Here is a 72,089-nt window from a genome sequence, read left to right on the forward strand (position 1 = left end):
CGAGGATGGGACGCCAGGTCCATACCTTCAACTATATCCTTCACTGGATCCTGTAGTCCTAGCCGCCATAGCACACACCACAGCAACACCACAACAAGTGGCCCAATGGGAACAAGTAAGTAGGGGCAGAGAGGAAGAGGGGAGACAGGAGGAAGTTACAGGACAAGAAGAAGTGGGTAGTCCCGAAAAGCAGGAATTAGAGGCAAAGATAAAAGAGTTTGAAGAGAGGAAAAAGGAGGAAGAAGAGAGAATAGGGAAAAGGAGAACTGAGTTAGAAACACTTATGGAAGAACTAAAACAAAAAGAAATAGCCCTCAATGAGGCAGAAAAGGTAGAAGTGGATAGGAAAATAGTGTTAGAAATGTATCAGAAAGACTTGGAAGAAAGGGAGAAGGAATTCCAGGAGGGAAGAGAGAGAGAGGAACATAGGATGGAGGACTTTAAAAAGGAACTAGAAAAGTTAAGAAGGCAATTAGGGAAGAAGGAGGAAGTGTTAAAAGAAGCGCAGGATAGGATTATAGCGCTGCCCCCCACCACTACAAGAAGCCATACAAAAGAGACACCTATTCCCAAAACTGAGGAGTCAGGTCCAATTAGTAAAAAAGGGACATTATCCATAGAAGAGGAAACTGAGGAAGAAGTAGTAGGGGCCTCATTCAAAGCACCTTTGATGACCATAGGGGACACCGAGGTGCATATACCATTACCTTTGGGTACACTCTCCAAAATAAAAGAACTATGTCCCAATCCCAAGAAGTATCCACGAGATGCAGGTACCTTTCTGGCAAAATATAGTGCAGGCACAGGGCTTGACAAGGATGACATAAAAGGTATTCTTAGCATTGTAGACCCAGACAGCCCAGAAGAAGCCCCTGTAGACGACCTATGGGCAACCCATATCCAGACCGATAAGGATTGGATATCCTTTTGGAAAAGCATGGGAGGTCATTGGTCCAAATTATACAAAGGATCATCTGCACTCCAAGAACTGATCCTAGCCAAGCAGGGACCTAAAGAGAAATTCTATGATTACTGTACCAGAGTATACTCCCTATGAAAAGCTGTAGATGGGGCCACACCACAATTATTTACTACTACCATCATGTCGGGAGGCGATCCCAAAGTGACGCAATTGCTCAAATTTACAAACCCCAAATGGGCGGAGCAAGTACCAGATGAATTCATGAAGGACGCTAGGTCCAGAGAGACTTCAGGAGTCTTTGAACAAAAAGGGGGAATTTTCCCCTCCTTGACACAAACACAAACCCTAGTCACACCTGAAACCTCATCCTCACCACCGCACCTCATGACCATGCAGCCCTACCCACCTGACCAAGGATGTTTCAATTGTGGGGAACAGGGACATTGGAAATCACAGTGCCCATATAGACAGAGGGTGAGCTATCCGAGGGGCAGGGGAAGGGGGTACAACGCTGCTAATCGCCCCCCTCACACTACAAGGTACCCCCAATATCCGCCACCTCCCCAAACACAATCTCAAAACCATGCGCTTGCACAGCCACCCTACACCCCAACCTCTAACAGACCTCCCCCTCGAATCCCCATGCAGTGGCCGTCTACCCGACAAACACACCCCCAATAGGGATGCCTAGAGTATGTCCCTTCCCTCAGTCTGGTGTGCCACAACCTATCATGGAAGAGTCTACCACAAGTTATATTACGCGTAGACAACCACATAGTGTGTTTCCTGCTTGATTCAGGTGCCACTTTTAGCTCATTAAATGATGAGAGGTATGACACACCACTGTGTACTGAGGGACACTCTATTGGAATAAATGGGACATTGGTTACTCATTCCGTCACCCCGCCTTTACCAGTCTCTACCCCGGATGGACTAGAGCTATGTATGCAGAGTTTCGCTGTCCTGACTTCCTGTCCAGTGTCCCTAATGGGCAGAGATTTACTATCCCAGTTGAACATTACCATTAAGTTTGACAAAGACGGCTCCCTCACTGCGAGTTCCCCTCTTTGTGACTTACACAGCCCAAAAAGACATGCACACAGGAGTTTCTTTCTAATGATACCTTCCTCCCTTGACCATCACACAATTTGGGCAGAAAACAAAGGTAGTGTGGGCTTTATTAATTGCACACCATATGCACCCCAAATGCGATCAGATGCGGGGATACAATATCAAAAACAGTATCCCCTACCCCCAGAGAAAGTCAAAGGCATCTCCCCTCAAATTAATGATTACATATCAAAAGGTATCCTGAAACCAATCATCAGTCCCTGGAACACGCCCATTTACCCCATAAAAAAGGCCAGTGGGGAGTGGAGACTTGTACAAGACCTAAGGGCAGTTAACAAACAAGTGATTCCACTTCCACCCCTAGTCTCAGACATCACTTTTATCTTCTCATGTATACCGGCACATTCTCTATGCTACACAGTGATTGATTTAGCAAATGCCTTCTTTAGCATTCCCATTGCGGAAGAGGCCCAGCCTATGTTTGCCTTCTCCTGGACGGAGGGCCAGTTGACGGGTCAGTTAACCTGGACACGCCTGCCTCAGGGGTATGTTGATAGTCCTGCTGCCTTCTCTATGGTACTCAATGAGACTGTCAAATCTTGGACGCCTGAGCGAGGGTCGGTGCTAATACAGTATGTGGATGACTTGCTCTTGTGCAGTCGCACTGCTGAAGATTGTGCGGTCGATTCCACATCTCTGTTGAACCATCTAGCCCACATCGGGCATTTAGCATCCAGAAAGAAGATACAGTGGTGTATGCCACAAGTGGAATACTTGGGGTGCATACTGAAAGGGGGGACAAGGATGGTCTCCCCCAAACGCGCCGCAGGCCTACAAGCTCTGAGCCCCCCAAAAGACAAGACAGCCCTGCTCTCATTCTTGGGCGCTGTGGTATATTGCCGCCAGTGGATCCCCGACTGTTCTCATTATGATGGCATACTAAGAGAGGCCACCGCCTCAACAGCCCCTAGGCAGGTTGATTGGACAGAGGAACGGCTTAAGGCCTTCCAGGCCCTATTGAACAGTTTGTCATGTGCACCCGCCCTGGGGTTGGTAGACTATGGTAAAGCTTTTCAACTATACTGTGTAGTCTCGGGGACCTCTTTTGCCGCGGTTTTGACACAACAGCATGGAACAGGCTACCGCCCTGTCTCCTACCTATCTAAAAAACTCCCCCTTCAGGTTCAAAGCATGCCATCATGCCTTCAGAATTCAGCCGCCTGTGCTATGGCCGTACAAGATGCCAACAAGATGGTCTTGGGACACCCGATGACGCTTTACACCACACATTCTGTCACCCACCTCATACAGAACATGAACACCCAACACATGACCTGACCTGACTCAGTGGATATGAGATTTCCCTCATGAACACAGACAATCTGTCTCTCAAATATGTTCCCGCCAACAACCCTGCCATCCGTCTCTTGCACTCCATGTTACGCCTACCACAAGACCCAGACCAGTTTCATGACTGTATAACATGAGTGGAGTCTATCACATCACCAAGACCAGACCTCACCGACGTACCGATTACCAATGCAGACGATGTTTTTGTGGACGGTAGTTGCTCCCGTCCCTCCGATTCCACCTTCCAAACAGGATATGCAATAGTCCAGTTGCCAAACAAGGTATTAGAAGCCAAACCACTGCCCCCCTCTTCGGCTCAGGTGGCTGAACTAGAAGCCCTCACCAGGGCCTGCATTTTATTTACAGATAAGAAGGTGAACATTTACACAGACAGTAGATATGCATTTGGGGTGGTGCATGACTTCGGAGTAATATGGGCTAAAAGAGGTTTTAAAACAGCGGATAATAAACCTATTTCCAATGCTACCCAGATTCAGGCACTTCTTCGGGCTATTTTGCTCCCAAAAGAGGTGGCAATAATTAAAGTAAAAGCACATTCTTCAGATAATAGCAGACTTTCCAAGGGAAATGCCTTAGCTGACCGAGAAGCGAAAAAGGCAGCCCAGTCCTCCACCCAGGAGCTCACCCCCACGTCCATGTACTTTAAGGGTTATTTCACCTGTCCTAACTTTAAATCTGTAGTGGCACAAATGCAATCATTAGCCACTGAGGAAGATGTCTTGTATTGGGTGAAGGCTGGCTTGACCAAAGACCCAGAGGGTCTGTGGTCAAAAGAGGGGAAGATATTGGGAATACCTGAGGCAAGCAGTATTCTAATTCTCTCCTACCTTCATGGTCCAGGACACATAGGTGCCGTCCCTTTAGCCACTATGTACACCAAATCTTTCTGCACAAACGCCTTGAACAAACAAGTCAAACTCCTGACCACAAGTTGCCTTACCTGTGCTCAAAACAATGTGCAGGGCAAACGGCATGGCCTACATGGTCATCTACCCCCACCAATAGGTCCCCTTACAGATTTACAAGTAGACTTCACACACATGCCAAAACAAAAGGGGAACCTAAAATACCTGTGCGTTGTCGTCGATAAATTTTCAGGCTGGGTTGAAGCCACTCCCTGTGCAGGTGAGACAGCCAATATAGCAGCAAAATGCTTGCTGAATAACTGGATTTGTAGGTTTGGCATACCAACATCTATTTGGTCAGATAGGGGACCTGCATTCAGCTCCTCCGTTACCCAGGCTGTGGCTAAATTGTTAGGGCTGCAATGGAAACTACACATCCCCTATCACCCTCAAAGCGCAGGGGTAGTGGAAAGAATGAATAGAAATATAAAGGATAAATTGAAAAAGGCCACAGGGGGCACAATGAAGGGATGGCTTGATCACCTCCCTTCTGTGCTATTCCAGATTAGGACGGCACCCCACGCCAGAACGAAACTTTCACCTTTTGAAATTTTGATGGGAGTCCCCGCAAACATATAATTACCCCCATTAGACCAAGACACTGATATTGACATTTATTCCCAACAGGAAATGTACGTGAAAAACCTGGTAAGTATGCTTCATGAAACGAACGAACAAGTTTCTGTCACCTTCTCTCCTCTCTCCACAGAGCCAACACACCCCTTCATCCCAGGAGATCAAGTGCTAGTCAAGCAACTGGCCCACAAAAAGAGGATCGGACCAATCTACTCTGGACCTTGGAAGGTTGAAAAGGTGTCCAGAACTGCGGTCCTGACTGACCTAGGAAACACCTGGATCCACGCCAGCAGGCTGAAAAAGTGCCCACCGCTTCCCACAACCCCCGACCCCCCACCTATTGAAGGAGAACCCGACCCACCCGAACAGCTACCGGAACTGCAAGAGATTCAGGAAGGCATTGGACAATTAACCCTTGAAACCTTACACGATAGCGAGGAAGAAGGACAAGCATAAGAACTTGTAGAAATGTTTTTACCTTCAGTGTCAGGGAAGGCTGTATGCCTCTGGGGTAGTCTGGTACTACTTGTATTCCTGCCCACATGGTTTATAGCCAACTGTATATATCATCCAAAAGACTTAGGTCTATTAAAAGGGATATGTGGACCACCTAAGATAAATAATACCCCCGGCCAAAGACATAGCAGAAGTATTATACCCGTTAATGAGTCACCTAAGGGACTGACTGACAAGATGTTATTACTAAAATTCAAATATAGCTATGCTCAAAAATCCGGTTTTGAGAAATGCTGGATCTGCAGCAAGCTACATCCCAGTACAGCTAGAATCCCTCTCATGGCAGTCCCCTTGAATTTTACCCCCCTCCTTAATGGAACACCCCCTATCGTCCTAACGAATGTTACTAGGACCCTTTCAAATAAAACCCTCACTTTCCAAATTATAGGTAGAAGCCACTTCCCAGACTGGTGTTTCCAACTGGGAAACACCACAGATGGAGCCGAGGTTTGCAAACAAGCAAAACTTAACATTTCAATGACATCGCTTAACAGTCCTTCTTTCTTCCATACTTCAGATCCCACCCTAAATGCCACCTTTTTAGACTTTCTTAGCTCCAGTACCAAGTCTACAATACACCAATTAATGTCAATTCTGATGCTCTCTGGCCTTTCTGATACTCTTAGGAACGTGTTCCATAAACGGCCCCTAGCTCTAGGAAATACCATATATATATGCTGCGGCAAACTCTGTCACCCCTGGATCCCAACCAAACCCCAGGGGTGGTGTTACCTTGCAGCCCTGGTTCCTATCATGGGGGTATTAGGGGATAACAAGGGAAGTCACCTCCTTGAAGCTAGCATGCATCCTAGATATCCCCTTAGACACCGTAATAAACGAGAATTGTTTTTAGAAAAAGATATGGCATGGGCATGGTTCCCTTCCTGGACAGGGTGGGGAATTGACCTAATGAAAAGATTAAATAATTACACTGGCATAATTGATGAGATTCTGGAGAAGAATTCTGATGACATAACCAAACTAAATCTAGAAACTAGGGCAATTAGGAAGCAACTAGAACTACATGAGTTGGCTATAGAAAGTATGAGTGCAGCCCTTACTGGCCTCTGTGAGATCACTGAGGATTATGAGTGCTGTACCTGGATTCATAATACCAGCATCGAAGTCCCAGACTACTATGACGTTATTGCCCAACACAGGGAAGAGGTAAATAAACTACAGAAAGAGGCAAGAAACATAGGAAAAAACTGGGATCCATTCTCGAGCAGCTTTAGTTTTGGGGGATTAATATCTTGGCTCCGAAATGCTGCCATGACAATTGCCACTGTGATTCTCTTCATTCTATTTTTATATGCCTGTTATAAGATAATCAAATGTTTATGTAAAAAGGGAAACACGGCCGCTCCGGAGGATCTGAAACTCACTTCCATTGTTAAAGATCCAACGGTATGGTATAAAAACCAAGAGCACGAGGGTTCGGAGTATGAAGCCTGTGCTATTAAATTAGAAAAGGAATGATCATTATGTAAATCACAGAATGATCAAAGGGAGGATTATAAGGGGATACCTATTGAAATTACCAAAGATATACTAGTCAAAATCTAGTACTAATATGCTTAGGCTTGCATTTCAATAGCTTCAGAGTTGGGACATACAAGCATACTGGCGTACGTGACAAACTATGTACAAGATAGCGTGACTAGATGACAGATATCTGTATGTCTCTCCAGAGGGTCTATGCAAGATATTGATATCTCAGGAAACATCTGCCTGTGGTTTCGTCTCTATACATTGCTGAGAGGCACAAAGCTAGATAAGGACTGGTTACGCAAGAATATGGTCAGTCAGTAGATGCTGAAAGGGCAAAATAACTGTCAGGAGATTGTACTAACCTTTGACTTACATTTCAGGAATGAACTAATATCATGAGTTAAAAAATTGTCGATGTATGTGTAAATCACCCGATTGGCCCCTCACGGGGCAGGGCTTTGTGGAGTACCACATAAAAGACGGTCCACTCTCCCATTAAACTCTGTAATCAGTTACCACGTACTCTCGAGTGTATGTGTATTGGTTATCCGCCGGCGATTGGGACCTCCATTGAGCCACTCCAGCCTAGGCTATCCAGGGGAATCTAGAAGACGAACACCTTACATACAGTTGTGCAAAACTTGAAGGAAAATTCACCTGGATCCACACCAGACACTGCAAAAATGACTGAATTAAACAAATCTGTGTTTGATTTGTTTCCCTTTTGGAATCACAGTCTAGAGTACTGTAGCACTGACCCCCGAAGGAGCTGTTGGTTTTGTTGGGCTTACCGTTACCTTCTTGACCTCGTGTACGTCTAGGGGTTTCCCGAGGTAGATGGCCCAAAGAATTGCAGAAACTGACACTGGATCTACTTTCAGGATATTTATTTAAAAAAGGTAGACAAAATAGTGAATAATAGTCAATAAAGGATAGAGGGTTAGGTAGGACGTTCAGGTACTCTTGAAATGGCAAAAGATAGGAAGTCTTTCACTATAGAAATCCAGAGAATTACCGTTCTCAACTGGATTCTCACAGCTACCGGATAGACCTCCTCTCACTAGGCCTAGCAGCCAATAGAGTGCTTGAATAGAGCAAAGTCTCTGCTACAGACTTGAATGTAGAACACTTGAACAAAGTCTCTGCCACAGACTTGAATGTAACTGAGGGACGTAGACAAATTTAGAGCGCCATCATACGGTACCAGAATCTCGCAGCTGGTCCGGCGATACCGTATGAGTATAGATTCACTTATGCCTCATACACACGATCAAACAATCCGGTGGAAAAGTCCGGCGGACTCAAGTCCGCTGGACAATCCGCCCGTGTGCAGGCTCCGGCGGATTTTTTTTACCCAAAAGTCCGGCGGATTAAGAAAGTATTTTTGCACTCCAATCTGTCCGCTGGACTCGCATTTCGGCGGACAATACAGCCGTGTGTGTGCCAGTCCGCCGTACTTTTGAAATGAACTGACTTTTCCCGCTCTGAGAAAAGTCCGCTCATTTTGAGCGTGTCTCCAGGTAGCTGGGGCCAGCGAAGGAGGCGTCGCTGGCCCCGTTACCTGGTATGGACTTAAAGGGGAACCCCTACGCCGAAAAATCGTCGTGGGGTCCCCCCTAGTTCCATATCAGACCCTTATCCGAGCACGCTACCCGGTCGGCCAGGAAAGGGGTTGGGGATGAGCGAGCGCCCCCCCTCCTGAGCCGTACCAGGCCGCGTGCCCTCAACATGGGGGGATGCCTTGGAGAAGGGGGGGCTGCGCGGCCCCCCCACCCCAAAGCACCTTGTCCCCCATGTTAATGAGGACAAGGGCCTCTTCCCGACAACCCTGGCCGTTGGTTGTCGGGGTCTGCGGCGGGGGGCTTATCGGAATCTGGGAGCCCCCTTTAATAATACTGGCCCCCCACCCTATGTGAATGAGTATGGGGTACAATGTACCCCTACCCATTCACCTGTGAAAAAAGTAAAAAAAAACACAACACACAAGGGTTAAAATAGTTTATTGCACAGCTCCGGGGGTCTTCTTCCGTCTTCGGGGGTCTTCTCGCTGGACTCCTCCGCTATCTTCTGCTAGCTCTTTTACTAGCGGAGGAGCCCGGCTTTCTTCTTCGCCGCCCTCTTCTTCCCTCTTCGGGGGTCTTGTCCCACTCTTTAGTCTTTTGTCGCCGCTGTCTTCTGTTCTTCTCTTCTTCTCTTCTGGAGATGTTGCCTCGTCGCTCTCTCCGGTCACAATGACAGGGACGCGGCGTGTGGCGACTTATATAGGGACATCCCGGATGATGTCCCCGCCCATTATGATGTCCCAGTCCCAGCATCCTCTCACATTGTACCCCATACTCATTCACATAGGGTGGGGGGCCGGCATCCGGGGCCCCCTTATCAAAGGGGGCTCCCGGATTCCGATAAGCCCCCTGCCCGTAGACCCCGACAACCAATGGCCAGGGTTGTCGGGAAGAGGCCCTTGTCCTCATCAACATGGGGACAAGGTGCTTTGGGCACGTGGCCTGGTACGGCTCGGGGGGGCGCTCACTTGTCCCCACCCCCTTTCCTGGCTGGCCGGGTAGCGTGCTCGGATAAGGGTCTGGTATGGAACTAGGGGGGACCCCCACGCCGATTTTTCAGCGTAGGGGTTCCCCTTTAAGTCCATACCAGGTGACAGGGCCAGCGACGCCTCCTTCGCTGGCCCTTGAGACGCGCTCAAAATGAGCGGACTTTCCTCCGCGTGTGTGGGCGAGTCCGTTCATTTCAAAAGTACGGCGGATAGTCCGGCGGACTTAGTATGCCGTATTAGTCCACTGAAAAAGTGCCGTGTGTGGGCAAGTAGCTCGTTCGGAAAGTCCGGCGGAAAGTCCGCCATACTAAGTCCGCCGGATAGTCTGCTACGTGTGTACGCGGCATTATTGTCCTTCAACTGAGCCTCCAGGCTCCTTCTGAAAAGCCAGCCTTATGTGTGGCCTTCTCCCGAAGAGTCCTCCCCTGGTTGCTTCTCCAGTTGCTGGGCCTCTCCACAGATGAGACGGCACCAGACCCCCTTTGAATCCTCCTCTCAGTTACTTTGCCTCGGGCTAGCCAGCCCCGAGACTTGAAATTGGATGGATCCGCACCCCAGGCCATGAGGGCCATGGGGGCTGGTCAGGAGGACCAGGACCAAGCAGACAGAAAGATCTTTTGGACCGGAAACCAAGAAGCATGTGATGTCAGTACCTTAAGTACCCTCTCCCAGAATGCACAGCAAGATGACACTCCCAATGGGCTGATTCCGAGAAAGAATGGCACTCAACACGCTCAGCCAAACTGCATTCTCACACTTGCCAGTGGTGACAGCGACACCTGTGGCCAAGCAGAACCCAGTGCAATCCAGCCAGACTGGTACTGAAACCATAATTTGGTATAATTAACCCTAAAACCCAACTGTGGCTTCAGGAAATTGAAAATGGAAAAAAACACAAAGCACATGCTCTTCAGGAGCCGGCGCTACAGTACTATTTTTTTAATTACGTTAATTGTAAGGAATATATATATAATGTGATTTGAAAAATAGTTTAGCCATGATGAAGTCATATTTGTCTTTTGTAAGTCTTCCATTTTATATAGAATTGTCTGTGTTTACATATGCTGATAAAGTCAGCATGTCAACAATTGAGCTAGAAGGCCATTCTGACCACAGGAGTGTACAGCTAATACTCTGCAAATAAGACTTATCAATCATTTGTTTTCACAATTAAAAGCCATTTTGTAATGAAAAAAGCCTCTCAGCTATTATATTCTCCACAATGGAGTTTTTGCCTCTTTGGCCAGGACTACCTCCACCTAAGCATGTGGAGGTTCCAGGTTAAAGGTGATAGCAGGTATTAGGGATGAGCCCAACACCCCCCTGTTCGGTTCGCATACAGAACATGCGAACAGGCAAAAAAATTATTTGAACACGCGAACACTATGGGATACGAACATAAATAAGCAAAAGTGCTCATTTTAAAGGCTTATATGCATGGTATTCACCCTTTTGTATATAGTCAAAATCAATATGAGTATCAATCATTTAACAATCGGGTTATATGCATGGTATTGTCATAAAAAGTGTTTGGGACCCGGGTCCTGCCCCAGGGGACATGTATCAATGCAAAAAAAGTTTTAAAAACTGACGGTTTTCCAGGAGCAGTGATTTTAATAATGCTTAAAGTGAAACAATAAAAGTGTAATATTCCTTTAAATTTCGTACCTGGGGGGTGTCTATAGTATGCCTGTAAAGGGGCGCATGTTTCCCGTGTTTAGAACAATCTGACAGCAAAATGACATTTCTAAAGGAAAAAAAGTAATTTAAAACTACTCGTGCCTACAATGGATTGTCGGGTCCGACAATACACATAACAGCTCATTGATAAAATGGAATTTCCCCACAGGGGAACCCCAAACCGGAAGATGCTGGGATTGTGACATCATAAGGTGCAGGAGGGATCCGGGATGAGGGGGCGGCCATTCATTCATGGCCACCCCCTCATGATCGCTCCTGACGAATGGAATTGCAGCATGACATCACTTCCTCTCCTGTAATGTAAACACAGGCAGAGGAAGTGATGTAATCTCTCCTCCGTGTCGGTATTTTTCGTTCCGGCACCGAGGAGAGAGGATCGGTGAGTTGCACAAACACTACACTATACAGTAGAACATGCCAGGCACACTTTCACCCCCCCTTCACCCCCCGATCACCCCCCAATCACCCCTGCACCCCCAGTCACAGTGACACCAATTGCATTTTTTTTTTTATTATTGCATTGGTGTCATTTGTGACTGCAATAACTGTTAGAGCAGTTAGGGTTAGCCCCCTTTAGCTCTAGGGTACCCCCTAACCCCCCCAATAAAGGTTTAACCCCGTGATCACCCCCCGTCGCCAGTGTCACTAAGGCTGGGTTCACATTGCAGCGGTTTATGAGAACGGATGTGATTCGCACCGCACTGCAGTGCAAATCACATCCAATCTCTGTGCGATGCGAGTTCAGCCATACAGATAGTATGGCTGAATTCGCATCGCACACGCCGCAAACTCGCACGGGACCCTTTTTTTGGTCCGCAGCAGAATCGGATCGCATGGGTGTTCACACCATGCGATCCGATTCCTGTCCGAGTTTGCAGATCGCACTGCGATATGCGAACTGATCTGGGGGTGTCATTAACATTTCACTGACACTCCCTGCAGTTCGCATAGGGCAGTGTGAACTACCGCCGGGAGGCATGCGATGCGGGAACCCGCCGCGGATTTGCGGCGTTCCCGCATCGCTCCAGTATGAACCAAGCCTAATAAGCGATCGTTTTTCTGATCGCTGTATTAGTGTCACAGGTGACGCTAGTTAGGCAGGTAGGTATTTAGGTTCGCCGCAGCTTTTTATAGTGCCAGGGACCCCCATAAAGCCCCCCGATTGCCCCCTAGTTAACCCTTTCACAAGTGATCACCATATAACTGTTACAGGTGACGCTGGTTGATTAGTTATTTTTTTATAGTTTCAGGGCACCCGCCATTTATTACCTAAGGCCGCGTACACACGGGCGGATTGTTCGCTTAACCTTGTCCGCTGAACAGTGTTTGGGCGGACAGTCCGCTCGTGTGTGGGGCTTCAGCGGACAGTTTCAGCGGACAGTTGGACGAACAAGGTCTTACGGAAATTCCGAAAAACTGTCCGCTGAAACAAGGTTTCAGCGGACTGTTCGCTCGTGTGTAGGCTTGTTCGGCCAACTAAGTCTCGCGCATGCTCAGAAAGGATTTCCACGCCGAAAGCTATAATGCAGTGTATAGGACGTCGTATTTTTCGTCCCGTCGTACGTGCCGTTCACGTCATCGCGCACGGTTTCAGCAAACTGTTCGTCCGTCGTGTGTGGCCATGTCCGTCCATGCTAATTTTGAGTGGACTGTTTGCCGAAACTGTTGGACGGACAAAGTTGGGCGAACAGTCCGCGCGTGTGTACGCGGCCTAATAAAGGTTTAACCCTCTGATCACCCGGCGGGTGATATAAATTTGAGGGTCAGATAAGGTCTGCGTCGCCCCAGGCAGCGTCAGGTTAGTGCCAGTACCGCTAACACCCACGCGCATAGCATACACCTCCCTTAGTAATATAGTATCTGATCAGATCTATATTAGCGTCGCCAGCAGTTTAGGTTTCCCAAAACGCATTGTTAGCGGGATCATCCCAGATACCTGCTAGCACCTGAATTTAACCCCTCCGCCAAGCTCAGCCCAGCCCACCTAAGTGCAGTATCGATCGATCACTGTCACTTCCAAAACACAACACACATAACTGCAGCGTTCGCAGAGTCAGGCCTGATCCCTGCGATCGCTAACAGTTTTTTTTGTAGCGTTTTGATACAGTCGCTGACAGCCTAGGTGCTTTTTTACCTGTGAGTCTCACTAGTGTACCCCTAAATTTAGGGGTGTCTACTTTCCAAAATGGGGTCATTTGGGGGGGGTTTTGTGTTATTTTGGCATTTTATGGCCTTCAAAACTGCGATAGGTAGTGAGGAGTGAAATCAAAAATTTACACCCTTAGAAATCCTGAAGGCGGTGCTTGGATTTCGGGGCCCCGTACGCGGCTAGGCTCCCAAAAAGTCCCACACATGTGGTATCCCCGTACTCAGGAGAAGCAGCAGAATTTATTTTGGGTTGTCATTTCACATATGCCCATGGCATGTGTGAGCAATATATCATTTAGTGACAACTTTGTGAAAAAAATAAAAATAAATAAAAGTTTGTAATTTTCCCGCAACTTGTGGCAAAATATAAAATATTCCATGGACTCAACATGCCTCTCAGTAAATAGCTTGGGGTGTCTACTTTCTAAAATGGGGTCATTTGTGGGGGTTTTGTGCCATCTTGGCATTTTATGGCCTTCAAAACTGTAATAGGTAGTGAGGAGTGAAATCAAAAATTTACGCCCTTAGAAAGCCTGAAGGCGGTGCTTGGTTTTCGGGGCCCCGTACACGGCTAGGCTCCCAAAAAGTCCCACACATGTGGTATCCCTGTACTCAGGAGAAGCAGCAGAATTTATTTTGGGGTGTCATTTCACATATGCCCATGGCATATGTGAGCAATATATCATTTAGTGACAACTTTGTGAAAAATAAATAAAGTTTGTAATTTTCCCGCAACTTGTGGCAAAATATAAAATATTCCATGGACTCAACATGCCTCTCAGCAAATAGCTTGGGGTGTCTACTTTCTAAAATGGGGTCATTTGGGGGGGTTTTGTGCTATCTTGGCATTTTATGGCCTTCAAAACTGTGATAGGTAGTGAGGAGTGAAATTACAAATGTATGCCCTTAGAAATCCTGAAGGCGGTGCTTGGTTTTCGGGGCCCCGTACGCGGCTAGGCTTCCAAAAAGTCAACCACATGTGGTATCCCCGTACTCAGGAGAAGCAGCAGAATGTATTTTGGGGTACAATTCCACATATAACCATGGCATGTGTGAGCAATATATCATTTAGTGACAACTTTGTGTAAAAAAAAATAAAAAAATGTTTTTGTCATTATTCAATCGCTTGAGGCAAAAAAATAAAATATTCAATGGGCTCAACATGCCTCTTATCAATTTCCTTAGGATGTCTACTTTCCAAAATGGGGTCATTTGGGGGGGGTTTGTGCTATCTTGGCATTTTATGGCCTTCAAAACTGTGATAGGTAGTGAGGAGTGAAATTACAAATGTATGCCCTTAGAAATCCTGAAGGCAGTGCTTGGTTTTCGGGGCCCCGTACGCGGCTAGGCTTCCAAAAAGTCAACCACATGTGGTATCCCCGTACTCAGGAGAAGCAGCAGAATGTATTTTGGGGTACAATTCCACATATAACCATGGCTATACGTACTGCCCTGCCATTTTAGCACCTCAAGAAATGAGATAGCAGGTCATAAACTAAAAGCTGCGTAAATTCCAGAAAATGTACCTTAGTTTGTAGATGTGACAACTTTTGCGCAAACCAATAAATATACAGTTATTGACTTTTTTTTTACCAAAGACATGTGGCTGAATACATTTTGGCCTAAATGTATGACTAAAATTGAGTTTATTGGATTTTTCTAATAACAAAAAGTAGAAAATATCATTTTTTTTTCAAAATTTGCGGTCTTTTTACGTTTATATCGCAAAAAATTAAAATCGCAGAGTCAGTCAAATACCTTTAAAAGAAAGCTCTATTTGTGGGAAAAAAAGGACGCAAATTTTGTTTGGGTACAACATTGCATGACCGCGCAATTACCAGTTAAAGCAGGGCAGTGCCAAATTGTAAAAAGACCTCTGGTCATTGACCAGCAAAATGGTCCGGTCTGAAAGTGGTTAAAGTGAAACAATAAAAGTATAATATTCCTTTAAATTTCGTACCTGGGGGGTGTCTATAGTACGCCTGTAAAATGGCGCATGTTTCCCGTGTTTAGGTCAGTTCGAGAACAAAATGACATTTCTAAAGGAAAAAAATAATTTAAAAGTACTCGCAGCTATAATGAATTGTCGGTCCGCAAATGCACATAAAAGTTCATTGATAAAAACGGCATGGGATTCCCCTACAGGGGAACCCCGAACCAAAAAAAAAAATTGCGTGGGGGTCTCCTCAAATTCCATACCAGGTCCTTCAGGTCTGGTATGGATATTAAGGGGAACCGTGCCAAAATTTGAAAAAAATGGCGTGGGGGTCCCCCTCAAAATCCATACCAGACCCTTCAGGTCTGGTATGGATTTTAAGGGGAACCCCGCGCCAAAATTTAAAAAAAAAATGTAGTGGGGTCCCCCCAAAAATCCATACCAGACCCTTATCCAAGCACGCAACCTGGCAGGCCACAGGAAAAGAGGGGGGTGAGAGAGCGCCCCCCGCCTGAACCGTACCAGGCCTCCAAAGCACCTTGCCCCCATGTTGATGGGGAGAAGGGCCTCATCCCTACAACCCTTGCACGGTGGTCGAGAGGGTCTGCGGGTGGGGTTTTTTTCGGAATCTGGAAGCCCCCTTTAACAAGGGGACCCCCAGATCCCGCCTCCCTCTGTGAAATGGTAACGGGGTACAAATATACCCCTACCATTTCACAAAAAATGTGTGAAAATGGTAAAAAAAAAAGACAATACATGCCCTGGGACAAGTCCTTTATTAAAAAAATAATACTGTCCCACAAAGTCTTGTTCTTCTTCTTCTCTCGCTCTCCGATGGACCGAAAAAAAGCCGCAAGCCGCCTACCATCTGCCTCCATGGGAGGCACCCGCTGTAATGACCGGCCTCTCAGGTGACAGTTTTTTTATAACTGAGGGTGGGGCCACACAATGATGTTGATGGGTGACCCCGCCCCCTCTGACGCACGGGACATAGCTATGTCTTTCTCGTAGCGTCAGAGGGGGCGAGGTCACTCAGTTACGTAACCGAGTGACCCCCACCCCCTCTGATGCTATGGGAAAAGCCACCCCCCTGTGCATCAGAGGGGGTGGGGTCACCCGACAACGTCATTGTGTGGCCCCACCCTCAGTTATAAAAGTACTGTCACCTGAGAGGCCCGTCATTACGGTGGGTGCCTCCCATGGAGGCAGAACGTAGGCGGCTTGCGGCTTTTTTTTTTCTTTTTCGGTCCATTGGAGCGAGAGAAGAAGAAGAACAAGACTTTTGTTTATTATTTTTTTAATAAAGGATTTGCAGGTGTGTATTGTCTTTTTTGGACCATTTTCACACTTTTTTTTGTGACATGGTAGGGGTACATTTGTACCCCGTTACCATTTCACACAGGGAAGGCTAGGATCTGGGGGTCCCTTTGCTAAAGGGGGCTTCCAGATTCCGATAAGCCCCCCTGCCCACAGACCCCCACAACCACTGGGCAAGGGTTGTGGGGATGAGTACCCTTCTCCCCATCAACATGGGGACAAGGTGATTTTTGGGGGGACCCCACTCCATTTTTTTTTATTTTGGTCGGAGGTTCCCCTTAAAATATATACCAGACCTGAAAGGCCTGGTATGGAATTTGGGGGGACCCTCACGCATTTTTTTTTTACATTTTGGTTCAGGGTTCCCCTGTGGGGAAATCCCATGCTGTTTTTATCAATGAACTTTTATCTTTTATGTGTATTGCCGGGACTGACAATTCATTATAGCCTCAAGTAGTTTTAAATTACTTTTTTCCTTTAGAAATGTCATTTTGCTCTCGGACTGTTATAAACACGGGAAACATGTGCCCCTTTACAGGCATACTATAGACACCCCCAAGGTACGAAATTTAAAGGAATATTACACTTTTATTGTTTCCCTTTAAGTATTATTAAAATCACTGCTCCCAAAAAAACGGCCGTTTTTAAAACTTTTTTTGCATTGGTACATGACCCTTGGGGCAGGACCCAGGTCCCCAAACACTTTTTATCCACTTCAGCCCCGGACCAATTTAGGGCAAAATTTATTCAGCCACATGTCTTTAGTAAAAAAAAATGTCAATAAGCGTATATTTATTGGTTTGCGCAAAAGTTATAGCGTCTATAAACTAGAGTACATTTTCTGGAATTTACACAGCTTTTAATTTACGACTGCCTATCTCATTTCTTGAGGTGCTAAAATGGCAGGGCAGTACAAACCCCCCCAAATGACCCCATTTTGGAAAGAAGACACCCCAAGGAAGTTGTGGAGAGGCATATTGAGCCCATTGAATATTTTTTTTTTTGTCCCAAGTGATTGAATAATGACATCAAAAAAAAAAAAAAAGTTTACAAAAAGTTGTCACTAAATGATATATTGCTCACACATGCCATAGTTATATGTGGAATTGCACCCCAAAATATATTCTGCTGCTTCTCCTGAGTACGGAGATACCACATATGTGGGACTTTTTGGGAGTCTAGCCGCGTACGGCACCCCGAAAACCAATCACTGCCTTCAGGATTTCTAAGGGTGCAAATTTTTGATTTCACTCCTCACTACCTATCACAGTTTCGAAGGCCATAAAATGCCAAAATAGCACAACCCCCCCCCCAAATGACCCCATTTTGGAAAGTAGACACCCCAAGCTATTTACTGAGGGGCATGTTGAGTCCATGAAATATTTTATATTTTGCCACAAGTTGCAGGAATTGTACAATTTTTTTTTTTTTTGCACAAAGTTGTCACTAAATGATATATTGCTCGCACATGCTATGGGCATAAGTCAAATTACACCCCAAAATAAATTCTGCTGCTTCTCCCGAGTACGGGGATACCACATGTGGGGGACTTTTTGGGAGCCTAGCCACGTACGGGACCCTGAAAACCAAGCACTGCCTTCCGGATTTAAATATAAAATGCTACCAAAAAAAACTGTTAGGGATCGCAGGGATCAGGCCTGACTCTGCGATCGCTGCAGTTATGTGTTTAATGTTTTGTAAGTGACAGTGATCAATCGATACTGCACTTGGGTGGGCTGGGCAGAGGGGCAAAACGCAGGTGCCAGCAGGTATCTGGGCTGATCCCACTAACAATGCGTTTTTTTGGAACCCTAAACTGCTGGGGATGCTAGTATAGATCTGATCAGATCAGATATTGATCTGTTCAGATTCTATACCACTACGGGAGGTTTATGCTTTGCGTGTGGGTGGTAGCGGTACTGGCACTAACCTAGCGCTGCCTGGGGCGACGCAGACCCTGACCCTAAAACCTAATTGATATCACCCGCCGGGTGATCAGGGGGTTAAACCTTTATTGGGTAATAAATGGTGGGTGCCCTGATGCTATAAAAAGCAAACTAACCAGAGTCACCGGTAACACTTATACGGTGATCACTGGTGAAAGGGTTTACTAGGGGCAATCAGGGGGTTCAAATTTTTATTAGGTAGTATATGGGGGTCCCTGGCGCTATATATAAAAACCTGACGGGGAACCTAAATAACTAACTGGCTAACCAGCGTCACCAGTGACACTTATACTGTGATCGCTGGTGAAAGGGTTAACTAGGGGCAATCAGGGGGTTAAAACCATTATTGGGTAGTATATGGGGGTACCTAGCACTATAAAAACCTGGCGGTGAACCTAAAAAAATAACTAGCTACCTAGCGACAGTAGTGACACTAATGCAGCGATCAGAAAAATGATCGCTTAGTGACACTGGCAAAAGGGGGTGAAAGGGTTAACTAGGGGCAATCAGGGGGTTAAAACCATTATTGGGTAGTATATCGGGGTACCTAGCGCTATAAAAACCTGGCGGTGAACCTAAAAAAATAACTAGCTACCTAGCGGCACTAGTGACACTAATGCAGCGATCAGAAAAACGATTGCTTAGTGACACTGGCAAAAGGGGGTGAAAGGGTTAACTAGGGGCAATCAGGGGGTTAAAACCATTATTGGGTAGTATATCGGGGTACCTAGCGCTATAAAAACCTGGCGGTGAACCTAAAAAAATAACTAGGCACCTAGCGACACTAGCGACACTAATGCAGCGATCAGAAAAATGATCGCTTAGTGACACTGGCAAAAGGGGGTGAAAGGGTTAACTCTAGGGGTAATCAGGGGGTTAAATCTTTATTGGGGGGTGATAGGGGGCTACCCTGGACCTAACACTAACTGCCCTGACAGTTTTTACTTTTACAACTGACATTGAATGCAGTGATCAGTAAAGAAATGATCACTGCAATCAGTGACACTGTGACTGGGGAGGGGGGGGGCGATCGGGGGGGGGGGTTTGTGTGCCTGTGTGTGCCTACATGTCAGTGTAGTGTTGGTGCACACTTACTTTGTGTCTTCTCCTCGTAGTCCGGTCAAAAAGACCGCCCCGAGGAGAATGACATCACTTCCTCCTTCCTGTGTATACAATACACAGTGGGAGGAAGCTTCTCATTGGCCAGGAGCGATCGAGAGGGGGTGGCCAGAAACCAACGGCCATTCCCTCATCACGGATCGCTTCTGCAGCGAACCGGACCGCCGTATCCAGCGGGAGGGGGTCCGCTCGGACCCCCCACCCGCTGGAAGGCAGGCACGTACATGTACGTGCTTGTGTCTGCCTGTGCCATTGTGATGACGTACATTGGCAATACGGCGGTCCTTAAGTGGTTAAAGACAATAACTTGCATATACCGTAAGCCTTTAAAAATAGCACTTTTGATCTTTCATGTTCGTGTCCCATAGACTTTAACGGTGTTTGCAACAAATTTTTTTGCCTGTTCACATGTTCTGCTGCGAACCGAACGGGGGGGGGGGTGTTCGGCTCATCCCTAATCCCCTAATTAAAATAAGCTCAATAATAGCAAGCTGCGTGAGAAAGAAATGCTTTCTTGTATTAAGAGAGGTATGGACTCCAGAGAGAGAGATATCATCTGTACAAATCACTAGTAAGACCTCATCTGGAATGTGCAGTTCAGTTTTGGGCACCAGTTCTCAAAAAGGATATTGGTGAACTGGAGAAAGTGCAGAGAAGGGCAACCAAACTGATAAGAGGCATGGAGGAACTCAGCTATGAGGAAAGATTAGAGGAACTGATCACCATGCATAAATTAGAGTTGCCACCTCATCCCTTTAAACCCGAACACATCTGTATTACACAGGTTCTGAGGCTAATTTAATGCAAATAAGGCAACAAGTGAGTTTAATTACCACCTTAATCAGCCACAGAACCTGCGTAATTATTATGTGTTCGTGTTTAACCACTTGACAACTGGGCACTTAAACCCCCCTCCTGTCCAGACCAATTTTCAGCTTTCGGTGCTCTCACACTTTGAAGGACAATTACTCAGTCATGTAATACTGTACCCAAATTAATTTTTTGTCCTTTTTTTCACACAAATAGAGCTTTCTTTTGGTGGTATTTGATCACCTCTGGGTTTTTTATTTTTTGCGCTATAAATGAAAAAAAAACCCAAATTTTTCTTTGTTTCTGTAATAAAATTTAGCAAATTGTTAATTTTTCTTCATAAATTTTGGCCACAATTTATACTGCTACATATCTTTGGTAAAAATAACCCAAATTAGTGGATATTATTTGGTCTTTGTGAAAGTTAGAGAGTCCACAAGCTGTGGTGCAAATCATAAAAAATTGATCACATCTGATGTACTGGTGGCCGATTTCATTTCTTGCGACCCAGACAGGCCAGGAAAGTACAAATACCCCCCAAATGATCCCTTTTTGTAAAGTAGGCATTCCAAAGTATTTAGTAAGAGGCATAGTGAGGTTTTTGATGTTGTAATTTTTTTCCCACAATTCTTTGCAACATGAAGATTTGTTTTCCCCACAAAATTGTCACTGTTATTATTATTGTATACCACAAATGACACCCCAAAATACATTCTGGTACTCCTGAGTATTAGGATACCACATGTGTGGGACTTTTCCACAGCCTGGCCATTTAGAGAGGCCCAACATGCAGGGAGCGCCATTACGTGTTCTAGGAGCATAAATTACACATCTAACGTGTTGACTACCTATTACAATTTTGAAGGCCCTGGAGCACCAGGACAATGATACGTGACACTGATGACAAATGGCACTGATACGTGGCACTGATGGCACGTGACACTGATGAAAAATGGCACTAATATGTGGCACTGATGACAGGTGGCACTAATACATGGCACTGATGACACGTGACACTGATGACAGATGGCACTGATATGGGGGGATATGATCGCCATGTATAAATACATAAGGAGGGATATGATCTCCATGTATAAACACATAAGGGGGAATATGATCACCATGTATAAATACATAAGGGGGGATATGATCAACATGTGTAAATACATAAGGGGTCCATATAGTGAACTTGGTGCTGAGTTTTCAATTTAAGGTCATAACAGGGGCATGCTTTATGTCTAGAGGAAAGGAGATTTAATCTCCAAATATGGAAAGGTTTCTTCACAGTAAAGCCTCATACATACGATCAAATTTGCCAACAAAACTGTGGAATTTTGGCTGAAGACGGTTGGCCCAAACTTGTCTTTGCATAAACACGGCACACAATTGTTGGCCAAAAATCACAAACGTAGTGACGTACTACTAGACATGTGCAAAAGGAAAAAAAAATTTTTAATTTGTTAATTAATTTCGTTTAGTTATATTCATTAAATTAGTTTTCAGATTTAGTTTAGTTTTCTACCGAATTCGAAAAATCGGTCGCATTTGAAGATATTTCAACCGCATTCAAAAATATTTCAACCGCATTCGAAATTATTTCAACCGCATTCGAAATTATTTCAACGGCATTCTAAATTATTTCAAGCGCATTCTAAATTATTTCAACCGCATTCGAAACTATTTCAACCGCATTCGAAACTATTTCAACCGCATTCGAAAATATTTTGCGACCCGACTTTGGGGCCACGTATCTCGGGGTCACTTGGTGCTAGAAATTTTTGTGACCCGACCAAGATACGTGGCCCCAAAGTCGTGCCACAAAATGTCAAGCACCTTTCTGCAGCAGAGAATTACATTTTGCAACCCGAATTTGGGGCCACATATCTCGAGGCCACTTGTAGCTAGGAACCCCAAATTTGTTATGCAAACACAATTGAACTAGCCCTACAACATCTTCAAATTTGGGGTTTCTAGCACCAAGCAACCCCGAGGTACGGGGCCCCAAATTCGGGTCGCAAAATGTCAAGCACTTTTCTGCAGCAGAGAATGACATTTTGTGACCCGACTTTGGGGCCACTTGGTGCTAGAAACCCCAAATTGGAGATGTTGTAGTGCTAGTTCTACTGTGTTTGCATACCAAATTTGGGGTTTCTAGCTATAAGTGGCTCGAGATACGTGGCCCCAAAGTCAGGTCGCAAAATGTCATTCTCTGCTGCAGAAAAGTACTTCGCATATTGCCCATATCCCGGGTCACTTGGTGCTAGGAACCCCACAACTTGTGGTAAGTGACGTGGCAAGTGGAACTTGGTCACGTGGCACTCGCGGCCGGTCACGTGGCACTCGCGGCCGGTCATGTGGCACTCCTGGCAGGTGTCGTGGCAAGTGGACAATACACAACTTGTGGCAGGTGATGTGGCAAGTGGATAATACACAACTTGTGGCAGGTGACATGGTACTGTAAGTGGACAATGACATACAGCATATGTACTTGCCTTGCGATCGACATCCGTGACTTCTTTAATCAAGCATGCTGACAACTTCATTGATGCGATAAATATAAATGAAATAAGATGTGTGTGTTTTTTTTTTTGCACCGGTACACTGCAAGTATGAGAAGTTGATGTGACAGATGTAAATAAGTAAGTAACTAACCATCTTCTAAAATTTCTAATTCAAATAGAAAAGATTAAAACAGAATAATAAAAAAAATATATAATTTAATAGAATAAAATAGAAAGAATATACAACCATCTTCTGAAATTCAAATAGAATAAATTTGAATTTCGAATAGTATGAATTCTAATTTTTTAATTAAATTAATTTTAAATTTGGATAAAAAAGATTATAATAAAATAGAAAATAGACTAGAAAAACGATAGAACAGAATATATTATTAACAGAACAGAATATATTATATTTTATTCTATTCTGTTCTATTGTTTTTCTAGTCTATTCTTTTATATTCTATTAAAATCTTTTCTATTAAAATCGAAAATCATTATATACTAAATTCGAATTTCGGAAGATGATTCGAATTTCGTATAGAATGAATTTGAATTTGAATAGAAAAGATTAGAATAGAAATAAAGAATAGACTAGAAAAACAATAGAACAGAATAGAATATAGATACTATTTCATTTTAACTTTTTTTGTTTCCATAAGATCTCCTGCAGACTATTAGCATCTATTTCATTCATGAATTCGAATTTTAATAGAAAAGATTAGAATAGAAATAGAGAATAGACTAGAAAAACTTGAAAAAAACAAGAGAAAACCCATGTTGTAGTGCTAGTTCTACTCTGTTTGCATACCAAATTTGGGATTTTTATCTACAAGTGGCCATGAGATACGTGGCCCCAAAGTCGGGTCGCAAAATATCAAGCACTTTTCTGCAGCAGAGAATGACATTTTGCGACCCGAATTTAGGACCACGTATCTCGGGGCCACTTATAGCTAGAAACCCCATATTTGGTATGCAAACACAGTAGAACTATCACTACAACACAAATTTGGGGTTTCTAGCTATAAGTGACCCCAAGATACATGGCCCCAAACTTGGGTCAAAAAATGTCATTCTCTGCTGCTGAAAAGTACTTGGCATATTGCCCATATCTCGGGGTCACTTGGTGCTAGGAACCCCACAACTTGTGGCAGGTGATGTGGCAAGTGGACAATCCTCAACTTGGTCACATGGCGCTTGTGGCAGGTCACGTGGCACTTGTGGCCGGTCACGTGGCACTTGTGGCCGGTCATGTAGCAAGTGGACAATACACAACTTGTGGAAGGTGATGTGGCAAATTCTAATTTAGTATAAAAATTTGGATCAAATTCGAATAGAAAATATTAGAATATAAAATAATAGAAAAGAATAGACTAAGAATAGACTATAATAAAATAAAATATATATTTTTTTAGTTTCCATTGTTTTGAGTTATTTTCAAATCTATTCTCGAATTTGAATTTATACTATTTCAAAATTATAATTTCAGAAGAAGGTCATATTCTTCTATTGTATTTTATTACATTCTATTCTGTTCTTTACTATTCTTTTATTTTCATTATATTGTGTTATTATTTTATGTTCTATTTTACTGTATTCATTTTTAGAAATCGATTTAAATTTTTTTGATTTTTATTTGAATTTGTTTTCGATTTTTATTCGAATTTGTTTTCGAATTCGATTAGAATTGTTTTCAAATTCGATTCGAATTGTTCTCAAATTCGATTCGAATTGTTCTCAAATTCGATTCGAATTGTTCTCAAATCGTCCGAATTCGGTTGTATTCGTTAGCATTGTAATTCGGTAATTCGGATGCATCCGAATGTCCGAATAATGAAAATTTGTCCGAATTTTGATTCGAAACGAAATGCACATGTCTGCGTACTACGTGTTTTTTCAGCTCCTTAGCACCACCCTTTGAGCTCCTTCTGCTGATTTCGTGTTAGTAGACGTTTGGGGAGTGTTGATTCATGCTTTTCTTTTCGTGCTTTTTTTTTCTTCCTGACAACCCTTTCCCGGTGGTTGTCGGGGTCTGCGGGCGGGGGTCATATCGGAATCTGGGAGCCTCCTTTAATAAGGGGGCCCTCAGATCCCTCCCGGCACCCCACCCTATGTGAATGAATACGTGGTACATCGTACCCCTACCCATTCACCTGGGGGAAAAAGTGCCAATTAAGTGTCTCTGGTCTCTTCTCCCGCTGTCTTCCTGCCGGGCTCCTCCGCTATCTTTTGCTCGCCCTTTTACTACAGTCTTCCTCTGATGTTGACTCAATGCTGTCTCCCTCTCAAATGCAGTGTCTGCAGTGCGCAATGACTTATATACGCATGGGGCGGGGTCACCAGGTGATGTCATCCGGTGACCCCACCCCTTATGATGTCACATTTTCATCATGCCCCGGGGCTGCAACATCATAAGGGGGCGGGGTCACCAGGTGACATCACCTGGTGACCCCGCTCCATGCCTATATAAGTTGTGGGTGCACCGTGGACACGGCATTACAGCAGGAGACAGCGTTGAGTCAACATCGGAGGAAGATCGAAGGAAAGAGCATGACTTACTCATTCACATAGGGTGGGGTGCCAGGATCTGGGGGCCCCCTTGTTAAAAGGGGCTCCCAGATTCCGATAAGCTCACCGCCCGCAGACCCCCCCCCCGCAGACAACCACCAGGCAAGGGTTGTCGGGAAGAGGCCCTTGTCCTCATCAAGGTGCTTTGGGGTGGGGGGGGCGCAGGGCCCTCCCTGCCCCAAAGCACCAACCCCCCATGTTGAGGGCATGTGGCTTGGAATGGTCCAGGAGGGGGGGCACTCCTCGCTCGCCCCCCTTTCCTGACCTACTGGGCTACGTGCTCAGATAAGGGTCTGGTATGGATCTTGAGGGGGCCCCCATGCCATTTTTATTGGTGTGGGGGGTTCCCCTTAAGATCCATACCAGACCGAAGGGTCTGGTATCGTCCTGGGGGGACCTCATACATTTTTTTTTTAATTGTTTTCCCTGCTGGAGAGAATTGGATAATGTTCTGCTGGGGTTTTTAGCCTTCCTCTATACAGTGGGTATAGGATTGTGTATATACTGTAATGCCCTGTACACACGGTCGGACATTCCGACCACAAAATCCGTCAGATTTTTTCCAACGGATTTTGGCCAAATCTTGTGTTGCATACACACGTTCGGACAAAGTTGTCGGAAAATCCGATCGTTACGTACAACGGGACTACGTAGAGGGCAGTAGCCAATAGCTTTTGTCTCGTAATTTATTGTGAGCATGCGTGGCACTTTGTCCGTCGTAATTCTCTACACACAGATCGGATTTTGTTGTCGGAAAATTTTAGACCCAGCTCTCAAACTTTTTCCGTCGGAAAGTCCGATAGAGCCCTCACAGGATCGGATTTTCCGACAACATAATCCAATCAGACCTTTTCCGTCTGAATTTCTGACCGTGTGTACAGGGCATTAGATTGTTTGATTTTTGATTTTTTCCCTTTTATTGGTAGAACTAGACAGATTTGTGTATTTTTTCAACAAGACTAACTATATAACTTTTGTAACAAGGTGGACTTGTTTTTTTTTCTTTTCACATATATGTTGTTTTATATGATTCATATAGATACAACAGTGCAACACATTTCTGGTATAATTAGGAAATCCAATCGCTACAATCTTCAGAGCAACGAAAACAGTTTATCTCCTTTGTACAAATGTTACAAAGAAACAAAAAATTGGCATGCTCCATTGACTGCAGTTTGCTATCATTGGGAGTGACTATATGTACACATGGTAGATGAACTGCCAATTATTTGTCATCTATACAAAAAGCAGTGTTTGTGTTAGAGATGCCAGGATGGAATACACAGTGTAGTTTTCATGGTGACAGCTGTAGCAAACACATGAAGATGTATATATTAGGGCACAAAGCTTTGGGGTTGTCACAAGTCTCCTCCAGCTCACAATGGCAGCATATGCAAGCATCCTCCTCCTGGCCGCTCTCTGCATAGGGACAGGTAAGGAGCCATTGAATTCTTGTAGCCAGCAATTTAGGTGGAGATCAGTGGTGGCTGGCGTATATTTTTTTTGGGGGGGGGGGGGGTGGCAAACAATGCAAACCCCCCTGTGGGTCGGTGGACCCCCCGCAGTTACCCCATCTATGGTGCTGGCAGCCACACATTCTGCCCCCCCGGTGATTGCAGTCGAAGAAGAAGCAGCTGAGGCCCCAGCTGACCTCTCCACCAACGCCCCGTACTGCACACCTCCAGCTCTACACCTCCCCTGGAGCTTTCAGGAAGGTGACCCCAGCCTCCAGGGAGTCCTTGGTATGGATGATATAGTTGGGGTTGCCACCTTTTCTTCAAGTCAAACCCGAACACGTTAGCGCCGCATGCCAATTTATTTTAAGGGGGAACGCTGTGGACTCTGGTCTAAAGAAGAACTCTGATGCAAGGGGGTTTCTGCTCACCAAAGCTCCCACTTACTTTAGAGTTCCCAGCATTTCACCTTAAATCAGGGTTTCCAAAGCCCCCCTTACACCAGAGTCCCCCTTATCTTAGTATACACACTCACTCAGAGGGAAGATAGAGAACAGAGGAAGGGGGATCAGACGTTGGAAGGGAGGACGATGGATCAGACGTTGGAAGGGAGGACGGGGGATCAGACGTTGGAACGGAGGACGGGGATCAGACGTTGGAAGGAAGGACGGGGGATCAGACGTTGGAAGGAAGGACGGGGGATCAGACGTTGGAAGGGAGGACGGTGGATCAGACGTTGGAAGGGAGGACGGGGGATCAGACGTTGGAAGGGAGGACGGGGGATCAGACGTTGGAAGGGAGGACGGGGGATCAGACGTTGGAAGGGAGGACGGGGGATCAGAAAATGGGAGGGAGGATGGGGGATCAGACGTTGGAAGGGAGGACAGGGGATCAGACGTTGGAAGGGAGGACGGGCGATCAGACATTGAAAGGGAGGATGGGGGATCAGACAATGGAAGGGAGGAAGGGGATCAGACAATGGAAGGGAGGAAGGGGGGATCAGACAATGGAAGGGAGGAAGGGGGGGTCAGACGTTGGAAGGGAGGAAGGGCGGGTCAGACGTTGGAAGGGAGGAAGGGGATCAGACGTTGGAAGGGAGGAAGGGGGATCAGACGTTGGAAGGGAGGAAGGGGGAATCAGACGTTGGATCAGACGTTGGAAGGGAGGACGGGGGATCAGACGTTGGAAGGGAGCAAGGGGGATCAGACGTTGAAAGGGAGGACGGGGATCAGACAATGGAAGGGAGGAAGGGAGGGATCAGACAATGGAAGGGAGGAAGGGGGGGTCAGACGTTGGAAGGGAGGAAGGGGGATCAGACGTTGGAAGGGAGGAAGGGGGATCAGACGTTGGAAGGGAGGAAGGGGGAATCAGACGTTGGAAGGGAGGAAGGGGGAATCAGACGTTGGATCAGACGTTGGAAGGAAGGGCGGGTCAGACGTTGGAAGGGAGGAAGGGCGGGTCAGACGTTGGAAGGGAGGAAGGGGGATCAGACGTTGGAAGGGAGGAAGGGGGATCAGACGTTGGAAGGGAGGAAGGGGGATCAGACGTTGGAAGGGAGGAAGGGGGATCAGACGTTGGAAGGGAGGAAGGGGGAATCAGACGTTGGATCAGACGTTGGAAGGGAGGACGGGGGATCAGACGTTGGAAGGGAGGACGGGGGATCAGACGTTGGAAGGGAGCAAGGGGGATCAGACGTTGGAAGGGAGCAAGGGGGATCAGACAATGGAAGGGAGGAAGGGGGGATCAGACAATGGAAGGGAGGAAGGGGGGATCAGACAATGGAAGGGAGGAAGGGGGGATCAGACAATGGAAGGGAGGAAGGGGGGGTCAGACGTTGGAAGGGAGGAAGGGCGGGTCAGACGTTGGAAGGGAGGAAGGGCGGGTCAGACGTTGGAAGGGAGGAAGGGGGAATCAGACGTTGGAAGGGAGGAAGGGGGATCAGACATTGGAAGGGAGGAAGGGGGATCAGACGTTGGAAGGGAGGAAGGGGGATCAGACGTTGGAAGGGAGGAAGGGGGAATCAGACGTTGGATCAGACGTTGGAAGGAAGGGCGGGTCAGACGTTGGAAGGGAGGAAGGGCGGGTCAGACGTTGGAAGGGAGGAAGGGGGATCAGACGTTGGAAGGGAGGAAGGGGGATCAGACGTTGGAAGGGAGGAAGGGGGAATCAGATGTTGGATCAGATGTTGGAAGGGAGGACGGGGGATCAGACGTTGGAAGGGAGGACGGGGGATCAGACGTTGGAATGGAGCAAGGGGGATCAGACGTTGGAAAGGAAGAAGGGGGATCAGACATTGGAAGGGAGGAAGGGGGATCAGACGTTGGAAGGGAGGAAACGGGAATCAGACATTGGATGGTACGCTCACTCACCCGAGGATGGAGGCTCAAGCACTGACACCTTTCATCCACATCTGCCGGCTGCTGAGCTTCAAATTTCCAACCCACGCATCCCTCTCCTGAGCACAGAATTCCGGGGATTGGAGTGTGAGTGGCTAGGGGTGAGCTGATGGCTTGGCCCTCTGTTTAGTGTCTGCTGATGGTTCCGCCCCCTGTTTGGCGGGAGACAAAAATTCATATCTAGAAGCAGTATTCCTATGTGCGTTGGGACGTTGATTGTTTTTCTGGCAAGTCAATGGCTGGTAGAAATGGTGATTGACAAAGGATTTACAACGAACATTTTTGGGGATTTTTTTTTTTTTATATATATAAACAATTTGCTTACCTTTAACAATTTTTTTTTTTTTGTCAATGAGTAGGGGTACCATGTATCCCCTACTCGTTCACATGGTGGGGCAGTAATGGGGGGGGGCCCTTATTAAAGGGGGCTACTAGATTCTGATGAGCCCCCCACATGTAGATCCTCAATTCCCAGCAGGGTCATCAACATGGGGACAAGGTGCTTCCCCATGTTGAGGGAATGTGGCCTGGGATGATTGGGGGAGGGGTGCATGCTCACCCTTTCCCCTTCTTTCCTGGCCAGCCAGGTGGCATACAAGCAAAACTATGGCATACCTCCCAACTTTTTGGCATGGGAATGAGGGACACCTACTAAGTATGTAGGTATAGGACACCCTATTCATTTATATTGGCTTTTGAAATTTACAAATGTATCAATTTAGAAATCGGATGAAAGGTTTAGAACCGGGAAAAACACTTTTTGAAAGGTAAAAAGTGCATTTTATATTCAACTATATAGATCAGATCAAAATGAGGGACACTTTTTATGACAATTACTTGCATATTAGCCTTTAAAATTAGCACTTTTGATTTTTGCTGTTCTTGTCCCATAGACTTTAACAGGTTGTTATTGTTCGGTGCTCGCCGAACGTCCGAATAACCAAAGTGTGGCCCAAACTTATGCTTGGGCCAAACCGTTCACCCATCCCTACTGATGAGGTGTCACTGGCGGGTACTGATGAGGGGGTACTGCCGATGAGGCAGTAATATGCAGCACTGATGGGCACTGAAGGGCGGCACTGATGGGCGGCATTTATGGGCAATGATAGGTGGCATGGATAGGCGGCACTGATGTGCACTGATGAGCAGGAACCGATGGGCACTGAAAGACAGCACTAACTTGCATCACTGATGGGCACAGAATAGCCTCACTGATGGGCACAAATTGGCGACACTGTTGGGGCTGCACTGACAACCAGTGCCCTGATTATCTGTACATGTCTTCCCTGTGTGGAGATGCCGCTGGCCGACTCTCCTCTCACTCTGTCAGTGTGAGGCGAGGAGAGACGATTACGGGCACTTCCATGTTTACATGTGATGAGCTGTGATTGGACAGAGCTGATCACATGGATAAAGAGCTGCGTCATGGGCTCTTTGCCGAGATGGGGGTTGTGCCGCGCTGTGTATGATGTGTAATTTTATTAAAAAGAATTGTCTCCCATTGATTTCAGGGCAGTTCAGCTCATCGCTAATTCTGGCAAAACTTATTTCGCTGTCATTCAAATTTGAAGCTCAGCTTCTTCAGCAAAATTAGAAAAAGAGAAATGGTAATAAAAAGGTGGAGTAATGCTTTAAGTTGTTCTCTTTCAGCCTGGTCCCTGCAATGTTACACCTGCACCGCTGCGACCAGCAACAGCAACTGCCAGACAGAGACTAACTGCTCATCCACAGACACCTACTGCCAGACGATTGTAGCAACTGCTTCAGCCTGTAAGTTTTTCTCAATCACATCACTACAAAGTCTAAGAGCGCAAATCAGTCATAAAGTGTGACCAGTGGGTGTATACAGAGGAATGATAGCGGGTGTATACAGAAGAATGATAGCGGGTGTATATAGAGGAATGATAGCGGGTGTATATAGAGGAATGATAGCGGGTGTATACAGAGGAATGATAGCGGGTGTATACAGAGGAATGATAGCGGGTGTATACAGAGGAATGATAGCGGGTGTATATAGAGGAATGATAGCGGGTGTATATAGAGGAATGATAGCGGGTGTATACAGAGGAATGATAGCGGGCGTATACAGAGGAATGATAGCGGGTGTATACAGAGGAATGATAGCGGGTGTATACAGAAGAATGATAGCGGGTGTATACAGAGGAATGATAGCGGGTGTATACAGAGGAATGATAGCAGGTGTATACAGAGGAATAATAGCGGGTGTATATAGAGGAATGATAGCGGGCGTATACAGAGGAATGATAGCAGGTGTATACAGAGGAATGATAGCGGGTGTATACAGAGGAATGATAGCGGGTGTATACAGAGGAATGATAGAGGGTGTATACAGAGGAATGATAGCGGGTGTATACAGAGGAATGATAGCAGGTGTATACAGAGGAATGATAGCGGGTGTATACAGAGGAATGATAGCGGGTGTATACGGAGGAATGATAGAGGGTGTATACAGAGGAATGATAGCGGGTGTATACAGCGGAATGATAGTGGGTGTATATAGAGGAATGATAGCGGGCGTATACAGAGGAATGATAGCGGGTGTATACAGAGGAATGATAGCTGGTGTATACAGAGGAATGATAGCGGGTGTATACAGAGGAATGATAGCGGGTGTATATAGAGGAATGATAGCGGGTGTATACAGAGGAATGATAGCGGGTGTATACAGAGGAATGATAGTGGGTGTATACAGAGGAATGATAGCGGGTGTATTACGGAGGTATGATAGCGGGTGTATACGGAGGAATGATAGCGGGTGTATACAAAGGAATGATAGTGGGTGTATACAGAGGAATGATAGCGGGTGTATACAGAGCAATGATAGCGGGTGTATACAGAGGAATGATAGCGGGCGTAAACAGAGGAATGATAGCGTGTGTATACATCGGAATGATAGCGGGCGTATACAGAGGAATGATAACGGATGTATACAGAGGAATGATAGCGGGTGTATACAGAGGAATGATAGCGGGCGTATACAGAGGAATGATAGCAGGCGTATACAGAGGAATGATAGCGGGCGTATACAGAGGAATAATAGCGGTCGTATACAGAGGAATGATAACGGATGTATACAGAGGAATGATAGCGGGTGTATACAGAGGAATGATAGCGGGTGTATACAGAGGAATGATAGCGGGTGTATATAGAGGAATGATAGCGGGTGTATACAGAGGAATGATAGCGGGTGTATACAGAGGAATGATAGTGGGTGTATACAGAGGAATGATAGCGGGTGTATACGGAGGTATGATAGCGGGTGTATACAGAGGAATGATAGCGGGTGTATACAAAGGAATGATAGTGGGTGTATACAGAGGAATGATAGCGGGTGTATACAGAGCAATGATAGCGGGTGTATACAGAGGAATGATAGCGGGCGTATACAGAGGAATAATAGCGGGTGTATACAGGGGAATGATAGAGGGTGTATACGGAGGAATGATAGAGGGTGTATACAGAGGAATGATAGCGGGTGTATACAGCGGAATGATAGTGGGTGTATATAGAGGAATGATATCGGGCGTATACAGAGGAATGATAGCGGGTGTATATAGAGGAATGATAGCGGGTGTATACAGAGGAATGATAGCGGGTGTATACAGAGGAATGATAGCGGGTGTATATAGAGGAATGATAGCGGGTGTATACAGAGGAATGATAGCGGGTGTATACAGAGGAATGATAGCGGGTGTATACAGAGGAATGATAGCGGGTGTATACAGAGGAATGATAGTGGGTGTATACAGAGGAATGATAGCGGGTGTATTACGGAGGTATGATAGCGGGTGTATACGGAGGAATGATAGCGGGTGTATACAAAGGAATGATAGTGGGTGTATACAGAGGAATGATAGCGGGTGTATACAGAGCAATGATAGCGGGTGTATACAGAGGAATGATAGCGGGCGTAAACAGAGGAATGATAGCGTGTGTATACATCGGAATGATAGCGGGCGTATACAGAGGAATGATAACGGATGTATACAGAGGAATGATAGCGGGTGTATACAGAGGAATGATAGCGGGCGTATACAGAGGAATGATAGCAGGCGTATACAGAGGAATGATAGCGGGCGTATACAGAGGAATAATAGCGGTCGTATACAGAGGAATGATAACGGATGTATACAGAGGAATGATAGCGGGTGTATACAGAGGAATGATAGCGGGTGTATACAGAGGAATGATAGCGGGTGTATATAGAGGAATGATAGCGGGTGTATACAGAGGAATGATAGCGGGTGTATACAGAGGAATGATAGTGGGTGTATACAGAGGAATGATAGCGGGTGTATACGGAGGTATGATAGCGGGTGTATACAGAGGAATGATAGCGGGTGTATACAAAGGAATGATAGTGGGTGTATACAGAGGAATGATAGCGGGTGTATACAGAGCAATGATAGCGGGTGTATACAGAGGAATGATAGCGGGCGTATACAGAGGAATAATAGCGGGTGTATACAGAGGAATGATAGAGGGTGTATACGGAGGAATGATAGAGGGTGTATACAGAGGAATGATAGCGGGTGTATACAGCGGAATGATAGTGGGTGTATATAGAGGAATGATATCGGGCGTATACAGAGGAATGATAGCGGGTGTATATAGAGGAATGATAGCGGGTGTATACAGAGGAATGATAGCGGGTGTATACAGAGGAATGATAGCGGGTGTATATAGAGGAATGATAGCGGGTGTATACAGAGGAATGATAGCGGGTGTATACAGAGGAATGATAGTGGGTGTATACAGAGGAATGATAGCGGGTGTATACGGAGGTATGATAGCGGGTGTATACGGAGGAATGATAGCGGGTGTATACAAAGGAATGGTAGTGGGTGTATACAGAGGAATGATAGCGGGTGTATACAGAGCAATGATAGCGGGTGTATACAGAGGAATGATAGCGGGCGTATACAGAGGAATGATAGCGGGTGTATACAGAGGAATGATAGCGGGTGTATACAGAGGAATGATAGCGGGTGTATACAGAGGAATGATAGCGGGTGTATACAGAGGAATGATAGCGGGTGTATACAGAGGAATAATAGCAGGTGTATATAGAGGAATGATAGCGGGTGTATACAGAGAAATTATAGCAGGTGTATACAGAGGAATGATAGCGGGTGTATACAGAGGAATGATAGCGGGTGTATACAGAGGAATGATAGAGGGTGTATACGGAGGAATGATAGAGGGTGTATACAGAGGAATGAAAGAGGGTGTATACGGAGGAATGATAGCGGGTGTATACAGCGGAATGATAGTGGGTGTATATAGAGGAATGATAGCGGGCGTATACAGAGGAATGATAGCGGGTGTATACAGAGGAATGATAGCGGGTGTATATAGAGGAATGATAGCGGGTGTATACAGAGGAATGATAGCGGGTGTATACAGAGGAATGATAGTGGGTGTATACAGAGGAATGATAGCGGGTGTATACGGAGGTATGATAGCGGGTGTATACGGAGGAATATTAGCGGGTGTATACAAAGGAATGATAGTGGGTGTATACAGAGGAATGATAGCGGGTGTATACAGAGCAATGATAGCGGGTGTATACAGAGGAATGATAGCGGGCGTATACAGAGGAATGATAGCGGGTGTATACAGAGGAATGATAGCGGGCGTATACAGAGGAATGATAACGGATGTATACAGAGGAATGATAGCGGGTGTATACAGAGGAATGATAGCGGGCGTATACAGAGGAATGATAGCAGGCGTATACAGAGGAATGATAGCGGGCGTATACAGAGGAATAATAGCGGGCCTATACAGAGGAATGATAACGGATGTATACAGAGGAATGATAGCGGGTGTATACAGAGGAATGATAGCGGGTGTATACAGAGGAATGATAACGGGTGTATACAGAGGAATGATAGCGGGTGTATATAGAGGAATGATAGCGGGTGTATACAGAGGAATGATAGCGGGTGTATACAGAGGAATGATAGTGGGTGTATACAGAGGAATGATAGCGGGTGTATACGGAGGTATGATAGCGGGTGTATACGGAGGAATGATAGCGGGTGTATACAAAGGAATGATAGTGGGTGTATACAGAGGAATGATAGCGGGTGTATACAGAGCAATGATAGCGGGTGTATACAGAGGAATGATAGCGGGCGTATACAGAGGAATGATAGCGGGTGTATACAGAGGAATGATAGCGGGTGTATACAGAGGAATGATAGAGGGTGTATACGGAGGAATGATAGAGGGTGTATACAGAGGAATGATAGCGGGTGTATACAGCGGAATGATAGTGGGTGTATATAGAGGAATGAGAGCGGGCGTATACAGAGGAATGATAGCGGGTGTATATAGAGGAATGATAGCGGGTGTATATAGAGGAATGATAGCGGGTGTATACAGAGGAATGATAGCGGGTGTATATAGAGGAATGATAGCGGGTGCATACAGAGGAATGATAGCGGGTGTATACAGAGGAATGATAGCGGGTGTATACATAGGAATGATAGCGGGTGTATACGGAGGTATGATAGCGGGTGTATACGGAGGAATGATAGCGGGTGTATACAAAGGAATGATAGTGGGTGTATACAGAGGAATGATAACGGGTGTATACAGAGGAATGATAGCGGGCGTATACAGAGGAATGATAATGGATGTATACAGAGGAATGATAGCGGGTGTATACAGAGGAATGATAGCGGGCGTATACAGAGGAATGATAGCAGGCGTATACAGAGGAATGATAATGGATGTATACAGAGGAATGATAGCGGGTGTATACAGAGGAATGATAGCGGGCGTATACAGAGGAATGATAGCAGGCGTATACAGAGGAATGATAGCGGGCGTATACAGAGGAATAATAGCGGGCGTATACAGAGGAATGATAACGGATGTATACAGAGGAATGATAGCGGGTGTATACAGAGGAATGATAGCGGGTGTATACAGAGGAATGATAGCGAGTGTATACAGAGGAATGATAGCGGGTGTATATAGAGGAATGATAGCGGGTGTATACAGAGGAATGATAGTGGGTGTATACAGAGGAATGATAGCGGGTGTATACGGAGGAATGATAGCGGGTGTATACAAAGGAATGATAGCGGGCGTATACAGAGGAATGATAACGGATGTATACAGAGGAATGATAGCGGGTGTATACAGAGGAATGATAGCGGGTGTATACAGAGGAATGATAGTGGGTGTATACAGAGGAATGATAGCGGGTGTATACGGAGGAATGATAGCGGGTGTATACAAAGGAATGATAGCGGGCGTATACAGAGGAATGATAACGGATGTATACAGAGGAATGATAGCGGGTGTATACAGAGGAATGATAGCGGGTGTATACAGAGGAATGATAGCGGGTGTATACCGAGGTATGATAGCGGGTGTATACGGAGGAATGATAGCGGGTGTATACAGAGGAATGATAGCGGATGTATACAGAGGAATGATAGCGGGTGTATACAGAGGAATGATAGCGGGTGTATACGGAGGTATGATAGCGGGTGTATACGGAGGAATGATAGCGGGTGTATACAGAGGAATGATAGCGGGTGTATACAGAGGAATGATAGCGGGTGTATACAGAGGAATGATAGCGGGTGTATACGGAGGAATGATAGCGGGTGTATACAGAGGAATGATAGTGGGTGTATACAGAGGTATGATAGCGGGTGTATATGGAGGAATGATAGCGGGTGTATACAGAGGAATGATAGCGGGTGTATACAGAGGAATGATAGCGGGTGTATACAGAGGTATGATAGCGGGTGTATATGGAGGAATGATAGCGGGTGTATACGGAGGAATGATAGCGGGTGTATACAGAGGAATGATAGTGGGTGTATACAGAGGAATGATAGTGGGTGTATACAGAGGTATGATAGCGGGTGTATATGGAGGAATGATAGCGGGTGTATACAGAGGAATGATAGCGGGTGTATACAGAGGTATGATAGCGGGTGTATATAGAGGAATGATAGCGGTTGTATATAGGGGAATGATAGCGGGTGTATAGGGAGGAATGATAGCGGGTGTATACAGAGGAATGATAGTGGGTGTATATGGAGGAATGATAGCGGGTGTATACAGAGGTATGATAGCGGGTGTATACAGAGAAATGATAGCATGTGTATATAGAGGAATGATAGCGGGTGTATATAGAGGTATGATAGCGGGTGTATATGGAGGAATGATAGCGGGTGTATACAGAGAAATGATAGCGGGTGTATATAGAGGAATGATAGCGGGTGTATATAGAGGAATGATAGCGGGTGTATACAGAGGAATGATAGTGGGTGTATACAGAGGTATGATAGCGGGTGTATATGGAGGAATGATAGCGGGTGTATACAGAGAAATGATAGCGGGTGTATACAGAGAAATGATAGCGGGTGTATATAGAGGAATGATAGCGGGTGTATATAGAGGAATGATAGCGGGTGTATATAGAGGAATGATAGCGGGTGTATATAGAGGAATGATAGCGGGTGTATATAGAGGAAAGGGTTCAGGTTTTAGAGATGAGGGTCACACATCTCCCCAATAATCCCTCTCCCAGTAAAGAGAGGGGTGCAGTGATCAGAGCCTTCAGACAGCGGACTATTATCATTTAAAATTTACAAATGCAGCAATTTAGAAATCGGATGAAAGGTTTAGCACTGAGTACCCCCCTCCATCCCATACCCCCCCCCCTTTTTTTTCTTACCTGAGCCCGATCGTTCCAGCATCAAGGATGAGCCCAGCAGCTCCAGCCACTGTCTCTGTCCTCATTGGATAGATTCGTAGCAGTGGGAGCCATTGGCACAGGACGGGGGGGGGGGGGGGCGAGTCCTGCTGTCTGTGTCAATGGCGCCCGCATGGGTGCCCACATGGAAAATGGCTCTCCGTGGGGGGCACCCGATGAAGAGGAAGAGCCAGGAGTGCCGGCGGGGAACCCCAGAAGAGGAGGACCCGGGGGCTGCTCTGTGCAAAACCCTTACACAGAGCAGGTAAATATTTCACGTTTGTTATTTTTATTTTAAAATAAAAAAACATTTAAACCTTTACAACCCCTTAAAGTCCCTTTTTTTCAACCACTTCACTGCCCAACTATAGTCATATAACATCCGCAGATGGGATCTCCCATCCTGGGCCGGCGTCATATGACGTCCTCAGCTTCCCGGCAGTATAGGGGGTGCACTCGCGTGCCACTTCTCCAAGGAGCCGATGCGCGGGCCTGGTGGCCGCGATGTCCGCCGGGCACCTGCGATCGCTTGTGACAGAGCAGGACCGCGGCTCTGTGTGTGTTAAATGAAAAAATTTGTAAATTCAAAAAATTCAAATTTCTGAATGTATGAATTTCCGAATTTAGAATTTTCAAATTTATGAATATTCGTAAAAATTCGTTAAACGGGTTGTTTGTTGATTCGGATTTTTCCGAATTAACAAATTTGTTGAAATTTGTTAAAGCGGGAGTCCGCCGTTTTTTTTTATAAATACTGCAGCTGCTGCCTTTTAAAATAATGACACTTACCCGCCCAGCGCGCCCGCGATGTCGGCACCCGAAGCCGATCTCTCGATCGTCTCTCGGGTGCTGCCGCCGCCATCTTGGGTATGGGAATCAGGAAGTGGAGCCTTTCGGCTTCATTTCCCAGTTCCCTACTGCGCATGCGTAAGTCGTGCAGTGCAAAAAGGATGGTCCCCGCTGTCTCCGGGATCCGTGTGTTTCCCAGCAGACATCGGGGGACCTTCGGAAAGGGGCGTACTTTCTGCAGAATCTACCCTGGAAGTGGGTTCAGATACCTGTACTGTACAGGTACCTGCACCCCCCTCCCCCCTGAAAGGTGCCAATTGTGGCACCGGAGGGGGGGGGGGATTCCAATGAGCGGAAGCTCCACTTTAGGGTAGACCTCCGCTTAAAAAAAAAAAACGAATTTGGAACTAAACAAATTGCACAGGTCTACTGGATATGCACCAGTGAGCAGGAGACAGGAGGCGGCTGAGACCGTTAGCAGACAGCAGCAGAGCAGGAGTGCCGGATAGACACCAGTGGAATATCGGCAGAGGCTTGCAGCAGGCAGTCCAACGGCAAAGGGGACGCGGATGCAGAGCCAGACTAACCGGATCATACACAGGCAGACGGATCGGGTGCAGATGCATAATGTCAGGGTGCAGGCCGAGTCTGTAACAGATCAGTGGAGGAAGCAGCATAGGGAAGAGGCAGAAGTATGGTCAGAGGCAAGCCGGGGTCAATGCAGGAAGAAGTCAGGAGCAGTCAAGCAAGCCGGGTCTATACAGGGTCAGATGCAGGTTTACAGGTTGCAGGTAAGCACAGGAGCTCTGTAGACAAGACAGCACTGAAGCATAGCTCAAGGCTCAGTTTAAACAGCCCGCTTGGCGCCAATGCGAGCAACAGATGGGCGTGCGCTAGGGTTGCCACTTTTTCTTCAAGTCAAACCCGAACACTTTAGCGGCACACAGCAATCTTTTTTTTTATAGTATAAACTGTACATATATTTTGCTACTATATAACATTTCTAATCATATGAAGTTAATAACAAGAGTCCCCCTTTACATCAGAGTCCACAGAGTTCCCCCTTTACATCTGAACTCGCAGAGTTCCCTTTCACTGTAAGGGGGAACTCTCCAAACTCTGATGTAAGGGAGAACTCTAGGGACTCTAACATAAGACCCCTTTCACACTGGGGCATTTTTCAGGCATTTTTCAGGCGTTTTTCAAGCGCTTTGGGGTTAAAAAAGCGCCTGTAAAGCGCTTGAAAGAAGCCTCATCTGCAGTCCCAATGTGAAATGTCAGCGCCCAAAAAACGCTCGTAAAGCGCCGCTTAAAACTAGCAGCGCTTTATCAGCATTTTTTGAGCGTTAATGGGGCGCTTTTAACCCCTGCTAGTGGCCAAATAAAGGGTTAAAAGCGCCCACAAAACGCTGCTGCCAATAGCGTTTTTCAGGCGTTTTTTGGGCGTTTTACAAGCGCTTCCCATTGATTTCAATGGGAAGAGGCGTTTTAGGAGCGTTGTATTCACCGCTCCAAAAGCACTGCAAAGAAGCTGCTTGCAGGACTTTTTTTGACACTCTGCCAGCGCAGCGCCTCAGTGTGAAAGCACTCGGGCTTTTACATTGGGATTGCAGTTGCAGCTTCCTTCAGGCGCTTTTTTTAACGCTAAAGCGCATGAAAAATGCCCCAGTGTGAAAGGGATCTCGGTGTGAAAGCACTCGGACTTTTACATTGGGATTGCAGTTGCAGCTTCTTTCAAGCGCTTTTTTTAACGCTAAAGCGCATGAAAAACGCCTGAAAAACGCCCCAGTGTGAAAGGGGTCTTTGCTCTGGGAACCCTCATCTAAGGGGGGGCACTGAGAACTTTGATGTACAGAGAGGACTCTGATGTAAGGGGAAAGACTGTGGCCTCTGGTGTAAAGGGGAACTCTGATATAAGGGGTACTCTAAGAACCCTGATTTGCCTTAGTGTACTTACTCAGAGGCAAGAGAGGGAAGGGGGAGACTTTAGTCACAGATGGATGGATGGTGAGATGGATGGTGAGCTCACTCACCTCTTGACAGTCAGCACCTCTCATCCAGTTGGATCTGAGGCTGCTGGACTTTAAATTTCTGTCCCAAATGTCCCTTTTCTGAGGCACAGTGCCAGGGATTGGAGTGTGGGCAGACAAAGAGGGGTAGGGGTGGGGGGGGGAGAGGTGCAGATCGAGCTCTTGTTACCGGCCTCAAAATGTGAATTAAGAGAGCCGATGATTGTAGACGCGATGAGATAAGGTGATCAGCTTGGCGTGGACTGCAAAGAATCACACAAACAGCATGAGATATGACCACTGACTTTATGGCTGGAAGTAGTTTAATTTTTACATAACAATACATCTTTTACATGTTTATAGTCACATGTTTATAACCATTAACAATATATATAATACCGATTTTAACTAAAGTATTTTAAAACGTAGTTATAACAATGAACATTACTATATTTTAATAACATATATATCCCTGTTATTCAGTGTTATAGATAATTATCTTTATCTCTCTGGTACATTTTAAGTGTGCAATAATCATACTAGCAATGCATTGCTTTAATACAAATATTTTCATGGTAGTACTCTTTTTTAACCACTAGATGGTGCACATTGCATGTCTGTATGATGCAATACATAAGCTTTACATACAATAGGTTTTTTTCTATATTAAATAACAGAAAACATATGCTTCTATAAATCTATGCCATTTCCAATAAATCAGGTTTAAATATACCTATTTTGAAAGGTTTAGTGTTTATCATAGACATTTGTTCTGACTAATGCAGTATTTTCATGTTCTTATGCACTTTTCACTTGTTTCTGACACATGCTGTTCTAAACTTCTAATTACAGCAAAACTATAGCATAAAATCTGCTGAGACTTTTTCTGCATCTGCTCAAGATGTTTAGGAATCTTTCTATCACAGGTTAATACAGATTAGGAACAATTTAGAGTACATACCTGCAAAGAATCACACAAACAGCATGAGATATGACCACTGACTTTATGGCTGGAAGTAGTTTAATTTCCAGTCACATGGTGTGTGGCCTTATATAGACTCTGTTTGTGTACCTTCTCTGCCATCTACTGGTTATTAATAGAATAGAAGGGAGATGTTTAGAAATATAAAAATAAAATGAATATGTACTTTGCTTTGGGGTGTCTGTTTTGTGACCATATAAACCCCAGTCCGTCACACTCTCCCCTCCTTCAGTTAATGGCTCCTGACATTAAACTCAATTGGTATCTGAACACTATTTAGTGATTTAAGTAACCCAAATAGGTACTTGTTGCCACCAAGGAGCTACGTTAACTACCTGGCATGTCCTGGGAGTAGCTAGCATTGTGTGAGTTTGTATGGTGTGAATCTGACTTGGTATGTATCTTGGCTGACCTAGTGTGTCATATGTAAAGATCTCTTTAGGCTTAACTTGTCTGGTAGATCTTCTGACAGGAGTTGAGTCTTCTCCATCAAAATCATTTGCCATTTGCATATCTTGGTTCACAGGTAAGTCTTGACTTAATGAGGGTAATTCTGCAGTGTCTAGTCCCACCATGTCTGTAGCCCAGATTTGGTCGCCAACTACTGTTCCATCATTTTGTTCTTGTTCAAGATTGGGTGTGGTAGTTGTAGGATAGAACTCTTCAGCAGAAACTCTTAATGGAATTTTCTGTACGTTTTGAGAGTTTGGTTGAGACACAATACAATCATGACTTTCTGTAGTCTCTGGTATATAAGGATAATACCATCTTTCTTCATCTGAACATTCCTCCTCCTGGTCCAGATCCATTCTGGTATCCTTTCTGTTACTTGATTGCCTTTGTTTCATCTGTACTCTTGGAATGTGTCCTTCAATTGGTAGGTCATTTACTGGTAGTAAAAGATTTCTGTGCAGTACTCGAATAGTCTTTTTACCACTTTCAGGCTGAATTTTGTACACAGGCCCATCTTTGATTCTTTCTACCACTTTGTGTACTGATTCTTCCCAGTATGAACGAAGTTTACCAGGTCCTCCTCTTTCAGAGAGATTTCGTACTAAGACCCGATCACCCGGTTGAAGAGGTGCTCCTTTTATCTTTTTGTCATAGTACTTCTTCCCTTTAGCAGATGATTTTTTGCTATTCTCGGATGCGATTTTGTAAGCTTCTTGCATTCTAGATGCCCATTTCTGAGTAAATGTTGGTTGACTGTCTGATTCCTTTTCCAAATTTAGGTTGAGCATTAGGTCAATTGGCAAACGAGGAGATCTTCCATACAATAGAAAGAATGGCGAGTATCCTGTGGCTTCATGCCTGGTGCAATTGTATGCATGAACCATATGTGGAAGATGTTCTTTCCAATCTGACTTTTTCTCTTCCTCTAAGGTGCGAAGCATCTGTAACAAAGTACGGTTCAGTCTCTCCACTGGGTTACCCTGTGGATGGTATGGAGTAGTTCTTGAATGAGAAATCCCTGCCAATCGTTGCAATGTCTGAAATAAGTTGTTTTCAAATTCTCTTCCTTGGTCATGGTGGAGTTTCTCTGGATAGCCAAAACGTGGTATGAAATCTTGAAAGATCTTTTCTGCCGTCGTTTTTCCAGATTTGTTCTTAGTTGGATACGCTTGTGCAAAGCGTGTGAAATGGTCAACTATTACAAGTATATACTCATATCCTCCTTTGCTTTTCTCCAAGTGAAGATAATCAATGGATACTAACTCCAAAGGTGAACTGGTAGTAATCGAACCCATAGGTGCTCTTTCGGTGATATTTGGACGCTTTTGTTTGATGCAGCTGCACTTCTTCAGCACATATTCATCAATGTCTTTTTGCATAAATGGCCAGTAAAATCGTTCACGTGCTAGGTGGGTTACCTTGTCAGTACCAATGTGACCCATGTCATCATGAAGATTTCTTAAGACCAATGGTTTTAACTTTTCTGGTAGAACTAGCTGTTTTCGGGTTCCAGAGTGTCGATAGAGGATTCCTTCATCGACTCTGAGTTTATTCCATTCATGTATCAAACGTCTTGTTTTGCTGGTCATACTCTCCTTTTCTTTGTGGTTTGGAATCCAGTCGTTCTCCTTAAGCCAGACCACTTCTCTAATGTTGGTATCGTCTTGTTGTAATGCTCTGATATTCTCCTGAGTCATTGGGCAGATTGTCTGTCCTTTCAGCAATTCTTCGGCCACATCACTTTCTGAGTGAAGAGTCAATGAAGCCACCCATAATGCCTCTTCTTCGTCAACAGCTTTGCTCCCTTGCCACATAGCTGACACAACCTCAGATGGTACAAGCTCTGTGTACTCACTCAGATTCTTCGTGAGTTCCACCGGAAATCGTGACAGTGTATCTGCGTCTGCATTCTGTTTACCTGGCCTGTACTTGATATCGAAGTGGAAATCAGCCAACTCGCCAACCCAGCGATGACCCACAGCATTCAGTCTGGCAGTACTCAATACATATGTCAATGGGTTTTTGTCTGTGTAAACAGTGAATGTTGGAGCGTAGTACAAGTAATCTCTGAATTTGTCACAGACTGCCCACTTGAGAGCTAAAAACTCAAGTTTACCAGAGTGAAGATGGTAATTGCGCTCTGCTGGAGTCAATGTTCTGGAGCCAAACCCAATAACACAAAGTTTTTCTCCTTGTCGTTGGTATAGTACAGCACCTAGGCCTTCATTGGAAGCATCAGTGTGTAAGACGAAGGGTAAATCAAAATCAGGGTATGCTAGAATTGGTGGATTGGTTAGCATGTCCACCAGTCTGGATACTACAGCTTGATGTTTGGGTGTCCATTGAATCAGTGTTTTAGATGGCACTTGTGCTTTGTTCCCGTTTTTCTTTGTAGATTCCCTCCGATTGTTTTTGGGGATGGATGTAGCAGATTCTTTCTCAGTGTTCTGCAAAAGTTCATACAGTGGTTTAGCAAGTCGAGAGAAATCTTGAATGAAGGACCTGTAGTAGCTCAGGAATCCTAACAAAGATCTGACTTCTCCCACTGTTTTTGGTTCTTTCCTTTTCAAATGTAATACCGCTTCAAGATCTTTTGGGTCAATTTTTATGCCTTCTTCTGACACCATTCGTCCAAGGTATCGAATCTGTCGTTTAAAGAGTTCACACTTTTTCGGTCTAAGTTTGATACCATGCTCACGCATTCGACTAAGCACTTGCCTAATATCATTGACATGCTCCTGAAAAGTTTTGGAGTAGCAAAGTACGTCATCCAAGTATGGAGAACAACATTTGTCTCTGATGCCCTCTAATACATTCTCCATGCATCTCTGAAAAGCTGCTGGGGCATTCGTTAATCCAAATGGAATACGGTTCCACTCCAGGAGTCCCCAGGGGGTGCTGAAAGCCGTCAGATGTCTGGAGTCTTCATGCACAAAGCCTTGATGATACGCACTACCCTGGTCCAGGATTGAGAACCACGTAAATCCTCCTAAGCTATCCAGCAGATCTTGTATTCTGGGTAGTGGATGTCTATCTGGGATAGTCTTTCGGTTTAACTCCCTAAAGTCAACACATAGTCGTAGGCTACTGTCCTTCTTTCGAACACAAACAACTGGTGATGAGTATGCGGAAGAAGATTTTGTTACCCAACCTCGGTCAAGAAGGTTTTGGATATATTCTTTCACTTCTTTGTATAGGGGTTTCGGTATCGAATTGTAGCGTTTCTGGACAGGAGTTTCATCTTTCAGATTTATCCTCTGTTTCAGGTTAGGGATGCATCCTATTTCTCCCTCATCTCGAGCAAAGACATCTGATTCATCATATAACATTTGTCTCGCTATCTCCTGTTCTTCTTCTGAGAGATCTTCCAAATTGACAGGTGGGTGCCACTTAACAGATTTGTTAGTGGGTAGCTGATTTCCAGTGTCCACTTGATTCAACTGGTTTACATGAAACACCCTTTTCTTCTGGTCAATTCCCTTTCCATCGTCTTTGTTTGGAGACAATGGTAGAATCTCAGCTGCTGGAGAAATGGTACCCAATACTGTTCTGGGTGGAAGGTAGATGTCATGTTGAGCACGGTTCAGTATAGGTATCTTCACCAGTTTAGAGAACCCATTTGGCACATCTACCACTGAAGGAAATAGTTCAAGTCCTTCCTCGACTGGATATTCGGGAAGTGGTTCAAATGGCATGATTCCTCCTTTCGGCCACGCTCTAATTCTACATTTGACTTCACAGAGCTCGCCTCCTTTAATCTGGAGTCCCTTCTTCCCCACTTTGACCATACGACTATCGAATATTTCTCCTGGGTCAGTTGCTTGACTGACAGCATTGACAATGTTATTCGCTACACTCTGTCTTACTTTCATAGCTTCACTCAGCAAGATAGTCAGGTTTTGGGTGCTGTTTGGTCGGTCACGGTTTTCTCTGATCAATTCTTCGATAACATTAAACCCAAGAATTGGATTGTCATTGGAGCAGTCACTCACCAGCATTGGCACATAAATGGCTGAGTTTCCATGTCCACTACTTTTGAATTCCAGGCAGACTTCAATCCATCCGATGAATGGAATGAGAGAACCATTTGCAGCTGTAATGGATAAGTTTTCATCACAAAGTAAATCTTGTATGTGACTAATGGAGACGCTGGGTAGAAACTTTTCTAACCATGCCTTCCCGACAATGCTGACCTGAGCCCCTGTATCCATCAACATGTCAACCGGTACACCATTCATCCGACACGACAGTAGGCATTTTCCTCCAATTAATTGTGCTACGTGTTGTTTGGAGAATCCATAATCTTTTGAGAGTGTTCTAGTTGACCGGTGGGTGAATACCCTGTTTACCTTAGCATGGGACAGATCATTTGAGGTGGTCACTGGTTGTCCCTTTCCCAGTGACCGTCTGTCCTTTCCCGACTGCCTTCTTTTCTTCAAGCAATCAACCGCTCTGTGTCCTGTCCAACCACAGTAGAAACAATGGTAGCAGTTCTGACTCCCTCGTTTAATGCAATCATCACACCTGGGCTTGCAGTGAGTTGTATCTGGAACTTGAACATTGGTTAGTGGCTTAGTCATTTGGTTTCCAACAATAGGAGTTAGCTTCATCATCTTTTCCAGGTTCTTTGTGAGAGCAGAGACCTGTGTTGTTAGTTCCATTAATGCAGTGTGATTTACTCTAACATCTCCCTCAACTCTCTTTTGCAAGGTGTCTTTTTCACTATTCCCTGGTGTCTGTGATGAATGAACAGTAAGAGGTTTATGTTTAGGTGCACTGTTTAAGCGTCTCTGCCTTTCTGTTTCCTCATCAACTGATCTGGTGACTTGCTCTATGATAAAGTCATCCGTTACTGTCAAATCAGACACGTAAGGCTTGATATCTCGTCTAACATTAGAATCTTTCTCATTTAGTCCCTGATACAGTGTATGAAGGAATATGCCTTGCACCAGTTTTTTGTCATAGTTAAACTCTTGCCTATCATGTTGTGATGTAGACAGAACTTTTTGTTTTAACCCCACTAGCCTGTAAACAAATTGTTGTGCTGTTTCTCTTTCTTGCTGGGTAGCATTGCTAAGGTCCTGAAATAACTCATTACCACTTCGTTCTCTCATATGTGACTTCAAAAACCTTTTCAATTCAGCAACAGTAAGATCATCTTTGTCAGTCAACATATCTTTAAAATTACCAGGTTTGATTATTCTCAACACTGTGCGTATAATTTCAGATTCAGGGAATTTTTCTGTTAGACCCTCGTCAATTTGTCTGCACACGCTACTGTAACTCATGTCCGAACCATGATCTGAAATTACACCACCATGCATTTTAAATTCTCTACGTGGCAATAAAGCAACAACATCAGTTAATCTCACCACCTCCAATACCTGTTCAGTCCTTGCAGTCCCACTACTTATTTTTTTTGCAGCGGTTGCAATGTCCACAGTTGGTGTACTTTCCTTGTTAAGTTTTAGTTCATTGATCTTGTCTTGGATGATGAGTAGGTAAGACATACCTTGATCTTCCAACTTTTCCAGCTGATCACTTCTCAAGTAGTCTTCAATAAATTCAACAAGTTCCATTTCGTTGATACCAGTCACTGATGGAACGTCCACGTCTCTTTCATCTTCCAGCATAATAGCGAGGCTATGCAGCTGTTCTTCATTAAGCAGATGAATTTGTTTCTGGATATCCCACATCAGCGCACGACGAGGAGACGCCATCTCTGTTGCAATCTGAAGACTTGCACTCACGAGGCAGACGACATTCACGACTCTCCTTGTAGCTCTGTAGCAGGCTCACGCTTGTCTCGCGCTTCCTTCTCACTGGTAACACAACGAATCCCGGACGAGCCCCCAAAATGTTACCGGCCTCAAAATGTGAATTAAGAGAGCCGATGATTGTAGACGCGATGAGATAAGGTGATCAGCTTGGCGTGGACTGCAAAGAATCACACAAACAGCATGAGATATGACCACTGACTTTATGGCTGGAAGTAGTTTAATTTCCAGTCACATGGTGTGTGGCCTTATATAGACTCTGTTTGTGTACCTTCTCTGCCATCTACTGGTTATTAATAGAATAGAAGGGAGATGTTTAGAAATATAAAAATAAAATGAATATGTACTTTGCTTTGGGGTGTCTGTTTTGTGACCATATAAACCCCAGTCCGTCACACTCTCTCTATGTATTGGAGGGGGGGGGGGGGGTGGGGGCGGTTGCTAGTGTTGGCTTTGGGGAGTGTGAAAGAGTAACAGACACTCTCAGCTTAGACAACTGCAGCCAGCAACCCTGCTTGGAAGCCATAAACCAGTCGAAATAATTTGTCCGGGTTGCAGACAGTCTGAAACCCGGACACATGATTCCAAACCCAAACTGTCCGGGCGAATCCTGGACAGGTGGCAACCCTAGCGTGCGCTAGTAACAGATGGGCACGTGCACAATTTCTATTAGCAAGAACAGGAACAGGAATTAGCCGGTGCACAGGACGCTGTCTAGTAGGGACATCCTGTCTGCTGTAATGTCCTTCCATTTGACTTTACAACCGCTTTAACATTAGGTGGGTGGTCATCTTTTTACGGCTCATCGGTGTACAAACTTAGTTCCAGGCTTCATTCAGGAAGGATATTATATTGAGAGTTAATGACTGTTCCATTTGTTCTCTCTTTAGATGGAGTTTCTGCAACCTCCATAAGCAAATCCTGCGAAGCCAGCTGCACGGCATCCAGTGGCAGTGCCTTGGGGGTGGCGTCGGCCTCCACAACCTGCTGCAACACCGACCTGTGCAACACCAGCGGGGCCATCAGCATCAAGTCCAGCTATTCCATCATTGTCCTGGTGGTGGGAACCCTTGTGATGCTCATCAGCGGCTCCGTTCTTTGATATATGATATGAGAGAGCAGATTGACCAGCCGGCATCAATACATTTGTTGTAATGAGAAGCCTTGATTTGTGTGCCTGTTTCTTGCCTGTTTCTTGCCCGTTTTTGCCTGTTTCTTGCCTGTTTCTTGCCCGTTTCTTGCCCGTTTCTTGCCTGATTCTTGCCTGTTTCTTGCCCGTTTCTTGCCCGTTTCTTGCCTGTTTCTTGCCTGTTTCTTGCCCGTTTCTTGCCTGTTTCTTGCCCGTTTCTTGTCCGTTTCTTGCCTGTTTCTTGCCCGTTTCTTGCCCGTTTCTTGCCTGTTTCTTGCCATGTCTATAGCAGTGGAGAGCAGACATCTCCATATGGTTCCTGTGTGTGGCCTTACATTGTGCCTTATGCACAAATACCAATCATGTCATTTCTTCTTCCATTGTACTTTTCTGTATCTGATTTTTTTTTTTTTTGACATCCAAATAAAAGCATTATATTTCTTTTCACAATACATTGATTTTAATTGAAAGCAAAAAAAAACCCACAAAGGTGTAGATGTCAGGGTTGCACACAACAACTCAATGTTGTCAAAATAAAATTCCTTGAAATCTTTTGCAAAAGATGATGGATTAGCATATAAAAAAAAACAAAAAAACAATGCAATAGACCTTGTAGATGACATACACTATATTGTCAAAAGTATTGGGACACCTGCCTTTACTCGCACATGAACTTTAACGGCATCCCAGTCTTAGTCCGTAGGGTTCAATATTGAGTTGGCCCATCCTTAGCAGCTATAACAGCCAGGGCCGGTGCTACCACTAGGCAAACTAGGCAGCTGCCTAGGGCACCCGGCCACTGGTGTTCCTACACTCTCCTATCTGCAGCAAGCAACTAAGTCTCAGCATCAGCAGGCAGCGGCCACTCCGTTCGCACATAGTGTCAGAGGCGCAGCGACGGCGGAGGTCTGTGTCTGTGTACCGACTCCCAAATGAATGGAAGCAAGAAAATATTCATTGATAGGCTACATTTGATGGGCACTAGTAGGCTACATTTGATGTCCACTGGTGAGGCTACATTTGATGGGCACTAGTAGGCTACATTTGATGGGCACTGGTGAGGCTACATTGATGGGCGCTGGTGAGGTTACATTTGATGGGCGCTGGTGAGGCTACATTGATGGGCACTGGTGAGGTTACATTTTATGAGTGCTGGTGAGGCTGAATTGATGGGCGCTGGTGAGGTTTAGTGATGGACGAACTTCCGACGGGACGTTTCGCGAACGCGAAACGCGAACGGACACAAACGTTCGCGAAAACGACCGTTCGCCGCGGGCTCCATTGACTTCAATGGGAGGCGAATTTCGCAAACCTTTAGGTCGAATTTGCGGCCACGGGGTAATTATTAGGGGGTAGCACGTAGTCCCACCACCTGGACAATAGCATAATACATGTATGAGGTGAATTTGGGATCGATAACTACAAGCATTTTTTTTTTATTTGGGAAATTGTTCTGACAATTCAGGACTATGGAGCTAATGAAGGCAATGGAGGAGAGGGAAGGTCAGGGACCAGGGTAGGCAAACAAGAGGGTGCAGGAGATACAGAGCACTGACAGCAGCACCGTAATACAGAGCACTGACATCAGCACCGTGACATACAGCGCTGACAGCAGCTCCGTGACATACAGCGCTGACAGCAGCTCCGTGACATACAGCGCTGACAGCAGCTCCGTGACATACAGCGCTGACAGCAGCTCCGTGACATACAGCGCTGACAGCAGCTCCGTGACATACAGCGCTGACAGCAGCACCGTGACATACAGCGCTGACAGCAGCTCCGTGACATACAGCGCTGACAGCAGCTCCGTGACATACAGCGCTGACAGCAGCTCCGTGACATACAGCACTGACAGCAGCTCCGTGACATACAGCGCTGACAGCAGCTCCGTGACATACAGCGCTGACAGCAGCACCGTGACATACAGCGCTGACAGCAGCTCCGTGACATACAGCGCTGACAGCAGCTCCGTGACATACAGCGCTGACAGCAGCTCCGTGACATACAGCGCTGACAGCAGCTCCGTGACATACAGCGCTGACAGCAGCTCCGTGACATACAGCGCTGACAGCAGCACCGTGACATACAGCGCTGACAGCAGCTCCGTGACATACAGCGCTGACAGCAGCTCCGTGACATACAGCGCTGACAGCAGCTCCGTGACATACAGCACTGACAGCAGCTCCGTGACATACAGCGCTGACAGCAGCTCCGTGACATACAGCGCTGACAGCAGCACCGTGACATACAGCGCTGACAGCAGCTCCGTGACATACAGCGCTGACAGCAGCTCCGTGACATACAGCGCTGACAGCAGCTCCGTGACATACAGCGCTGACAGCAGCTCCGTGACATACAGCGCTGACAGCAGCTCCGTGACATACAGCGCTGACAGCAGCTCCGTGACATACAGCGCTGACAGCAGCTCCGTGACATACAGCGCTGACAGCAGCTCCGTGACATACAGCGCTGACAGCAGCTCCGTGACATACAGCGCTGACAGCAGCTCCGTGACATACAGCGCTGACAGCAGCTCCGTGACATACAGCGCTGACAGCAGCTCCGTGACATACAGCGCTGACAGCAGCACCGTAAGCAGCCCCAGGAGGAAGTCAGCACAGCACAGGGATGGTGTGATCCCCTCATAATAAGAACCCCCAGGAGGAAGTCAGCACAGCACAGGGATGGTGGGAGCCCCTCATAATAAGAACACCCAGGAGGAAGTCAGCACAGCACAGGGATGGTGGGAACCCCTCATAATAAGCAGCCCCAGTAGAAATATGACACCGCTCAACCTCTTCAAAGAGGAGGGTAGGGGCATATAGTACGGTGTGCTTTTTTGGGTCAGGGAAGTGAGCCAAATGAATTAAGAAGGTCTGTGTGCTTGATTCCAAAAATTGTTTATAGACATATACATGGTCTACTGATCACATGTGTTGAATTCCTCCGAGATCCATGCCTCATTCATTTTTAGAAATGTGAGGTAGTTAACACTGTGGTGAGCTAGGCGAGTACGCTTATCGGTCACAATCCCCCCTGCTGCGCTGAACGTCCTTTCGGACAGGACACTGGATGAGGGGCAAGCCAACAGTTCGATTGCAAATTGGGCAAGCTCTGGCCAGAGGTCAAGCCTGCCCACCCAGTAGTCTAGGGGTTCATCACTCCTCAGAGCGTCCACATCGGCCGTTAACCCAATGTAGTCGGACACCTGACGGTCTAGGCGTTCCCTGATGCTGGATCCGGATGACACCTGTCGATGGGTCGGCTGAAAGAATGACCTCATATCCGAAGTCACCAACACATCTTCAAACCGGCCTCTTCTTGCAGGCGCTGTTGGATTGGTACCCGCAAATCCTTCTCTGGGAGTGGGAATTGCTCCTCTGCCAGCGCACGCAAAAGCAGAATGCAGCATTTCTCGAAGCAAGGCCTGGAAGTGCTGCATTCTGACAGCCCTCTGCGACGGCGGTAACATTTCCGCCATTTTGTGTTTGTACCGGGGGTCTAAGTACGTTGCCACCCAGTACTGGTCCTTGACCCTCATGCTTTTTATACGGGGGTCCCTATTAAAACACTGGAGCATGAAGGCCCCCATTTGCACTAAAGTGGAAGCGGTGTGGTGGCCTGGCTCCTGCTCATCATCCAGGATAATGTCGTCCTCTTCATTCTCCTCTCCCCATCCTCGCACAACAGGGATCCCAGAAAGGTTTAAAGCATGCTCTTCTTGCTCCTGCTCATCCGCCCCGGCACCATCCTCCTCTGACTCCTCATCAGACTCCTGTTGTTGACTTGTCTCAGATAGAGTAGCCCCCCCTGGGAATTCATCCAGCATTGCGACTTCCTCATCTTCCCGCTCCTGCTCCTCCACAGCCTGATCAATGACACGACGCAATGCACGCTCCAGAAAGAAGGCATAAGGTACCATGTCACTGATGGCGCCATGGCTGCGACTGACCAGTTTGGTGATCTCCTCAAATGGCCGCAGAAGTCTGCATGTGTCGCGCATGAGCAGCCACTGGCGCGGTGAAAAAAAACCCAGCTCCCCAGAACCGTTTCTTTCGCAGAGTTCATACAGGTAGACGTTAACTGCACGTTTCTGCTGGAGCAGCCTATCAAGCATATAGAAGGTTGAGTTCCATCGCGTCGGGCAATCGCAAATAAGACGTCTGACCGGCAGATGGTGTCGCCGCTGAATGTCAGCAAGGCGAGCCATGGCCGTGTAAGATCTTCTGAAATGGGCCGAGATTTTCCTTGCCTGCCGCAAGATGTCCTGGACCCCAGGGTATTTGACAAGGAATCGCTGCACGACCAAGTTTAAGACGTGTGCCATGCACGGCACGTGCGTGATTTTGCCCTGTTTCAATGCGCTAAGCAGATTGGCACCGTTGTCACACACCACTTTACCAACTGTCAAATTGAGCGGTGTTAGCCACTCATCTGCCTGTGAACGCAAAGCTGAAAGGAGTGCCGGGCCAGTGTGGCTCTTTGCTTCCAGGCACAACAGACGCAGCACGGCATGGCAACGTCTCACCTGGCATGTGGAATAGGTTCTGGGGAGCTTGGGCGGTGCAGTGGAAGAGACGCTAGCAGCGGAAAAGGAGGAGGCAGCTGAGGAGGAGAGGGAGGAGGATGGAGTAGGAGGAGGAGAAGAAGAGTCAGGCCTGCATGCAATCCGTGGCGGTAAAACCAAATCTACACGGGTGCCACGGGTTACATGCTTGACGGCCGTCAGAAGGTTCACCCAGTGGGCAGTAAAACTGATATACCTTCCCTGCCCGTGTTTGCTAGACCACGTGTCTGTGGTCAGATGTATCTTGGCACCGACACTGTGTGCCAGAGATACATTCACTTGCCGCTGAACATGGCCATATAGCTCTGGGATGCCCTTCTCTGAGAAATACTTCCTTCCTGGGACCTTCCATTGTGGTGTTCCAATGGCCACAAATTTGCGAAAGGCCTCCGAGTCCACCAGTTTATATGGCAGTAGTTGGCGGGCTATGAGTTCTGACAAGCCAGCCGCCAACCGTTGGGCAAGAGGGTTATCCGGCGTCATCATTTTTTTACGCTCAAACATTAGGCCCACGGAAGCCTGCCTTTTTGCAGAAAAATGTGAGCTTGGCGTGATGGAAGGTGGAGTGGAGGACAATTGTGAGGAGAGAGGAGAAGGAGAAGTAGAAGACGAGGCTGGACGGTGAGAGCCTGCAGTGTGGCTTTGTGTGTTCCGTTGCTCCCACTGGGCTCGGTGATGGCTGCTCATGTGCCTTCTTAAGGCGGTCGTCCCTAGGTGAGTATTGGGCTTACCGCGACTAACGCGTTGACTGCAAAGATTGCAGATGGCAACGCTATTGTCAGCAGCGGACACGTTAAAAAAAGCCCACACTGCGGAGCCATGTGCCGGTGTCCTGGGAGCGCCAGATGTGACCGTACATGGTCGATGACTCGCTCCTGATACATTTGCAGTCTGCTTTGTCCCTGCTGTGCAATGTAAGTCATTGCTGCTTCTCCTCCCTATCTGCTGGTCCATATCTCCCTCTGAACTCCCCTCCTCTTCCTCTCTTGTGGGCACCCACGTGACATCACTAGACACGTCATCATCAACGTCACCTTCCCCACCGCTATAAGTAGAGTAGGCAGCAACACCGGGGACCAACCTCCTCCTTGGGCTGATCTGGGTACTGGCGTCAGACTGCTGAGTAGCGCTTGTTGCTACCTCCTCTTCCTGATCCAATACCAAGAGTGGCTGCGCATCAGAAATGTCCTCTTGATATGGATCGGAAAATAATTCCAGTGACTCAAGCGGAAGGTATGTGGTGGTGGTGGTGGTGGTCGTGTTGTTGGTGGTAGTGTCTTTGGGGGTGCACATAGCAGAGAGTGAAGAAGAGGGTGCAGATCGAGAGGATGAGGAGGGTGCAGAAGAGTAAGGCTGAGCGAGCCACTCAACCAAGTCTGGTGCATCCTTTAAAGTAATTGAACGCACCTTCTGCAACTTCCCACTTTGGCTCAAGCCTGTTGCTCCTGCCCTACCCCTACCACCCCTGCGGAAGGGCCTGCCTCTTCCTCTGCATGTCATTTTTTAAATGACCCTGTGACAAAACTCTTAGTCCCTATACCGCTGAAGGACTGCTGCAGTATAGGTGAGCGGTCAGCAGTGGTGCACGTCAACCCTATCTATTGTGGACCTATAGCGGTCCTTACAGAACAGCAGACTGTACCGCACTCAAGCCTATGTACCGTAGCACCCTATACCAAGTTACCAGTCCTTATAAGAACTTTTGTGGACCAAGCAGGTTGTGTATTAGTGTTTAGCAGACTGTACGTCAGTCCCTATACCGCTGAAGGACTGCTGCAGTATAGGGCAGCGGTCAGCAGTGGTGCACGTCAACCCTATCTATTGTGGACCGATAGCGGTCCTTACAGAACAGCAGACTGTACCGCACTCAAGCCTATGTACCGTAGCACCCTATACCAAGTTACCAGTCCTTATAAGAACTTTTGTGGACCAAGCAGGTTGTGTATTAGTGTTTAGCAGACTGTACGTCAGTCCCTATACCGCTGAAGGACTGCTGCAGTATAGGGCAGCGGTCAGCAGTGGTGCACGTCAACCCTATCTATTGTGGACCGATAGCGGTCCTTACAGAACAGCAGACTGTACCGCACTCAAGCCTATGTACCGTAGCACCCTATACCAAGTTACCAGTCCTTATAAGAACTTTTGTGGAACAAGCAGGTTGTGTGTTAGTGATTAGCAGACTGTACGTCAGTCCCTATACCAATGAAGGACTGCTGCAGTATAGGGCAGCGGTCAGCAGTAGTGCACGGCAACCCTATGTATTGTGGACCGATAGCGGTCCTTACAGAACAGCAGACTGTACCGCACTCAAGCCTATGTACCGTAGCACCCTATACCAAGTTACCAGTCCTTATAAGAACTTTTGTGGACCAAGCAGGTTGTGTATTAGTGTTTAGCAGACTGTACGTCAGTCCCTATACCGCTGAAGGACTGCTGCAGTATAGGGCAGCGGTCAGCAGTGGTGCACGTCAACCCTATGTATTGTGGACCGATAGCGGTCCTTACAGAACAGCAGACTGTAACGCACTCAGGCCTATGTACCGTAGCACCCTATACCAAGTTACCAGTCCTTATAAGAACTTTTGTGGACCAAGCAGGTTGTGTGTTAGTGATTAGCAGACTGTACGTCAGTCCCTATACCAATGAAGGACTGCTGCAGTATAGGGCAGCGGTCAGCAGTAGTGCACGGCAACCCTATGTATTGTGGACCGATAGCGGTCCTTACAGAACAGCAGACTGTAACGCACTCAGGCCTATGTACCGTAGCACCCTATACCAAGTTACCAGTCCTTATAAAAACTTTTGTGGACCAAGCAGGTTGTGTGTTAGTGTTTAGCAGACTGTGCGTCAGTCCCTATACCGCTGAAGGACTGCTGCAGTATAGGGCAGCGGTCAGCAGTGGTGCACGTCAACCCTATCTATTGTGGACCGATAGCGGTCCTTACAGAACAGCAGACTGTACCGCACTCAAGCCTATGTACCGTAGCACCCTATACCAAGTTACCAGTCCTTATAAGAACTTTTGTGGACCAAGCAGGTTGTGTATTAGTGTTTAGCAGACTGTACGTCAGTCCCTATACCGCTGAAGGACTGCTGCAGTATAGGGCAGCGGTCAGCAGTGGTGCACGTCAACCCTATGTATTGTGGACCGATAGCGGTCCTTACAGAACAGCAGACTGTAACGCACTCAGGCCTATGTACCGTAGCACCCTATACCAAGTTACCAGTCCTTATAAGAACTTTTGTGGACCAAGCAGGTTGTGTGTTAGTGATTAGCAGACTGTACGTCAGTCCCTATACCAATGAAGGACTGCTGCAGTATAGGGCAGCGGTCAGCAGTAGTGCACGGCAACCCTATGTATTGTGGACCGATAGCGGTCCTTACAGAACAGCAGACTGTACTGCACTCAGGCCTATGTACCGTAGCACCCTATACCAAGTTACCAGTCCTTATAAAAACTTTTGTGGACCAAGCAGGTTGTGTGTTAGTGTTTAGCAGACTGTGCGTCAGTCCCTATACCGCTGAAGGACTGCTGCAGTATAGGGCAGCGGTCAGCAGTAGTGCACGGCAACCCTATGTATTGTGGACCGATAGCGGTCCTTACAGAACAGCAGACTGTAACGCACTCAGGCCTATGTACCGTAGCACCCTATACCAAGTTACCAGTCCTTATAAGAACTTTTGTGGACCAAGCAGGTTGTGTGTTAGTGATTAGCAGACTGTACGTCAGTCCCTATACCAATGAAGGACTGCTGCAGTATAGGGCAGCGGTCAGCAGTAGTGCACGGCAACCCTATGTATTGTGGACCGATAGCGGTCCTTACAGAACAGCAGACTGTACCGCACCCAAGCCTATGTACCGTAGCACCCTAGACAGACCAAGTTACCAGTCCTGATAAAGAGCTTTGTGGAACAAGTGAGTTGTGAATGATTAGCAGACTGCAGCAGAAGGGCAGCAGTCAAGTATAATATTCTTTCTATATTTGGAAGAAAGAATATTATACGTGTACAAGCCTATTACCGTACCACTGATACCAGTCCTGAAAAGAACCTTTGTGGAACTAATAGTAACAGCAAGTCTTTAAAATTATCCTCACTGCCTGACACACTGCTTCCTGCCTGTCCCTATACAAATTGGCAAAAAAGAGTAGGCTGGAACGATTAGCTGGAACAGCTCTTTTGTGGACCTGATAGTAACAGCTAATGATGATGATGATGATGATGATGAAGAAAGACTAATCTGGCTGAGCTGTCCCTAAAATAGCAGCATACAGCGCTCTGTCCCTTTATCTAAACTGACAAAAGAAACTCAGGCTGCTGACCTAACACCTATACCAGTCCTGAAAAGAACTTTTGTGTACCAAATAGCTAGCGTTTTCTCTGTCCCTACTCCACACAGGATCCTTTCCCTACAGTGACAGAAGAAAGAATGTAAAATGGCCACCGGATCGGGTGTATTTATAGGTTAGGGGGAATGTCCAAGTGTCCATGAGCTGTCATGTCTCAATTGGTTGTCCTGTAACACATGATAAACGTGTCACGAAAGGTTAAAGTTCTTGTATACATTAAACACGTAAGTCCGCCGGGGCGAACGACGGAAAAAGGCGTTCGAACCCGCGGACGGCGAAAGTCGGAAATTCGCCGCGAAACGACCGCCGGGCGAACCGTTCGGCCATCACTAGTGAGGTTACATTTGATGAGCACGGGTGAGGTTACATTTAATGGGCACTGGTGAGGCCGCATTGATGAGCGCTGGTGATGAGCTTACATTTTATGAGCATTGGTGAGACACTGGTAAGGCTGCGTGGATGGGCACTGGTGAGGCTGCATTGATGGGCACTAGTGAGGTTACATTTGATGGGCGCTGGTGAGGCTGCATTGATGGGCGCTGGTGAGGTTACATTTGATTGGCGCTGGTGAGGCTGCATTGATGGGCGCTGGTGAGGCTACATTGATGGGCGCTGGTGAGGCTAAATTGATGGGCGCTGGTGAGGTTACATTTAATGGGCGCTGGTGAGGCTGCTTTGATGAGCGCTGGTGAGCTTACATTTGATGAGCATTGGTGAGGCACTGGTGAGGCTGCATTGATGGGCACTGGTAAGGCTGCATTGATGGGCACTGGTGAGGTTACATTTGATAGGCACTGGTGGGCTGCATTTGGGCGCTTCATTAAAAAGGTGGGGTATACATTGGCAGGGGAAAGGGGGTGGAGCCAGGGGTGGAGCCAGGGGGGGCACAAAATTAGGTTTCACCTAGGGTGTCGAAACTCCTTGTACCAGCCCTGATAACAGCTTCAACTCTTCTGGGAAGGCCGTCCACATCGTTTAGAAGTGTGTCTATGGAAATGATTGACCATTCTTCCAGAAGCGCATTTGTGAGGTCAGGCGCTGATGTTGGATGAGAAGGCCTGGCTCGCAGTCTTAGCTCTAATTCATCCAAAGGTGTTCTATTGGGTTGAGGACAGGACTCTGTGCAGGACAGTCAAGTCCCTCCACTCCAAAATCGCTCATCCATGTCTTTATGGACCTTGCTTTGTTCACTGCTCCATTTGGTGGAGGGGGGATTATGGTGTGGGGGTTGTTTTTCAGGTGTTGGGTTTGGCTTCTTAGTTCCAGTGAAGGGAACTCTTAAGGCGTCAGCATACCAAGACATTTTGGACAATTTCATGCTCCTAACTTTGTGGGAACAGTTTGGGGACGGCCCCTTCCTGTTCCAACATGACTGCGCACCAACGTACAAATCAAGGTCCATAAAGACATGGATGAGCGAGTTTGGGGTGGAGAAACTTGACTGACCGACACAGAATCCTGAACTCAACCCGATAGCACACCTTTGGGATGAATTAGAGGGGAGACTGCAAGCCAAGCGTTCTCGTCCCACATCAGTGCCTGACCTCACAAATACACTTCTGGAAGAATGGTCAAATATTCCCCATAGACACCCTCCTAAACCTTGTGAAGCCTATTCTGCCTCCACCTAACAACTGTACTTTTAGTTTCTCAATCAGCTCATCCCCCACAAGCTATTACCTTTTGTATCACTTGACCCTCCCTCCTAGATTGTAAGCTCTAATGAGCAGGGCTCTCTGATTCCTCCTGTATTGAATTGTACTGTCTGCCCCCATGGTGTAAAGCAGGCATGTACTGGCCATAGGGACTATAGGGAGTTTCCCGGTGGGCCGATGGCTCAGTGGTTCGGTTTCAGTGACAGCCAGTGGCATTGCTGGGGGAGGAGGACTTTTGGGGCTATAGCCCCGAATCTGGGGCCCATAGCCCAGAGTCAGTCCAGGAGTCCCCAACCAGAGGGTCCCGGCCCACTACCTGCCCTCTTTCTGGTGACCCTGATGTAAGGAGGGGCTCTCTGGGGACCCTGATGTAAGAGAGAGGCTCTCTGTGGACCCGGATGTAAGAGAGGGCTCTGTGGGGACCCGGATGTAAGGGGTTGGCTCTCTAGGGACCCTGATGTAAGGCGGATGATCTCTGGGGACTCTGATGTAAGAGGGGCTCTCTGGGGACCCTGATGTAAGGGGAGGCTCTCTGGGGACCCTGATGTAAGGGGAGGCTCTCTGTGGACCCGGATGTAAGGGAGGGGGGCTCTGTGGGGACCCGGATGTAAGGGGTTGGCTTTCTAGGGACCCTGATGTAAGGCGGATGATCTCTGGGGACTCTGATGTAAGAGGGGCTCTCTGGGGACCCTGATGTAAGGGGAAGGCTCTCTGGGGACCCTGATGTAAGTGGGGGGCTCTCTGGGGACCCAGATGTAAGGAGGGGCTCTCTGGGGACCCTGATGTAAAGGGGGCTCTCTAGGGGCTTTTTTGCCCAATTGCGTACAGTTTATTGCGTGTTTGCAAAATTAAAGTGGGCCGGTCTGGATGAAGTCCAGGGCCAAATTTTTGTCCCAGTCCAGCCCTGGTGTAAAGTGCTGTGTAAACTGTTGCTATGTAAATCCTGTATAATAATAATAATAAAAAATCGAATACAAACCTTCCTCAACACAAGTTAACTTATGAGTTCCTTGACCACCCACAGAAATGTGGTCACAGAGAGAAACGGTCGTATGACCACATACCTACAGTGGGGCAAAAAAGTATTTAGTCAGCCACCAATTGTCCAAGTTCTCCCACTTATAAAGATGAGAGGCGCCTGTAATTGTCATCATAGGTATCACCTCAACTATGAGAGACAAAATGTGGAAACAAATCCAATCACATTGTCTGATTTTCAAAGAATTTATTTGCGGTTTATGGTGGAAAATAAGTATTTGGTCTCCTACAAACAAGGGAGATTTCTGTCTCTCACAGCCTGTATCTTCTTCTATAAGAGGCTCCTCTCTCCTCCACTCATTACCTGTATTAATGGCACCTGATTGAACTTGTTATCAATATAAAAGACACCCGTCCACAACCTCAAACAGTCACACTCCAAACTCCACTATGGTGAAGACCAAAGAGCTGTCGAAGGACACCAGAAACAAAAAAATTGTAGATCTGCACCAGGCTGGGAAGACTGAATCTGCAATAGGCAAGCAGCTTGGTGTGAAGAAATCAACTGTGGGAGCAATAATTAGAAAATTGAAAAAATAGAAACATACAAGACCACTGATAATCTCCCTCCATCTGGGGCTCCACGCAATATCTCACCCCGTGGGGTCAAAATGGTCACAAGAACGGTGAGAAAAAAATCTCAGAACCACACGGGGGGACCTAGTGAATGACCTGCAGAGAGCCGGGTCCAAAAGTAACAAAGGCTACCATCAGTAACACACTACGCCGCCATTGACTCAGATCCTGCAGTGCCAGACGTGTCCCCCGGCTTAAGCCAGTACATGGAAACATTAAAGGGGAAAGGGGGGACATTATAAGGGACAATGGGACTTTATATGAAGCACACCACTCAGGGCGGATGAGACATACGATAAATATTGTATATATTATTAAATAAGTGGCAATAATGGGCATATTATAGTAATTGATAAAAATTGGATTGGATCAATAATTTGATACAGTTGATATTTCTTGGACCTACAGGTAAGCCTTAATCTAGGCTTACCTGTAGGTCAAAGTTGGTTGTAAGGGTTTACAACCACTTTAAGCAGACTGTGATTGTCTATTGTTGTGACTTATGCCACGTACACATGATCAAACAAGCGGGTGGAAAAGTCCGCCAAACAATCCCCCCGTGTGTAGCCTCCGGCATACTTCTTTGACCCGAAAGTACGGCGGACTTAGAATGTAGTTTTACACTCCAATCTTGCACACACACAGCCGGAGTGTCCGCCGAAATGCGAGTCCGGCGGGAAGATTGGAGTGTAAAACTACATTCTAAGTCCGCCATACTTTCGAAATGAACGGACTTTTCCCACCCGGACATCAACCGAAGACCCCGCCCCTTGTCCCTATATAAGTCACCGCGTGCCCGCTCCCCGTCATTGTGAGCGGAGGACTCGGCGAGGCAACATCTGAAGAAGAAGAAGAACAGAAGAACAGAAGAACGGAAGGCGGCGGCGGCGGCGGCGACAGAAGACCGGGCCACCGCCTGTAAAAGAGCTATAAGAAGGCGCGGTGACCCGGCAGAAGAACCGAAGAGGGGGACAAGACCCCCGAAGTCGGAAGAAGAGGCCGGCGGCGAGGAAGAAAGCCGGACTCCTCCGCTAGCAAAAGAGCTAGAAGAAGATAGCGGTGAGAAGACCCCCGAAGACAGAAGACCCCCGGAGCTGTGCAATAAAGTATTTTATCTCGTGTGTTGTGTTTTTTTTGTACTTTTATTTTACAGGTGAATGGGTAGGGGTACATTGTACCCCATACTCATTAACATAGGGTGGGGGGCCCCCTTATTAAAGGGGGCTCACGGATTCCGATAAGCCCCCCACCCGCAGACCCCGACAACCAACGGCCAGGGTTGTCGGGAAGAGGCCCTTGTCCTCATCAACATGGGGGACAAGGTGCTTTGGGGTGGGGGGTCGCGTGGCCCCCCTTCCCCAAGGCACCTCCCATGTTGAGGGCACGCGGCCTTGTACGGCTCAGGAGGGGGGGGGCGCTCACTCGTCCCCCCCTTTCCTGGCCGGCCGGGTAGCGTGCTCGGACAAGGGTCTGATGTGGACCTGGGGGAACCCCCACGCCGATTTTTTTTGGCGTTGGGGTTCCCCTTTAAGTCCATTCTAGGCAGCGGGGCCAGCGACGTCTCCTTCGCGGGCCCCGCCTACCTGGAGACGTGCTCAAAATGAGCGGACTTTCCTCCGCGTGTGTGGGCGAGTCCGTTCATTTCAAAAGTAGGGCGGATAGTACGGCGGACTTAGTGCGCCGTATTAGTCCGCTGAAAAAGTGCCGTGTGTGGGCAAGTAGCCCGTTCGGAAAGTCCGACGGACAGTCTGGCGGGAAGTCTGCCAGACTAAGTACGTCGGACAGACGGCTACGTGTGTACGCAGCATTAGATGAAGATCAGACCACATTTTATGACCAATTTGTGCAGAAATCCATATCATTCCAAAAGGGTTCACATACTTTTTATTGCAACTGTATTTTGGTGAAGAGGACACACTAAAGGCACTGCTGGCGTGGACATATTCTTGGTGTTGGTGGACACAAAATTATTGGAAGGAACACTGTCATTTTGTTAAATGAACTTTCTTTATTCTTATAATATTTTTTATAATATTTTTTAAATTTTCATATGGTTTTGGTTTTGTGATATCAGTGAGAGCGCGGTTTACACAAAGAAGCAGATCTCAAACTTAATGTATATTAGTTTGATTGTTTATTGATATTTTTCACAATCACAAATCTGTTTAATATCCCTGCGTGGCAAAAAGGTTAATTAATCTTTGTTTTGGTATTTCCTGTGCCATGTCCGCGGCCCATGGCATCTCCTGTAGCATGTCCGCAGCCCATGGCATCTCCTGTAGCATGTCCGCAGCCCTTGACATCTCCTGTAGCATGTCCGCAGCCCATGATATCTCCTGTAGCATGTCCACAGCCCATGGCATCTCCTGTGCCATGTCCACAGCCCATGGCATCTCCTATAGCATGTCCGCAGCCCATGGCATCTCCTGTAGCATGTCCACAGCCCATGACATCTCCTGTAGCATGTCCGCAGCCCATGGCATCTCCTGTGCCATGGGCTGCCTCTGACCATCTCCTGTACCATGTCCACAGCCCATGATATCTCCTGCACTATGTCTGAAGCCCATGAAATCTCCTGTATCATGTCCACAGCCTCTGACCATCTCCTGTATCATGTCCACAGCCCATGATACCTCCTGTACTATATCCGAAGCCCATGACATCTCCTGTATCATGTCTGCAGCCTCTGACCATCTCCTGTATCATGTCCCCAGCCTCTGACCATCTCCTGTATCATGTCCCCAGTCTCTGACCATCTCCTGTATCATGTCGGCAGCCTCTGACCATCTCCTGTATCATGTCCCCAGCCTCTGACCATCTCCTGTATCATGTCCCCAGCCTCTGACCATCTCCTGTATCATGTCCGCAGCCTCTGACCATCTCCTGTATCATGTCCCCAGCCTCTGACCATCTCCTGTATCATGTCCGCATCCTCTGACCATCTACTGTATCATGTCCGCAGCCTCTGACCACCTCCTGTATCATGTCCGCAGCCTCTGACCATCTCCTGTACCATGTCCACAGCCCATGATATCTCCTGCACTATGTCTGAAGCCCATGAAATCTCCTGTATCATGTTCACAGCCTCTGACCATCTCCTGTATCATGTCCACAGCCCACGATACCTCCTGTACTATATCCGAAGCCCATGACATCTCTTGTATCATGTCTGCAGCCTCTGACCATCTCCTGTATCATGTCCGCAGCCTCTGACCATCTCCTGTATCATGTCCCCAGTCTCTGACCATCTACTGTATCATGTCCGCAGCCTCTGACCACCTCCTGTATCATGTCCGCAGCCTCTGACCATCTCCTGTATCATGTCCCCAGCCTCTGACCATCTCCTGTATCATGTTCGCAGCCTTTGACCATCTCTTGTCTTTTATAATGTTTGCAGTCTCTGAGGGAGGAGTCTGGATGCATGAACAAGAAAATAATGACATTATGCTTTTGGGCTGGTATAATAATGCTATGGGACTGGTATGAAATTATTTCCAGGGCTGGATTTTATTCCTGGATTTTATTCCTGAACAAATCCCTCTATAGTGTGTAGTTGTCTCAATCCAGAGCAGTAAGTGTAATTTCTGTCTGCCGCTTCATTCCTCTGCTATCAGCATAAATCACTTCTGACAAGTTTTTCTGACACCAAGAGAAAAATGGTGACAGGGGAGGGAGCTCAAGCACACAGCATGGGATTGACAACCTCAGCTCTGTTCTTGTGAGCTGTGTGTAGAGGGGGTGTCCCTTCCCTCCAATCAACTCTCACTGAAATCGGTAACTTCAGCTCTCTGCCCCTCTTTCTTTTCGGAACCCTCAGACAAGCTTTATAAATGCCGCACTTTGAACAGATGTAGAAAAGAGAAGGCTGCAGATAAACAGGTACAGCTTGTGTAACAGGATTTATTTAACCACTTGACCTCCAGAAGATTTACTCATGATCAGGTTTTTTTTGCAATATGAAACTGTGCTAATTTAACTGACAATTGCGCGGTCATGCAACACTATGCCCAAATAAAATTGATGTCCTTTTTTCCTACAAATAGAGCTTTCTTGTTGTGGTATTTGATTACCTTTGCACTTTTTTGTGTATCACCCCAGGCCAATGACTGCACTGAGTATATGGAGGGATTACAACCACTTTAATAGGAAATAGACACGTGCAATTCGTTTTGTAGGGAATCCGTTTTTTAACTAATTTTCGACAAATTTGTTAATTCGGATATATCCGATATATATCCGAATTAATGAAAACCTGTTTAACATTTTTTTTTCGAATATTCATAAATGAAATATATTCTTAAATTCATAAATTTGAAAATTCATAAATTCATAAATTTGTAAATTAGAAAATATCAGTGCCACTACAAATGTACTTATTTCAATGTATTATTTTGAGGTTTGCTCTCATATATATTTTATTTTCTATAGAGATATTCATACCTATACAAATTAAAGGGGTTGTAAATGTTTTTTTTTTTTTTAAAATAACAAATATATCATACTTACCTCCACTGTGCAGTTTGCTTTGCACAGAGTGGCCTCTAGGCTCATCTTCTGGGGTCCCTCGGTGGCTCTCTCGGCTCCTCCCCGTAAGAGCTACCCTCCCTCTGGGAAGGGCTTTCCCAAGGGGGTTAGCTTACGGATGCGCTCCCGTGTGATACGCTCGGCGGCCATAGCATAGGTGAGCAGTGTCATTGATTTGATTGAAAGCAGCAGGAGCCAATGGCTGCGCTGCTATCAATCATCCAATCAAGAGGCCACAAGAGCTGGGGCTCAAGAAAGTTAAATGTGGGCTCGGGGGGGTGAAGTGTTTTTTCACCTTAATGCACAGGATGCATAATGCTGCCTACACACGATCAGACTTTCCGGCAGACTTGGTCTGGTGGACCTAGAAATAAAACATGCTTCAAATCTATCCGACGGACTAAAAATCTGGAAAACCTTTTGTCTGTGTGCTGGTCCAACGTACCAAATACGACGCAAGGGCAGCTATTGGCTACTGACTATTGAACTTCCTTGTTTAGTCCCGTTTACGTCATCACGTTCAAAACGAACAGACTTAGCCCTTGTACACACGGTCGGAGATTCCGACGGAATGTGTCCGATCGGAGCGTTTTGTCGGATATTCCGACTGTGTGTGGTCTCCATCGGACTGTTTCCATCGGAATATCCGTCGGACCAAATTTTCTAACTTGCCGGAAATATTTTCCGACAAAATGCTCCCATCGGACATACTCCGATCATGTGTTAGAGAATTCCGATTGGACAAAGTGCCACGCATGCTCAGATCAAATTCCTGCATCAAAGCTATTGGCTACTAGCCTGAGCGTAGTCCCGTCGTAACGAAATAACGTCATCACGTTCTGAACGATCGGATTTTCCGACAACTTCCTCCGACCCGTGTGTATGCAACAGTTTCGGACAAAATCCGATGGATTTGGTTGTCGGAATCTCCGACCGTGTGTACAAGGGCTTAGTCCAGTTGTGTGTGGCCAAGTCCGTTTTCGTTCAGAAAGTCCACCGGACCTCCGCCGAAAGTCCGTCGGGAAGACCGTCGGACCTAGTCCGTCGAAAAAGTCCGGTCGTGTGTACGCGGAATTAAAGCGGGATTCCACTGCCGTTTTTTTTTTTACCTGTGTCACTGTTGGGCGATTCCTACGGTGTCTTTGCAGCCACGATCGGCGTCTTTTTAACCCCCCCGGCGTGACGATTTCATTGCTAAGGAAAACTTTTAAAAAAGCAGTCCGGCAGTTTCCATTTTCACTGTGGGCGTTTGAAGCCCACAGGCATTTACTTCCTGGATGCGATGACACTGAGCTCCCAGCATCCACCTCTCCATCTCGCACATGCTCATTGAGTGTCCTCTTTGTTTTCCTTCCTTTTGCCTCATGTGCTATAGTGGTAATGGCTGATAGAGCTGCCTGCCCACTTTCAAAATGGCAATTTCGGCTTGACTGTGTCCCCCACGGATTCCTGGGAAATAGCTAAAAAAGTTCCCAGGGACCATTGCGAAGCCGATAAACACGCCTACTCCCACGGGAGGAGAGCCCGGAAGTCGGCATAAACATTAAAAATAAAAGGTAAATACTGCATATTATTTTGTTTCAATGGTCATAACTGCATCTATGTTCCAAAGCCATTTGAATAAGATGAACTTGCAATTTTCTGTACAAAACCGCTTTAAGGTGAAAAAACACGAACCTCTACAACCCCTTTAACTCTGAAGTATACTCCTGAAGAAGCGGTTTTACCGCGAAACATGTAGAGGCCGAACTGATCCAGGACTATCTGATCCATTTTATGGATGGATAAACGTTTATTTTTTCAGTTCTTTTTCAGAGATTCTAGTTTACGTGTACTGTATCTTTCCCTATAAGGGATATTTTAACTATGTTGTTCTAAATAAATTGAGATATTTTTATAACTCATTTAGGTGAGTCCTTACGGTACCATGAAAGTCCATAGTTGCCTCAGATCTGCTGTTCTTTTCTAAATTGACAGGACGACGGATCTTTATTATATTTCTATTTTTTTCAGTAGTGATAAATAATCAGTTTCCGACCTTGTTGGTTTTTTTCAGGAACAAATGTTTATTGGTTTTGTGACACTGTAGCGGAAAAAAATACATCCATCATCTTCAACCATTACTTATAATCAAGCTGAAACCATCAAAGAGCATGTCAGGTGGCAGCCAACAACAGGATGACACCGGTGCAATCCAGCTCACAATCAGCTTCTTGTCGGGGTGAAACATTCACTAAGCAAGAGAGCAGGAACATGTGCGGGTCCAGTTCCCAGTTGTACTGTAGGAGTATTCATGGTGGGGTATGTTGTCGGTGCAGAGTTGGTGTAAATGCTTAGTGCGGGGGGTCAAATTCAATTTCATCACGGGAGCATCAGCACCACGGTTGTATTTGCAAGACCATATACAGTGCCTTAAAATAAGTATTCACACCCCTTGAAATTTTCCACATGTTGTCATGTTACAACCAAAAAACTTAAATGTATTTTTTGGGGATTTTATGTGATAGACCAACACAAAGTGGCAACATAATTGTGAAGGTGAAGGAAAATGATTTCCCCATTTTCACCTTTTCTCGTTATAAAATCATAATTTGTATTTCTGGAGATGCAACTAGTACACTATATTAAACACCATTTTATATGATGCTTTGTTTGTGTTACCTTTCTTTTTGAAATATATAATAAAAACTTTTTAAATAAAAACTTTTTAAACAAAAAAGAAAATGATAAATGGTTTTCCAATTTAAAATCTAGTAGAACCAATTGCCTTCAGAAATCACCTAATTAGTAAATAGAGGCCACCTGTGTGTTATTTAATCTCAGTATAAATACAGCTGTTCTGTGAAGCCCTCAGAGGTTTGTTCGAGAAAAAAAATTGCATCATGAAGGCCAAGGAACACACCAGACAGGACGGGGTTGAAGTTGTGGAGAAGTATAAAGCTGGGTTAGGTTATAAAATAATATCCCAAGCTTTGAACATCTCACGGAGCTCTATTCAATCCATCATCCAAAAATGGAAAAAATGGAAAGAGTATGACACAACTACAAACCTACCAAGAGGCCCAACATGCAGGGAGCAGTGTCAGGCATTACACATCTAATTCCTACCTATCACAGTTTTGAAGGTCCTGATGCACCAGGACAGTGGAATTACCCACAAAATTACCCCATTTTGGAAAGAAAACACCCCAAGGTATATTCTATGAGGCATGGGCTGCAGATAGTTACTCGGGTAGTCTAATGGGCTGGAAATAGGTACTCAGGTACTCTGATGGGCTGCAGGAGGGAGGGAGTGTTTCTGCTGGCATCATTTTACAATGTGCTGACAGGGAAGTGGTTAAAATTCATACCAGACCCAAAAGGGTCCCCCAACGCAGTTTTTTCCCCAATTTTTTTAAATTTGCATTTTTTTTGCACTACTTTTTTTAAAATTCAGCTCTCAGCGGGAAAGCCTTAACAACCTGAACATCCCACTAAGTGCCCAGAAAGTTTGGGTGTTTGGCGAGTACCTGAATGGGCAATGTTCGAACCAAACTTATGCTTGGCCCAAACCATTTGCCCATCCTTAGTGGTGATTGAACACTGTAACCCCTCAAAGTTACTCTTGTTGAAACAGGCCCTACTGTTAAAAATGTAAAACAAAATATGAAATTACATTAACCTGTCAAACAGGTGCAGAAAAACTGGGCCTTGGGTGTTGGTGGTGCCGGAACACAGTAAGGGTCTTTTCACAAGGGCGTTCCGCCTGACGGACTCTGCTTTGCTTGGCCAGGGATCGTTCCACTGATCCCAGCTGAGGAGGCGGATGACAGGTCTGTCTCTACTCACTGTGCAGGGACGGACCTACCAGAGCCCCGCTTTCCTATATGGGAAGATTGGATGAAAATGGACCACCGATCCGCCAGACGGATGGAAAATAGGGTCACCATCCACCTGGATTTCACAGACTTGATCAGATGGGATAGCAGCAGGTGTCAACAGAGATGTCACAGCTACATCATACTCCATAGGGGAGACTGGAGGGTTTGATGAGGTCCACGTGAAAAACTGACAGGCGGGCCTGATCGGAAAGCCTGTGTGAAAGTGGCCTTACCCCTCACAGTTACTCTTGCTGGGCACAGGAATGGGCCCTGCTGTTAAAAATCTGAAAAAAAAATTGAAATTACATGCCCCTGCCAAGTAGGTGCAGAAAAATGGGCCCTGTGTGTTGGTAGTGCCTGAACAATGTAACCCCTCACAGTTACTCTTGCTGGGTGCACAAACAGGGCCCAGCTGTTAACATTTTTTTAAAAAATTGGGCCTTAAGTGTTGGTGGTTGCCTAAACCAAAATATTTTTGGAAACAAGCATAATCAAGATTCAGGAATAGGATAGGCAGCATAGGCAGTCTTCAAGGGATCCCAGATCAAAAGAAAATTCAATCAGTTACATGAGCATCATGGGGCTTGATAGCTGCTGTTGATCCAGGAGTGATTCATTTTGATAAATGTCAGCCTGTCAACAAGGTCTGTGGACAGGCGCACTCTTTTATCCATCACAAAACCTCCAGAAGCACTGAATGTCAGTTCGGAAAGCACGCTGGATGCAGGACAGGCCACTGGCTTGATTGCACATTGAGCAAGTTCTGGCCAGTGGTCCATCCTCAAGACCCAGTCCCAGTGAACGCTCAGTTGGAAAAGTCATCAAGTCTGCACTTGCCCCTAGATAATCCTGCACCATATGATGCAGACGCTGCTGATGGTTGCTTAAACCCAACAGCCCTGGGTGCTGAGGACTAAATTGTTTAAAGGCATCGGTCAGCCAGCCCCCTTCTCATCACCTTAAGTAACATGTTGTCCAGGAAATGGTAACCTCCCAGTGTCTGGAAAGGTGTTACGCTAATTTTTCTTCAAGGTATCCTGAAGATGCTCCCTCTGCAAAGGCAGGATAAGCTCTGCAACTTTACCCTTGTAACGTGGATGAAGAAGGGTTGCCAGCCAGTAATGATCCCTCTCCTTGATACCACGAATCCTTGGGTCTTTTTGCAGGCTTTGCAGAATCAGGGAGCCCATGCAGCGTAAGTTTGAGGTGGCATGAGATTCTAAGTCCTCTGGGTCTCTAAGATTGACATTGTCAGGATCTACCTCCTTCCAGCCACATACAACTTCTGGCGTTTCTGAGGACTGAGAACCACCCCTTGAAGGCTGCTGTATGTTATCCTCTACATCCATGCTGACACAATCCTTCTCCTCCTCTTCCTCTTGTGTGTTTGGCAGCCCCGCAAGAATGGTATCTGCCTTGAGAGGAAAGGAAGTTGTCCTCTTCCTCCCGCCACTCTGCCTTAAGTGCCCTGTCCATGTTTTCATGAAGCATGTGCTCCAGCAGGAATAGTAGAGGGATAGTGTCACTGATGCATGCATTGTCACAGCTCACCAACCTTGTGGCCTCCTCAAATGGTGACAGAACAGTGCATGCATCCTTTATCAGTAGTCACTGGCGTGGTGTAAAGAAACCAAGCTCCCCTGAGCCTGTCCTTGTGCCATACTCGCACAGGTACTCATTGATGACCCTCTGCTGTGTGTGCAGCAGCTGCAGCATTGCCAATGTTGAGTTCCACCTGGTGGGCATGTCACAAAAGAGGCGGCTGGTAAGCAGGTTGAATCCCCTTTGAATGTCAACCAGTCGAGCACTGGCATTGCATGACCACTAGACATGTGGACTGATGAAAAATGTGTTTGTTTTCATTTCATTCATTTTTTTTTTATCGGGTCATTCATTATGAAGGAAATTTATTTCATATAAATTCATAACTTTGGAAAAATTGTAATTCACTATGTTCCATTCATTTAGATGCGGTATTCATTATTTTGATAATTCGTAAAAATCAGAAATTCGAAAATCCAAAATTTGGAAATTCAAAAAATCCACAGAGCAAAAATTCAAAAATCCAAAATAATAACTAACTGATATTAACTAACTATTAAATTATAGGTATTGGAATTTCCTTTCAAATTTGGCTGTTGAATGTAACGAATATGAATTTGTCCGAAGTTACGAATTATCCAAAATAACAAATGCAGCATCTAGAGGAATCGAATGTAACAAATTAATAATAATAAATAATTATAATAACAATAAAAAAAATTGTATTATTATTATTAATAATTAGTTACGTTCCATTCGTTTAGATGCAGCATTCGTTATTTTGGATAAT

At 46.2% G+C, this 72,089-nt stretch overlaps 1 protein-coding gene across 3 annotated transcripts; it reads left to right on the top strand.

Moving 5' to 3' along the window:
- The first annotated feature begins 26,741 nt into the window (after nt 1-26,741).
- LOC143995817 (lymphocyte antigen 6E-like) lies at nt 26,742-49,639 on the top strand. Of its 3 annotated transcripts, none has more exons than XR_013277481.1 (4): nt 26,742-26,882; nt 30,950-31,069; nt 48,949-49,246; nt 49,356-49,639. XR_013277481.1 is itself a non-coding variant. In XM_077490530.1 (3 exons), the coding sequence occupies exons 1-3, from the start codon at nt 26,831-26,833 to the stop codon at nt 49,158-49,160; spliced, it is 384 nt and encodes a 127-aa protein (XP_077346656.1). In that variant the 5' UTR covers nt 26,742-26,830; the 3' UTR covers nt 49,161-49,639. The 3 variants fall into 3 exon arrangements, 1 of the variants encoding a protein (XP_077346656.1); XR_013277482.1 differs by having other exon boundaries at nt 48,949-49,235; XM_077490530.1 differs by having other exon boundaries at nt 48,949-49,639.
- Nucleotides 49,640-72,089: the final 22,450 nt, after the last annotated feature.

This window comes from Lithobates pipiens, unplaced genomic scaffold (genome assembly GCF_037356315.1).
Source record: "Lithobates pipiens isolate NorthernLeopardFrog02 unplaced genomic scaffold, aLitPip1_a1.2 Scaffold_19, whole genome shotgun sequence".
Lineage (NCBI taxonomy): Eukaryota > Metazoa > Chordata > Amphibia > Anura > Ranidae > Lithobates > Lithobates pipiens.

What these genes read in the sequence shown, in the direction of transcription:
- LOC143995817 (XM_077490530.1), top strand. Translation starts at nt 26,831, where the DNA reads ATGGCAGCATATGCAAGCATCCTCCTCCTGGCCGCTCTCTGCATAGGG. An exon ending in CGCTCTCTGCATAGGGACAG is followed by an intron (nt 26,883 to 30,949) that starts GTAAGGAGCCAT and finishes GTTCTCTTTCAG; the next exon opens with CCTGGTCCCTGCAATGTTAC. An exon ending in TGTAGCAACTGCTTCAGCCT is followed by an intron (nt 31,070 to 48,948) that starts GTAAGTTTTTCT and finishes TTCTCTCTTTAG; the next exon opens with ATGGAGTTTCTGCAACCTCC.